This window comes from Coregonus clupeaformis, unplaced genomic scaffold (assembly GCF_020615455.1).
Source record: "Coregonus clupeaformis isolate EN_2021a unplaced genomic scaffold, ASM2061545v1 scaf1669, whole genome shotgun sequence".
Lineage (NCBI taxonomy): Eukaryota > Metazoa > Chordata > Actinopteri > Salmoniformes > Salmonidae > Coregonus > Coregonus clupeaformis.
Window position 1 is genome coordinate 51,124 of NW_025535123.1, and position 68,773 is coordinate 119,896.

At 43.1% G+C, this 68,773-nt stretch overlaps 2 pseudogenes; one reads left to right on the forward strand and one right to left on the reverse strand.

Moving 5' to 3' along the window:
• Positions 1–27,160: 27,160 nt before the first annotated feature.
• LOC123487348 lies at positions 27,161–41,651 on the reverse strand (annotated as a pseudogene).
• A 7,359-nt stretch (positions 41,652–49,010) lies between these two features.
• LOC123487347 lies at positions 49,011–60,323 on the forward strand (annotated as a pseudogene).
• Positions 60,324–68,773: the final 8,450 nt, after the last annotated feature.

The window sequence follows — 68,773 nt, forward strand, 5'->3', positions numbered from 1 at the left end:
AAATATTTCTGTAGACTTCAGAATTCATTGTTCTACTTCTGTCTGCAGTCACATCATCGATGAAGACAAGTGAGCCTGTTCCACTGGCAGCCATACAGGCCCAAGCCATAACACCCCCTCCACCATGTTTCACGGATGAGGTGGTATGCTTTGGATCATGGGCATTTCTGTTTTTTCTCCACACTTTCCTCTTTCCATCACTCTGGTACATGTTCATCTTTGTCTCATCTGTCCACAATACTTTTTTCCAGAACTCTTGGGGCTCTTTTATGTGCTTTTTAGCAAATTGTAATCTCGCCTTTCTGTTCTTCAGGCTTATCAGGGGTTTGCATCTTGTAGTGTACCCTCTGTAGTCCTGCTGGTGTAGTCTTCTACATATGGTAGACTTTGACACATCTACACCTGCATCCAGGAGAGTGTTTTTGATCTGTTGGGCTGTTGTCAGGGGGTTTCTTCACCATAGAGAGTATTCTCCGGTCATCCACTACAGTGGTCTTCCTCGGTCTACCGGGTCTTTTGACATAATTGAGTTCACCGGTTGTTTTTTTTGTTGTTAATGATGAGCCAAACTGTTGACTTGGGCATGGCCAGGGTTTTTGCAATGTTCCTGATTGATTGATTTTCATTTCTGAGCCTTATGACGGCCAGCTTAATTTGCATCGACACTGCTGTCTTCCTCATGTTTTCACACCCCAACAACAACCTCCAAAGGCAATAGCAAAGTCTAGAATCAATACTATTCATCAACAGCTCTCCTGCATTCACTAACGACACAAATGAATACACCTGCCTAACGACACACATGGGGAGACCATGTACAAAAGGTGCTGTCATTTCTAAACGGTTCATCCGATATGTATGAAAATACCCTCAAATTAAAGCTGACAGTCTGCACTTCACCCTCATTGTCATTGTATCCTTTCAAACTCAAAGTGCTAGAGTACAGAACCAAAATAACAAAAAATGTGTCACTGTCCAATGAATTATGGTGCTCACTGTATACATTTGTTGGTCACAGATACCTGTAGGGGTGTGGATCAGAAAACCAGTCAGTATCTGGTGTGACCACCATTTGGCTCATGCAGCACGTCACATCTCCTTCGCATAGAGTTGATCAGGCTGTTGATTGTGGCCTGTGGAATGTTGTCCCACTCCTCTTCAATGGCTGTGCAAAGTTGCTGGATATTGGCGGGAACTGGAAGACGCTGTCGTACATGTCGATCCAGAGCATCCCAAATATGCTCAATGGGTGACATGTCTGGTGAGTATGCAGGCCATGGAAGAACTGGGATATTTTCAGCTTCCAGGAATTGTGTACAGATCCTTGTGACATGGGGCCGAGCATTATAATGTTGAAACATGCGGTGATGGCGGCGGATTAATGGCACGACAATGGGTGTCCGGATCTCGTCACGGTATCTCTGTGGATTCAAATTGCCATCGATAAAATGTTATTGTGTTGCACCATGGGGCACTCTGTTCACAACGTTGACATCAGCAAGTGCTCACCCACACGACGCCATACACGTGGTCTGCGGTTGTGAGGCCAGTTGGACGTAATGCCACATTTTCTAAAACGATGTTGGAGGCAGCTTCATTAAATAGTACCCGCAAAACACCAGTCTCAACGTCAACAGTGAAGTGGAGACTCCGGGATGCTGACCTTCTAGGCAGAGTTGCAAAGAAAAAGCCATATCTCAGACTGGCCAATAAAAATTAAAGATTAAGATGGGCAGTCTGAGATATGGCTTTTTCTTTGCAACTCTGCCTAGAAGGTCAGCATCCCGGAGTCGCCTTTTCACTGTTGACGTTGAGACTGGTGTTTTGTGGGTAGTATTTAATGAAGCTGCCAGTTGAGGACCTGTGAGGCTCTCAGATTGACTGTATAAGCGTGTGTAGGCATATGTACAGTGGGGAGAACAAGTATTTGATACACTGCCGATTTTGCAGGTTTTCCTACTTACAAAGAATGTAGAGGTCTGTAATTTTTATCATAGGTACACTTCAACTGTGAGAGACGGAATCTAAAACAAAAATCCAGAAAATCACATTGTATGATTTTTAAGTAATTAATTTGCATTTTATTGCATGACATAAGTATTTGATCACCTACCAACCAGTAAGAATTCCGGCTCTCACAGACCTGTTAGTTTTTCTTTAAGAAGCCTTCCTGTTCTCCACTCATTACCTGTATTAACTGCACCTGTTTGAACTCGTTACCGGTATAAAAGACACCTGTCCACACACTCAATCAAACAGACTCCAACCTCTCCACAATGGCCAAGACCAGAGAGACCTGCACAAGGCTCGGATGGGCTACAGAACAATAGGCAAGCAGCTTGGTGAGAAGGCAACAACTGTTGGCACAATTATTAGAAAATGGAAGAAGTTCAAGATGACGGTCAATCACCCTCGGTCTGGGGCTCCATGCAAGATCTCACCTCGTGGGGCATCAATGATCATGAGGAAGGTGAGGAATCAGCCCAGAACTACACGGCAGGACCTGGTCAATGACCTGAAGAGAGCTGGGAGCACAGTCTCAAAGAAAACCATTAGTAACACACTACGCCGTCATGGATTAAAATCCTGCAGCGCACGCAAGGTCCCCCTGCTCAAGCCAGCGCATGTCCAGGCCCGTCTGAAGTTTGCCAATGACCATCTGGATGATCCAGAGGAGGAATGGGAGAAGGTCATGTGGTCTGATGAGACAAAAATAGAGCTTTTTGGTCTAAACTCCACTCGCTGTGTTTGGAGGAAGAAGAAGGATGAGTACAACCCCAAGAACACCATCCCAACCGTGAAGCATAGAGGTGGAAACATCATTCTTTGCGGATGCTTTTCTGCAAAGGGGACAGGACGACTGCACCGTATTGAGGGAAGGATGGATGGGGCCATGTATCGCGAGATCTTGGCCAACAACCTCCTTCCCTCAGTAAGAGCATTGAAGATGGGTCGTGGCTGGGTCTTCAAGCATGACAACGACCCGAAACAAACAGCCAGGGCAACTAAGGAGTGGGTCCGTAAGAAGCATCTCAAGGTCCTGGAGTTGCCTAGCCAGTCTCCAGACCTGAACCCAATAGAAAATCTTTGGAGGGAGCTGAAAGTCCGTATTGCCCAGCGACAGCCCCGAAACCTGAAGGATCTGGAGAAGGTCTGTATGGAGGAGTGGGCCAAGATTCCTGCTGCAGTGTGTGCAAACCTGGTCAAGACCTACAGGAAACGTATGATCTCTGTAATTGCAAACAAAGGTTTCTGTACCAATTATTAAGTTCTGCTTTTCTGATGTATCAAATACTTAAGTCATGCAATAAAATGCAAAATAATTACTTAAAAATCATACAATGTGATTTTCTGGATTTTTGGATTTTGGTTTTAGATTCCGTCTCTCACAGTTGAAGTGTACCTATGATAAAAATTACAGACCTCTACATGCTTTGTAAGTAGGAAAACCTGCAAAATCGGCAGTGTATCAAATACTTGTTCTCCCCACTGTATTTGTGTAAGTGCCTACAGATTGTGCATGCTTGCTCTCACTGTGTGTGTCTGTGCATTGTGTGTGTGTGTTTATTCATGGCCCTACACATCAGTTCAGAGAGAGAGAGAGAGAGAGAGAGAGAGAGAGAGAGAGAGAGAGAGAGAGAGAGAGAGAGAGAGAGAGAGAGAGAGAGAGAGAGAGAGAGAGAGAGAGAGAGAGAGAGCGAGCTGCGCACAAGCCTAAGATCACCATGCGCAATGCCAAGCGTCGGTTGGAGTGGTGTAAAGCTCGCCGCCATTGAACTCTGAAGCAGTGGAAACGCGTTTTCTGATTAATCACGCTTCACCATTTGGCAGTCCGACGGACGAATCTGGGTTTGGCGGATGCCAGGAGAACTATATCCAGAGTTCTTCCTGACCCTCTGACCCTCTGTTTGAGCACAGTGTGTGTGTGTATGCTTTTCTACACATGGTGTATGTTTGTCTGCACCGTGTGGGTGTTTGTCTGCACCGTGTGGGTGTTTGTCTGCACCGTGTCTGTGTTTGTCTGCACCGTGTGCGTGTTTGTCTGCACCGTGTGTGTGTTTGTCTTCACCGTGTGCGTGTTTGTCTGCACCGTGTGCGTGTTTGTCTGCACCGTGTGCGTGTTTGTCTGCACCGTGTGGGTGTTTGTCTGCACCGTGTGGGTGTTTGTCTGCACCGTGTGTGTGTTTGTCTGCACCGTGTGCGTGTTTGTCTGCACCGTGTGTGTGTTTGTCTGCACCATGTGCGTGTTTGTCTGCACCGTGTGGGTGTTTGTCTGCACCGTGTGGGTGTTTGTCTGCACCGTGTGGGTGTTTGTCTGCACCGTGTGGGTGTTTGTCTGCACCGTGTGGGTGTTTGTCTGCACCGTATGCGTGTTTGTCTGCACCGTGTGTGTGTTTGTCTGCACCGTGTGGGTGTTTGTCTGCACCGTATGCGTGTTTGTCTGCACCGTGTGCGTGTTTGTCTGCACCGTGTGGGTGTTTGTCTGCACCGTGTGCGTGTTTGTCTGCACCGTGTGTGTGTTTGTCTGCACCGTGTGGGTGTTTGTCTGCACCGTGTGGGTGTTTGTCTTGCTCTAGGCCTGCTCTGACCCTTCCACAGAACAACAATATTGTTGCTCCCTAAGATACACTCTAGGCTCCAGGGCTCCTGGTGTTAGAGTAGATCTTTAGTGTGTGTGTGTGTGTGTGTGTGTGTGTGTGTGTGTGTGCGTGCGTGCGTGCGTGTGTGTGTGTGTACCTAACACTTTATAGTCATGCTATAGGCTTGTATAGGGTCAGAGGGCCTCTACAGCCCCATAACAGTTTAACTTTCATTAATTAATTAATCAAAGCAGGTCTCTTAACAGTTCCACAGTTTAGCCTTAACTTCACACTGATGCTAATTGTGACTTGTAGACCTCATGCAAAGTGCTCAATCTAAATGCAGTCCCTTACATTTCACATTTTTAGTCGTTTAGCAGACGCTCTTATCCAGAGCGAATTACAGTCAGTGTATTCATCTTAAAATAGCTGGGTGAGACAACCACATATCAGATCAAATCAAATTTTATTTGTCACATACACATGTTCAGCAGATGTTATTGCGGGTGTAGCGAAATGCTTGTGTTTCTAGCTCCAACAGTGCAGTAGTATCTAACAATTCACAGTCATAGCAAGTACATTTTTCCTCAACAAAGTAGTTATCAGCTAAGTCAGTGCTCACAGGAAAAGTGTGAGTGCAAAGAAAGTAAGGGTGTTAGTGTTTTTTTAATTTTTTTTTTTAGCTGTAGTCTTACAATATTCTAAACTTTGGATATCACATGATAGCTAACACACACCTGTTAAGATGCTTCTTCCGTCAACATGATTATAAACATGACATATCTTTACATGGCTGTTGGCCACCCAAACATAATCAAGGGACACACGAGAATAGATTATTTTCCACATTACTACAAACTCAGATCAAAGAACACCACATCATTACCATAGCAGATTATGTATGAGTTCATAATTAGCTGCATCTTCTAATGAATGACAAACAACAAGGAAAAAATGGGCTTGTGACCTAATTGGCACCCTATTCCCTATTTAGTGCACTACTTTTGACCAGGGCCCATAGCACAAGTAGTGCACTATGTAGGGAATAGGGTGCCATTTTGGGACGCAGTCGTGACTTCTGCATCCTGATGTGAATTTGACGATGAAACGAAAGGAAGAATTAGATTTAACACATTTTTAATTTCAACAGGTTTTAGCTTTAGCCGTTAGTGTTGTCATCTTATCAGAGCAACTTTCATTGCAGATTTTAATCCCTGAAGATGACATAGCTAATTTTCTCTCCTGAAACACCTGGCTGGGATGTAGGCCTATAGATGAATGTAATGAATAGATTAGGATTATCCGTGGCTGAAGAGGCTTCATAATATCAATACCCTAGAGTGTCTTAGTGTTACCATACAAGCATGTTGACTTCCATACCGATACCGTAGTCATTTCGATATTATTTCATTAATTAATTTCCTATTTTTCTACTGATGTCTGTCCAATGTGGACCTGACAGAGACAATGGAATATGTTTTGTTTTGGCAATTAAATGTTTATTGGCTTTGGAATTACCATGAAAAGCTCTAATGTCATTACTTCATAATTCATTTCATGTTTTTTATTTTTTATTAATCGAAACCAAAACCGTGATTATTTTTGTAAATAATGGAACCGAAACCGAACTGACCTCAAAAAGCACTAATAGCTAAGCAGTACTCGGATCACAAACAAAACGAAATGAAATTGAGCAATATATCACATTACTTCTTACTAATACATTCCTTGTTTTAGAGACATTAAAAAAGCATGGTCATGTTTATTTGTATTTTTTTATGAATGACTGGGGAGCTAACGTGATGCAGCCCAGACTACCAGTGCAGGCTAAGTGGCAGGCATGTTCGCTCTGTGGGGGACATCAGCTACGCTGATAGACAGACCTGATCCATGAGACACATTTGACAGAAGTACCCGAAAGTAACACAAATTCTAGTACCAAACTGTTTTTCATGTTCTAGTATTGAAAGAGTACCGAAGTTTTTGTATACCGTGCAACACCAGTGTAGGACCATGTTGTGCACCCCCCAATAACGCTCAAACACCCCCCCTAATAATGTCAGATAGACACCCTTGTTGGGGACCATACCACCCCTCTTCAACACCCCCCATATGTTTCCCCTCCCCGCCACCCTCAGAACACATACACATTGCTATGGTGATTGAATTCCAGCCTAAATTGCCATGTTGGCTCTTGGAATAGATACAGTGCCTTCGGGAAGTATTCAGACCCCCTTGATTTTTTCCACATTTTGTACTAAAAGTGATTAACTTGTTTTTATTTCTCATCAATCTACACACAATACCCCACAATGACGAAGCAAAAACAGGTTATTAGAAATGTTTGCTAATTTATAAAAAAATAAAAAAACAGAAATATTACATTTACATAAATATTCAGACCCTTTACTCAGTACTTTGTTGAAGCACCTTTGGGAGCGATTACAGCCTCAAGTCTTCTTGGGTATGACGCTACAAGCTTGGCACACCTGTATTTGGGGAGTTTCTCCCATTCTTCTCTGCAGATCCTCTCAAGCTCTGTCAGGTTGGATGGGGGAGCGTTGCTGCGCAGCTATTTTCAGGTCTCTCCAGAGATGTTCGATCGGGTTCAAGTCCGGGCTCTGGCTGGGCCACTCAAGGACATTCAGAGACTTGTCCTGAAGCCACTCCTGTGTTGTCTTGGCTGTGTGCTTAGGGTCGTTGTCCTGTTGTAAGGGAGAACCTTCGCCCCAGTCTGAGGTCTTGAGCGCTCTGGAGCAGGTTTTCATTAAGGATCTCTCTGTACTTTGCTCCGTTCATCTTTCCCTCTATCCTGACTTTTTTGGTACCCTTCCCCAGATCTGTGCCTCGACACAATCCTGTCTCGGAGCTCTACGGACAATTCCTTCGACCTCATGGCTTGGTTTTTGCTCTGACATGCACTGTCAACTGTGGGACCTTATATAGACAGGTGTGTGCCTTTCCAAATCATGTCCATTGATTTGAATTGACCACAGGTGGACTCCAATCAAGTTGTAGAAACATCTCAAGGATGTTCAATGGAAACAGGATGCACCTGAGCTCAATTTCGAGTCTCATAGCAAAGGGTCTGAATACTTATGTAAATAAGGTATTTCTGTTTTATATTTGTAACAAATTTGCAAACATGTCTAAAAACCTGTTTTTGCTTTGTCATTATGGGGTATTGTGTGTAGATTGATGAATAAATGTTTTAATTTAATCCAGTTTAGAATAAGGCTGTAAAGTAACAAAATGTGGAAAATGGGAAGGGGTCTGAATACTTTCAATGTATCTGCAAATAGCAGAATCTGGTAGAGTAGGTTTACTGTGTATCTGGCCAAGTGTTTCCGGAGACACGTCAATGGCTAACTGTAGGGTTTGAAATAAATCATGCTAATAAGTCAGTCTATGCGTCCCAAATGGCAGCCTTTATCCCTATGTAGTGCACTACTTTTGACCATAGCCCATAGGACTATGTAGGGAATAGGGTGCCATTTGTGACGCAGCCCCTGTCTCTGCTTCTCCAGCTGTCAGTCTGTGTTTAAGGCCCTGACTGTCATTACCCTGTCAGGAGGGTCAGCTATCAGGTCACATTGTATTGTCTGCTTATTGTAGCTATTATCTACTATATTATCTACAAACTGACAAATAAAAGATAAACACTTTGTGAAGCTTCCTCTGTAATTGCAGAGAGAGAGAGAGAGAGAGAGAGAGAGAGAGAGAGAGAGAGAGAGAGAGAGAGAGAGAGAGAGAGAGAGAGAGAGAGAGAGAGAGAGAGAACAAAAAAACAGAGCAAACTAGGATGCTATCTGGCCCTAAACAGAGAGTACACAGTGGCAGAATACCTGACCACTGTGACTGAACCAAACTTAAGGAAAGCTTTGACTATGTACAGACTCAGTGAGCATAGCCCTGCTATTGAGAAAGACCGCCGTAGACAGACTTGGCTCTCAAGAGAAGACAGGCTTGTCACAAGAATTTTGTTATCTCAATGGTTGACGTCAACTACTTTTTTAAATCTTTGAATAATTCCCAAAGGTTGTAAATCTCTAGTTTAAATAAATTAAACAAAGACCCAATTCTGCAATTGGCAGCCTTTATTAATTGAGAGTGCTCTGCAACAAAATGATCGTACAATCTTTTTATACACACACGTCAGAGGACAAATCCCACCTCGCTTTAGGTGGGCTGTATTTTTCCACCGTACACATCTTGTAAACCTGGGTTTAGCTCATGTGATTTTCCTCTGCTCTCCTGACCGTCAGGACACACACACACACACACACACACACACACACACACATACACACAAACACACAGACATGCTCTTATCATAGTCTACTCCTTGCTCGGGCAGGCTGCATTTTTCTCTATCGCTGTTCTCACAATATTCTGCAAGCCTTTCACTCCCCTTTCCCTGTGTGTTTTTGGAACCGGTCTCCTGTTATTGGTTTCAATCGTTTTGATTTGATAGTTTTTGCTTGCCTAATTATTATTATTATTATTATTATTTTTATTTATTTGACCTTTATTTAACCAGGTAAGCCAGTTGAGAACAAGTTCTCATTTACAACTGGGACCTGGCCAAGATAAAGCAAAGCAGTGCGATAAAACAACAACACAGAGTTACATATGGGGTAAACAAAACACAAAGTCAAAAATACAACAGAAAATATATATACAGTGGGGAAAAAAAGTATTTAGTCAGCCACCAATTGTGCAAGTTCTCCCACTTAAAAAGATGAGAGAGGCCTGTAATTTTCATCATAAGTACACGTCAAATATGAGAGACAAATTGTGGAAAAAAATTCCAGAAAATCACATTGTAGGATTTTTAAGGAATTTATTTGCAAATTATGGTGGAAAATAAGTATTTGGTCACCTACAAACAAGCAAGATTTCTGGCTCTCACAGACCTGTAACTTCTTCTTTAAGAGGCTCCTATGTCCTCCACTCGTTAACTGTATTAATGGCACCTGTTTGAACTTGTTATCAGTATAAAAGACACCTGTCCACAACCTCAAACAGTCACACTCCAAACTCCACTATGGCCAAGACCAAAGAGCTGTCAAAGGACACCAGAAACAAAATTGTAGACCTGCACCAGGCTGGGAAGACTGAATCTGCAATAGGTAAGCAGCTTGGTTTGAAGAAATCAACTGTGGGAGCAATTATTAGGAAATGGAAGGCATACAAGACCACTGATAATCTCCCTCGATCTGGGGCTCCACGCAAGATCTCACCCCGTGGGGGTCAAAATGATCACAAGACCGGTGAGCAAAAATCCCAGAACCACACGGGGGGACCTAGTGAATGACCTGCAGAGAGCTGGGACCAAAGTAACAAAGCCTACCATCAGTAACACACTACGCCGCCAGGGACATAAATCCTGCAGTGCCCTGCTTAAGCCAGTACATGTCCAGGCCCGTGCTAGAGTGCATTTGGATGATCCAGAAGAGGATTGGGAGAATGTCATATGGTCAGATGAAACCAAAATAGAACTTTTTGGTCAAAACTCAACTCGTCGTGTTTCGAGGACAAAGAATGCTGAGTTGCATCCAAAGAACACCATACCTACTGTGAAGCATGGGGGTGGAAACATCATGCTTTGGGGCTGTTTTTCTGCAAAGGGACCAGGACGACTGATCCGTGTAAAGGAAAGAATGAATGGGGCCATGTATCATGAGATTTTGAGTGAAAACCTCCTTCCATCAGCAAGGGCATTGAAGATGAAACGTGGCTGGGTCTTTCAGCATGACAATGATCCCAAACACACCGCCCGGGCAACGAAGGAGTGGCTTCGTAAGAAGCATTTCAAGGTCCTGGAATGGCCTAGCCAGTCTCCAGATCTCAACCCCATAGAAAATCTTTGGAGGGAGTTGAAAGTCCGTGTTGCCCAGCGACAGCCCCAAAACATCACTGCTCTAGAGGAGATCTGCATGGAGGAATGGGCCAAAATACCAGCAACAGTGTGTGAAAACCTTGTGAAGACTTACAGAAAACGTTTGACCTGTGTCATTGCCAACAAAGGGTATATAACAAAGTATTGAGAAACTTTTGTTATTGACCAAATACTTATTTTCCACCATAATTTGCAAATAAATTCATAAAAATCCTACAATGTGATTTTCTGGATTTTTTTCCTCATTTTGTCTGTCATAGTTGACGTGTACCTATGATGAAAATTACAGGCCTCTCTCATCTTTTTAAGTGGGAGAACTTTCACAATTGGTGGCTGACTAAATACTTTTTTTCCCCACTGTACAGTGTTTGCGAATGTAGTAAGTTATGGAGGTAAGGCAATAAATAGGCCATAGTGCAAAATAGTTACAATTTCGTATTAACACTGGAATGATAGATGTGCAAAAGATGATGTGCAAATAGAGATACTGGGGTGCAAATGAGTAAAATAAATAACAATATGGGGATGTGGTAGTTGGGTGGGCTAATTTCAGAAAGGCTGTGTACAGGTGCAGTGATCGGTAAGCTGCTCTGACAACTGATGCTTAAAGATAGTGAGGGAGATAAGAGTCTCCAGCTTCAGAGATTTTTGCAGTTCGTTCCAGTCATTGGCAGCAGAGAACTGGAAGGAATGGCGGCCAAAGAAGGTGTTGGCTTTGGGGATGACCAGTGAGATATACCTGCTGGAGCGCAGACTATGGGTGGGTGTTGCTGTGGTGACCAGTGAGCTAAGATAAGACGGGATTTGCCTAGCAGTGATTTATAGATGACCTGGAGCCAGTGGGTTTGGCGACGAATATGTAGTGAGGGCCAGCCAACGAGAGCGTACAGGTCATAATGGTGGGTAGTATATGGGGCTTTGGTGACAAAACGGATGGCACTGTGATAGACTACATCCAATTTGCTGAGTAGAGTGTTGGAGGCTATTTTGTAAATGACATCGCCGAAGTCAAGGATCGGTAGAATAGTCAGTTTTACGAGGGCATGTTTGGCAGCATGAGTGAAGGAGGCTTTGTTGCGAAATAGGAAGCCGATTCTAGATCTAACTTTTGATTGGAGATGCTTAATGTGAGTCTGGAAGGAGAGTTTACAGTCTAACCAGACACCTAGGTATTTGTAGTTGTCCACATACTCTAGGTCAGACCCGCCGAGAGTAGTGATTCTAGTCGGGTGGGCAGGGTGCAAGCAGCGTTCGGTTGAAGAGCATGCATTTCGTTTTACTAGTGTTTAAGAGCAGTTGGAGGCTACGGAAGGAGTGTTGTATGGCGTTGAAGCTCGTTTTGGAGGTTTGTTAACACAGTGTCCAATGAAGGGCCAGACGTATACAAAATGGTGTTGTCCGCATAGAGGTGGATCCGAGCGTCACCAGCAGCAAGAGCGGCATCATTGATATACACAGAGAATAGAGTCGGTCCGAGAATTGAACCCTGTGTCACCCCCATAGAGACGGCCAGAGGTCCAGACAACAGGCCCTCCGATTTGACACATTGAACTCTATCATTGGACACTTTATGGAACATAAAGCCTTCACTATTTCATCCTGGAATATCCAAGGCCTGAGGTCATCTGCCTTTGGCCTAAAGAGTAGGAACCTGGACTTCACCAAAGAAATCAGAAATACAGACATTATCATCCTACAAGAAACATGGTATAGAGGAGATGGACCCACTGGTTGCCCTCTAGGTTACAGAGAGCTGGTAGTCCCATCCACCAAACTACCAGGAGTAAAACAGGGAGGGGACTCAGGTGGTATGCTAATTTGGTATAGAGCAGACCTAACTCACTCTATTAAATAAATCAAAACAGGAACATTTTACATTTGGCTAGAAATTCAAAAGGAAATGATCTCAACAGAGAAAAATGTCCTCCTGTGTGCTACCTATATCCCCCCCACTAGAATCCCCATACTTTATTGAAGACAGCTTCTCCATCCTGGAGGGGGAAATCAATCATTTCCAGACCCAGGGACATGTACTAGTCTGTGGCGACCTAAATGCCAGAACTGGACAAGAACCTGACACCCTCAGCACACAGAGGGAATAACACCTACCTGGAGGTGAAAGCATTCCCTCCCCCATATGCTCCCCTAGGCACAACTACGACAACATAACCAACAAAAACAGGTCACAACTCCTGCAGCTCTATCGCATGCTGGGTATGTACATAGTCAATGGTAGGCTTTGAGGGGACTCCTACGGTAGGTACACCTATAGCTCATCTCTTGGCAGTAGTACTGTAGACTACTATATCACTGACCTCAACCCAGAGTCTCTCAGAGCGTTCACAGTCAGCCCACTGACACACCTATCAGATCACAGCAAAATCACAGTCTACTTGAACAGAGCAATACTCAATCATGAGGCATCAAAGCCAAAGTAACTGAATAATATTAAGAAATGCTATAGATGGAAGGAAAGTAGTGTGGAAACCTACCAAATAACAATTAGGCAACAACAAATTCAATCCCTTTTAGACAACTTCCTGGACAAAATGTTTCACTGTAATAGTGAAGGTGTAAACTTGGCAGTAGAAAACCTAAACAGTATATTTGACCTCTCAGCTTCCCTATCAAATCTAGAAATGTCAAGCAGAAATCCTAAGAATATTAACAGCAATGACAAATGGTTTGATTAAGAATGCAAAAACCTAAGAAAGAAATTGAGAAAGCTATCCAAGAAAAAACATAGAGACCCAGAAAACCTGAGCCTACGCCTTCACTATGGTGAATCACTAAAACAATACAGAAATACACTACGGAAAAAGAAGGAACAGCATGTCAGAAATCAGCTCAATGTAATTGAAGAATCCATAGACTCAAACCACTTCTGGGAAAATTGGAAAACACTAAACAAACAACAACACAAAGAGCTATCTATCCAAAACAGAGATATATGGGTAAACCACTTCTCCAATCTCCAACAAAGAACAAACAGCTAAAAATATACATGATCAAATGCAAATCTTAGAATCAACTGTTAAAGACTACCAGAACCCACTGGATTCTCCAATTACATTGAATGAACTACAGGACAAAATACAAACCCTCTAACCCAAAAAGGCCTGTGGTGTTGATGGTATCCTCAATGAAATGATAAAATATAGAGACCACAAATTCCAATTGGCTATACTTAAACTCTTTACCGTCATCCTTAGCTTTGTCATATTCCCCAATATTTGGAACCAAGGACTGATCACCCCAATCCACAAAAGTGGAGACAAATTTGACCCCAATAACTACCGTCAGATATGCGTCAACAGCAACCTTGGGAAAATCCTCTGCATTATCATTAACAGCAGACTCATAAATTTCCTCAGTGAAAACAATGTACTGAGCAAATATCAATTTGGCTTTTTACCATATTTCCATACGACAGACCACATATTACCACGTATTCACCCTGCACACCTTAATTGACAAACAAACAAACAAAAACAAAGGCAAAGTCTTCTCATGCTTTGTTGATTTCGAAAAGCTTTTGACTCAATTTGGCATATGCATTTGCTATACAAATTGATGGAAAGTGGTGTTGGGGGAAAAACATACGACATTATAAAATCCACAACAAGTGTGCGGTTAAAATTGGCAAAAAACACACACATTTTTTCCTAAGGGCCGTGGGGTGAGACAGGGATGCAGCTTAAGCCCCACCCTCTTCAACATATATATATATATATATATCAACGAATTGGAGAGGGCACTAGAACAGTCTGCAGCACCTGGCCTCACCCTACTAGAATCTGAAGTCAAATGTCTACTGTTTGCTGATGATCTGGTGCTTCTGTCCCCAACCAAGGAGGGCCTACAGCAGCACCTAGATCTTCTGCACAAATACAAATTCCATCTAGACACCGTTGCCCTAGGGCCCACAAAAAACTATACATACCTCGGCCTAAACATCAGCGTCACAGGTAACTTCCACAAAGCTGTGAATGATCTGAGAGACAAGGCAAGAAGGGCCTTCTATGCCATTAAAAGGAACATAAAATTCGACATACCAATTAGGATCTGGCTAAAAATTATTGAATCAGTTATAGAACCCATTGCCCTTTATGGTTGTGAGGTCTGGGGTCCGCTCACCAACTAAGAATTCACAAAATGGGATAAACACCAATTTGAGACTCTGCATGCAGAATTCTGCAAAAAATATCCTCCCTGTACAACATAAAACACCAAATAATGCATGCAGAGCAGAATTAGGCCGATACCCGCTAATTATCAAAATCCAGAAAATAGCCGTTAAATTCTACAACCTTCTAAAAGGAAGTGATTCCCAAACCTTCCATAACAAATCCATCACCTACAGAGAGATGAACTTGGAGAAGAGTCCCCTAAGCAAGCTGGTCCTGGGGCTCTGTTCACAAACACAAACAGACCCCACAGAGCCCCAGGACAGCAACAACAGAATTAGACCCAACCAAATCATGAGAAAACAAAAAGATAATTACTTGACACATTGGAAAGAATTAACAAAAAAAAAAACAGAGCAAAATACAATGCTAATTGGCCCTAAAAAGTGAGTACACAGAATGGCAGAATACCTGACCATTGTGACTAGCCCAAACTTAACCTCTACGGGATCGGTGTCCCGTATACGGGACGGTTGAGCTAACATGCGCTAATGTGATTAGGATGAGTGTTGTAAGTAACAGCAAACTTTCCAGGACATATACATATCTTATATGGGCAGAAAGCTTAAATCCTTGTTAATCTAACTGCACTGTCCAATTTACAGTAGCTATTACAGTGAAAAAATACCATGCTATTGTTTGAGGAGAGTGCACAACAACAACAAAACGTATCACGGCAACTGGTTTGATACATTCACCTCTGAAGGTAATTAATGTATTTACTTTCAGTAATCTTGCTCTGATTTATCATCCTAAGGGTCCCAGAGATAAAATGTTGTATAATTTTGTTTACTAAAATCCATTTTTATATTCAAATGTAGGAACTGGGTTCTACAGTTTGAACCCCTGCTGTCTCTGGCTCCACACCCACCGCACCCGGCCATCTAGATGTGTGAAAGTTTGTGTATAAGCTAATGATCCATCATGTATGACATTCCTGGGAGTGTGTAAACTTACATTTTGTATTACCATTTCATTTTTGTATGTTCTCTATAGTTATGTACTTGAAAATGTTTCAAATGATCAATTCGGCACATTTGGACAGACTTGATACAAAACATTCCAGTATTGCAATGCTTCACTGGATCAATCTGAAACTTTGCACACACACTGCTGCCTTCTAGTCGGCAAAATCTAAATTATGCCTAAACTACAATATTATATTGTGGCCTTTCTTTCTTTCTTGCATTTCAAAGATGATGGAACAAAAAAATAAATATAAAACGCATGTTTTTTGGTTTGTATTATCTTTTATCAGATCTAATGTGTTATATTCTCCTACATTAATTTCACATTTCCACAAACTTCAAAGTGTTTCCTTTCAAATGGTATCAAGAATATGCATATCCTTGCTTCAGGTCCAGAGCTACAGGTAGTTTGATTTGGGTGTGTCATTTTAGGCGAAAATTGAAAAAAGGGTCCGATACTTAAGAGGTTAAGGAAAGTTTTGACTATGTACAGACTCAGTGAGGATAGCCTTGCTATTGAGAAAGGCCACCGTCGGCAGACCTGGCTCTCAAGAGAAGACAGGCTATGTGCACACTGCCCACAAAATGAGGTGGAAACTGAGCTGCACTTCCTAACCTCCTGCCAAATCTATGACCATGTCATAGACACATATTTCCCTCAGATTACACAGACCCACAAAGAATTTGAAAACAAATCAAATTTGGATAAACTCCCATATCTATTGGGTGAAATTCCACAGTGTGCCATCACAGCAGCAAGATTTGTGACCTGTTGCCACAAGAAAATGGCAACCAGTGAAGAACAAACATCATTGTAAATACAACCCATATTTATGTTGATTTATTTTTTATTTTGTACTATAACTATTTGCACATCATTACAACACTGTATATATACATAATATGACATTTGAAATGTCATTGCCTGTCATTGCTTGTCCATATACAGTGAGGGAAAAAAGTATTTGATCCCCTGCTGATTTTGTACGTTTGCCCACTGACAAAGACATGATCAGTCTATAATTTTAATGGTAGGTTTATTTGAACAGTGCGAGACAGAATAACAACAAAAAAATCCAGAAAAACGCATGTCAAAAATGTTAGAAATTGATTTGACTTTTAATGAGGGAAATAAGTATTTGACTTATTTGAACCCCCACCCCCCACCCCCACCCTCTCCCCTCCTCTCCCCTCCTCTCCTCTCCTCTCCTCTCCTCTCCTCTCCTCTCCTCTCTCTGAGATTAAATGAGATGTCGTAGTCTTTGGTTGAGTAGCAGGCTTATCTGAGGCTAATACTACACAGACAGACACACAGACAGACACACACACTGCAGGAACAATGACAGTAGGCTTTATCCTCTTACAGGAGGAGTTGACATTTACAGGAACTGGAATATAACTTTGATTTCTACCGACTTAGAGTTTATTATTCTTTAATATCTCTTACCCAATGGTGAGTTTTTCAGACTAGGCCTTCTACTGTATGTTTAACCCTTTCTCATGGTTGGTGTCTTGACGGATTTGTCCAAAATCGTGTGACATAAAACATTGCTTTCTGTCCTTGCATTTATAGCAGTGTAAGTTGTCGTTATTTCATATATTAAGCATTAAATTAGACATTGAACTTGAACCATGTATGAATCCTGGATCTAGCTGTCGGACAGTTTTTTGTATAGAGATCTCAGAAATGCAGTGTAATGCAGTGTAACTACATAACATTTAGTGTCTCCTTTTGTGGGCACACAAATCCCCCCCCAAAGATTATGTGATTGCAAAATGTAATGCTTCTATCCAAAAGAGTCACCTTACCTTGATACTTAAAACCTAAATCGATACTGCCATTAACGTGGTTCTTCAATAATTATCCATAGTACTTGTTGGATGCACATCGTTATCTGATCCAGGAAGGAATTTTGGGAATGACAGTCAAGTGATGAACAGCTGTTGTCATAGCGCCTGTGATGTGACAACAGCCCAAGTACTGAAAAAAAAAAAAGGTGTTCTGATGAATGTCCAGATTATTTTGGTGTCTCATTCATTATGCTAGTGAAGACAGTTGTGCGTGGATCCACATTGGATCTAATATTACATTTACGTCGACGCTCTTACCCAGAGCGACTTACAGTTAGTGAGTGCATACATTTTTCAAACTGGCCCCACGTGGGAATCGAACTCACAACCCTGGAGTTGCAAGTTCCATTTTCAAGTAGTCAATTTTAATAATAATTTGCCATTTAGCAGACGCTTTTATCCAAAGCGACTTACAGTCATGTGCGCATACATTTTTTTACGTACGGGTGGTCCCGGGAATCGAACCCACTACGCTGGCGTTACAAGCGCCATGCTCTACAAATTGAGCTACAGAGGACCACGTCTACTACTTCTATGAGTTGGTAAACAAACTGAAAGGGTGTACAGTCGTGGAAAAAAAGGTTTTGAGAATGACACAAATACTAATCCTCACAAAGTCCTCTGCCCCAGTTTTGATGATGGCAATTTGCATATACTCCAGAATGTCATGAAGAGTGATCAGATGAATTGCAATTAATTGTAATAATAATAATAATAATAATAATATCCCTAGTGAATTGAAGTTGATCCTCTGTTGCCTGGTTGATTAACAGCAGGGTCTAGTTAGATTTAACAGAGAAAGCATCAAGGTCATGAGTTCATGTATTTCTTATGTTTTCGTGCCTCGGATTGGACACCCGAATCTACTGTGGCAATTGGCCTCGGATTGGACACCCGAATCTACTGTGGCAACTGTGTAGGATAGACTATTGCGCAACACCCAACGCTAGTCCTATTAATTATTCAGGATACAATGACAACAAATTATATAGCCTAGTGGGCTTCTTCACAACATGATCTGGTAATGAAATAACATGACAAATACATTTTGGTTTCCATGTTTCACCTGCAATTTTATTGTGCAATTATTATGAGGACGACAACATCTAATTCTGGCTTCAACTTGGCTTTGCATACAAATCCTTCCATTACAAAATAAACCTGGTTTTTGGTCTCTTTCTCATTATAAAAACAGCTACGGTGAGATTCAAAGGGTGAGATTAATGGTACCACTATTTATGGCTTGATTATGTGTGCCTGCATCAGCCACAAAGGCTGTAGAAAAATCACCTGCATGCATCCAACTGATTTAGTCAGGCAAGTCCACATTATTCTCACAGATTTTAGAATGTAATAATAATTTCAATATCAATGCATTGGGAAGGACAACACATGTAATTATTCTTAGTGGTGTCTCATTGACAAATGAGTACTTTTTCCACCTTTTTGACACTTTTTGCAGGCTTTGGGGGGGGGCACTAGAACAGTCTGCAGCACCCGGCCTCACCCTACTAGAATCTGAAGTCAAATGTCTACTGTTTGCTGATGATCTGGTGCTTCTGTCCCTAACCAAGGAGGGCCTGCACAGATTCTGTCAGACAAAAATAATGGTGTTCCAAAAAAGGTCCAGTTGCCAGGACCACAAATACAAAATTGCTTCTAGACACCGTTGCCCTAGAGGACACAAAAAACTATACGTACCTCGGCCTAAACATCAGCGCCACAGGTAACTTCCACAAAGCTGTGAACGGTCTGAGAGACAAGGCAAGAAGGGCCTTCTACACCTTCAAAAGGAACAGAACATTCAACAAGAACCAGGATCTCTAGTGGCACAGCTAGCACTGCGATGCAGTGCCTTAGACCACTGCGCCACTCAGTCGAGGATGACTGACAGCCTTACATTTTGACAGGACAATGGTCCAATACACGCACTTATCAAGAGAACATCCCTGGACATCCCTGGACATCCCTGGATATCCCTACTGCCACTGATCTGGCGGACTCACTAAACACAAATGCTTCGTTTGTAAATTAATGTCTGAGTGTTGTAGTGTGCCCGACTATCCGTAATTAAAAAATAAAAATAAAAATTATGCCGTCTGATTAGCATAATATAAGGAATTTGAAATCATTCATACTTTTACTTTTACTTTTAATACTTAAGTATATTTAAAACCAAATACCTTTAGACTTTTACTCAAGTAGTATATTACTGGGTGACTTTCACTTTTACTTGAGTAATTTTCTATTGAGGTGTCTTTACTTTTACTCAAGTATGACAAATGAGTACTTTTTCCACCACTGGATATCATAAGTATCATGATGTTTTGGTACTGCGATATTACCGTGGTACCGGTATACCGTGCAACACTAGGCGATAGCATCGTATATCACCATGGTTTAGGAGTACAGTTGGCCAATGGGTGGCGATAGCATCGTATATCACCATGGTTTAGGAATACAGTTGGCCAATAGGGGGCGATACCAGGCTTGTCACGATACCAAAATGATGATGGGACAAAGGTTGACATTGCCCAACCCTAGGCACGTGTGTGTGTGTGTGTGTGCGTGTGCTTTTACGTGCATGTGTGTGTTTAAATGTAACCAATACCACTGTGTATCACTGTAAAGATATTGAAATACATAAACATCTTGACCTTTTGCTGGTGAACATCATGTTACGTTAGCCCGCACACCATGTAGTCTTCCAGCAGCACCACTAGTCAAATGTTTTAAGCTTAATTAATGTTTTGCCTAAGTTGCTCCAATTCTGTCAATCCCACTAATTCCTACAAGGATATTATCCTTTACCTGTTAATACGTTTTTTTAAAAATCTTTTACATTTACTGGGGAATATGTGGAGACTTTTCCTTAACATGTTTAAAGCAGCAATCAGCAGTTGAAACAATAACAAAGCATTTTTCCACCCCTGTTTCTCTATAAAGCAGGGGGATGTAACCACGCTCAAATTCAAAGACAGAGTTATGGATGCAAGGACTATTAATTACCATGTTTTTTTTTTGACTCTATACAGTGTTTGTTTACATTTACTTTGTTTACAAACATTGGAGTAAACAAGTTATATTTTGGGTGCTGACGGGGTACGACAGTTGAACTAAGCTCATGAAGCATTTATAAGTAATATTCTTCAAGAATCACATATTATTCATTTACAAGTCCAAAAATGGATGTAGCAACTGCTGATTGCCCCTTTAATATATCTCCTCCACTGCCTCTCCTTGGAGAAATCACCGCTCCGCCACAGCTGACTCAAATGGTTTTAGAAAGGACGTTTTCTTCAGCCGGGAATCTCAACTTGTTTCATTTGTATTATCTGGTCAACAAAAGAAACACTAAACAACACAGTCTTTGGACATCACAGTATGAAGCCTTATGTATCGTTTATGAAGCGTTATAACCTCTCTATATTCTCTGGTTAACAGAAGAGAGAGAGATAATTTTTGTCCTTGGACATCATAATGTGAAGGATGGACAGAACATATGATTTAGTTCTAAACAGCTATGGACAGACAATATTATTTATTTAGTGATGGACAGAACATACGACTTAGTTCTAAACAGCTACAGCTAATGAGCAAGACATGGAAGGTCTGAAAGTTAATTATTATGTGAGTCATAGAGAGAGACGGGAGAGGGAAGAAGAAGAAGAAGAAGAAGAAGAAGAAGAAGAAGAAGAAGAAGAAGAAGAAGAAGAAGAAGAAGAAGAAGAAGAAGAAGAAGAAGAAGAAGAAGAAGAAGAAGAAGAAGAAGAAGAAGAAGAAGAAGAAGAAGAAGAAGAAGAAGAAGGAGAAGAAGAAGAAGAACAAGGGGGGTTAGAAGGAGCCATATGGGGACTTTACATTTAAGAGGTTAGAAGGAGCCATATGGGGACTTTACGTTTAAGAGGTTAGAAGGAGCCATATGGGGACTTTACGTTTAAGAGGTTAGAAGGAGCCATATGGGGACTTTACGTTTAAGAGGTTAGAAGGAGCCATATGGGGACTTTACGTTTAAGAGGTTAGAAGGAGCCATATGGGGACTTTACGTTTAAGAGGTTAGAAGGAGCCATATGGGGACTTGACGTTTAAGAGGTTAGAAGGAGCCATATGGGGACTTTACGTTTAAGAGGTTAGAAGGAGCCATATGGGGACTTTACGTTTAAGAGGTTAGAAGGAGCCATATGGGGACTTTACGTTTAAGAGGTTAGAAGGAGCCATATGGGGACTTTACGTTTAAGAGGTTAGAAGGAGCCATATGGGGACTTTACGTTTAAGAGGTTAGAAGGAGCCATATGGGGACTTTACGTTTAAGAGGTTAGAAGGAGCCATATGGGGACTTGACGTTTAAGAGGTTAGAAGGAGCCATATGGGGACTTTACATTTAAGAGGTTAGAAGGAGCCATATGGGGACTTTACGTTTAAGAGGTTAGAAGGAGCCATATGGGGACTTGACGTTTAAGAGGTTAGATGGAGCCATATGGGGACTTTACGTTTAAGAGGTTAGAAGGAGCCATATGGGGACTTTACGTTTAAGAGGTTAGAAGGAGCCATATGGGGACTTTACGTTTAAGAGGTTAGAAGGAGCCATATGGGGACTTGACGTTTAAGAGGTTAGAAGGAGCCATATGGGGACTTTACGTTTAAGAGGTTAGAAGGAGCCATATGGGGACTTTACGTTTAAGAGGTTAGAAGGAGCCATATGGGGACTTGACGTTTAAGAGGTTAGATGGAGCCATATGGGGACTTTACGTTTAAGAGGTTAGAAGGAGCCATATGGGGACTTTACGTTTAAGAGGTTAGAAGGAGCCATATGGGGACTTTACGTTTAAGAGGTTAGAAGGAGCCATATGGGGACTTTACGTTTAAGAGGTTAGAAGGAGCCATATGGGGACTTTACGTTTAAGAGGTTAGAAGGAGCCATATGGGGACTTTACGTTTAAGAGGTTAGAAGGAGCCATATGGGGACTTTACATTTAAGAGGTTAGAAGGAGCCATATGGGGACTTTACGTTTAAGAGGTTAGATGGAGCCATATGGGGACTTTACGTTTAAGAGGTTAGAAGGAGCCATATGGGGACTTTACATTTAAGAGGTTAGAAGGAGCCATATGGGGACTTTACATTTAAGAGGTTAGAAGGAGCCATATGGGGACTTTACATTTAAGAGGTTAGAAGGAGCCATATGGGGACTTTACGTTTAAGAGGTTAGAAGGAGCCATATGGGGACTTTACATTTAAGATGTTAGAAGGAGCCATATGGGGACTTTACGTTTAAGAGGTTAGATGGAGCCATATGGGGACTTTACGTTTAAGAGGTTAGAAGGAGCCATATGGGGACTTTACATTTAAGAGGTTAGAAGGAGCCATATGGGGACTTTACATTTAAGAGGTTAGAAGGAGCCATATGGGGACTTTACATTTAAGAGGTTAGAAGGAGCCATATGGGGACTTTACATTTAAGAGGTTAGAAGGAGCCATATGGGGACTTTACATTTAAGAGGTTAGAAGGAGCCATATGGGGACTTTACATTTAAGATGTTAGAAGGAGCCATATGGGGACTTTACGTTTAAGAGGTTAGATGGAGCCATATGGGGACTTTACATTTAAGAGGTTAGAAGGAGCCATATGGGGACTTTACATTTAAGAGGTTAGAAGGAGCCATATGGGGACTTTACATTTAAGATGTTAGAAGGAGCCATATGGGGACTTTACGTTTAAGAGGTTAGATGGAGCCATATGGGGACTTTACGTTTAAGAGGTTAGAAGGAACCATATGGGGACTTTACGTTTAAGAGGTTAGAAGGAGCCATATGGGGACTTTACATTTAAGAGGTTAGAAGGAGCCATATGGGGACTTTACATTTAAGAGGTTAGAAGGAGCCATATGGGGACTTTACATTTAAGAGGTTAGAAGGAGCCACCCACTGACCTGATTGTGAGTTCTTTATTTCTTTATGTAAATAATAATAGTCATAGAGAAAGTGGCGCTACAGCGTAAGATGGTTGTGACAAATGTTCCCTCTAAGCTGCGCTCAACGTTCTAGAGTTTTCCCCTGTTAACTCTATCAACGTTTCCCTTTACTGTGGCAATTGTGATCGAATCAACGCGATATTAGCCACTTTCAATGCAACATACCGAGAGAGAAAAAAGAACTACGCAAGAGATTTTGTTGTAGGCAGAATGCACCAGATTAGGATTCTATTGAATTGACACCCACTACTCAGCCTATACTCTATACAGACCGGTGTGGCATAACCAATCAGAGCTGCAGTAGGTCTATATGCAAATAGACCATTGCCATATATGGATCTGTGCCATTTGATCTGGACCGTGTTTACAGCTGTGGTCATGAGTAGATGTGCTTGTTTTGAGATCAAAGCGAGAGCTGCATGTAGCCACGTGTGAACATTTAGTTCATATCCTTTGCTAGTTAGTGAGTTATTAGCCCAGTTATAGATCATTTGTAGTCAGCAATAGGGGAGTGATTGCTTCCTACAAGAGCACAAAACGTGTACATTTCTAGACATCTTTGAAAGGTCAGTCAGTTAAAGAGCTTTTTTTATGTTTTAAAGGGGCAGTGTTGTATTTTGAGACAGGCTTGAATAAGCTAAGTAGCCAATAGGCAGAGGGTAGCATCATTTGTCTGATTCTCTGTAATAATGGTATGGGAATAATGACGCGTTTTATTTTGTAAAGTGGTTTCTTGCATCAAACAACACAACAACCTTTTCAGTCACCTCCTTGTCTGAAGAACAAGTGGATAAACAGGTTACCGTTAAGCCCTGCATGTTTTTTTTCCGAAAGTCTCATGTAATGTGGGCCTACATTGAACACCACACATTGACAGCTATTTCCATGTTAAAATGTTATGGGATGCATTTTCTCCATAGTTTTTGATGGTAGGCCGCTCTGGTAGGCCTACATTATGATCAAATAGCCACAGGAGCCTACTGGGCCACTGTTAAAACTGTAAGTGGGTACAGCCTCAGTGTTCACAGTAAACGCACGTACTGGAAGTTGCACAGAATATTCACAACTTACAAGTTTGCGCTCAGCAGACCTGAAATTTGCTCAGTGCCAAGAACAATTTGAGGGAACATTGGTTGTGACTTTTTGGCAACGCTAGAAACAAGAAAGGACGGAAGTAGTGTTTTCTCACGACAACTGTTATTCAAACCACAAACCCTAACTCTTGCATCTTATTTAGGGGTGTTAGATACGGCTGCCCCCCCCCAGTTGCCTTATTTAGTTATTTATTCTAGCCGTTGACATTGCCACTCTTTTCCTCTTTAACGTGTGTATCTAGTGACTGCTGTGTGAGATGGGCACTGCCGTCTTCTCTAGCGTCCCTTTCTAGCCACTACTGCCTGTGTGATCAGATATGTTCCGTTCCACAACAGAGACCAGCTTGATGTTAAAGGGATACTTCGGGATTCAGGCAATTGTATCTGCTTCCCCAGAGTCAGATCAACTCGTGGATCCCATTTTTATGTATCTGTGTCCAGTATGAAGGAAAGTTAGAGGTAGTTTCGCGAGCCAATGCTAACTAGCGTTAGCGCAATGACTGGAAGTCTACAGGAACAGCTAGCAAGCTCCCATAGACTTCCAGTCATTGCACTAATGCTAGTTAGCAATTGCGATAGAGCTATTTAGCAACTTCATTCAAACTGCACACAGAGTTGTATAAAACTGTGACCGACTGGCTCGATTCCTATGTAGCAAAATTTGAAATTGTGTTTTTTACATTGGATAAAAGTAGAGACTAGAAAATGGTATATCATACACTACAGTTGAGGAACAATGGGAAAGTAATTCTGCTTTGAAAGTTGATAAACTTGTAACCCCACTTTTGAGAAAATGGCCCTTGAATGTTTTGGTACACCTACTGGAGAGCTCTTCTTAGTCTACACCCATTCAGCATCGTTCACACCCTCTTAAAGCCCCACCCATCTGTAGTAGCCTACAATAAGGAAAAACTCCTGGTAAAAATACACTTTATCTAGTCCTTGGCCTATATCCTAATCTGACTTTGGTGCAGGTCATGTTGTTCTTCACATGAATTAATTAATTAATTAATATTAATATTAACATTACCGTCTCTGGTAAACACACACTATATCAAATCAAATCAAAGTTTATTTTTCACATGCACAGAATACAGAAGGTGTAAACATGGCTACTTGCAAATTTGTATAGTAGCAATATCAAAAATAGGAAGTGTCCAGATAAATATTGTATACATATTTTATAATTATTAGATGATTCTTACCCAGACACCCTTGTCTAAATTGATGGGTCACTATTGTCTAGACATGTACACATGTTCATGAAATAGAATAGATGACCGAAATCACCCCCAGACACACCTGGCAAACTTGATGGCTCATGTATTCATCTGGCGAGTCTTTTGTTTAGACATGTAGTTTGCTAGCTAGCTAAACGATGAGCCTAATGGTGCTTTCAAGACAACTGGGAACATGGAAAAATACGAGGTCAAGTCATGATGTCAGTGATCTTCAGGTCGGAAAGTCGGGGCTCTAGAATGAGGCCCGTGTTCTCGAATTGGAATTCCAAGTTGGAACTATTTTTCCCAGTCTGAGCTCTTTTTTTCCCCAAGTTCCCAGTTCTCTTGAAAGCACTGAAGTCGGAAGTCGGAGATTTCCGAGTTCCCAGTTCCGAGTTCCCAGTTGTTTTGAAAGCGGCAATAATCCCAACCCATACTGATTGTCATAGCTAACCACCATGCATGAATCTGCAGGTAGCTAAAGCTAACCAACTAGGTTCGATGTTAGCTAGCAAGCTAACATTACGCTTTAACTTGCAATGAAAACGACTTTCTGACAAAATTAGAAACGTATTATATCTGAAAATGTAGCTAGCTAGACTATCTTATCCCTATACATGGATGGACGCTTCTCCCTCTAATCCGGAGACAGGTGTTTTATACAACAGCCTTCTATGTGTTCTCTTTTCGACTCCCTCCGCATATTTGCAATCAAACGCCAGAATTCCACTGATTTCAAAACACGGTCAACTTCTTCCTTGACAACAACACTGTTGATCGCAGTTTCTTCCCCATCACTGTCATCAGAAGACTCTACAACATCTGGTTCAATGAAAATGTTTTTGACCTAAATCAGCGATTTCCTCATCGTCTGATTAATGTTCAGAGTCAGAGGGATTGTCCTCCAGAAAGTGGAGAGCAGTAGCAACACTTTTGCAGTTCTTTATGATATCTTTCAAAAAAAGCTGCGGTAGAAAGGATTACCTACACTTTTGTTCCAGCATCGCTCTAACTAACACACCTGCTTCCGCTAATCAAGGTCCTGATGAGAGGCCGATTAGTAGAATAAGTTCTGTATAACTTGGAGCAGGGCTGGAGCAAAACCTTGACAACTCCCGACAGAGACAGACATTGTTTATACCTATAAAGAACACTGTTACCGTGGGTTACACAATACAATAATATCAATGGTCAATGATATTAACAGTAAATCAATATTTACTTTCCCCCCCCTCTCTCAATACACACTTCTAAAAATAGCTTTATAACATTTAGACTACTTTTACTTCAACACCTGTATAAGTTTTTTTTTCTTAAAGAACAAGTGTAAAAACATCTACAAAATACAACTTGAACATGTAAAAAAAGCATTTCTGCTGAAAAAAATCTAAGCTTGAATATACAACAGAACAACAAATTCCATTCCTTTATTAGAAAAATTAGCATAGCGATATATATAAATATTATTACAAAATATATACAGTGTCTTCCTTAGAAATGTACATATTTTCTCACTCATCCACCAACTCGTTGCTATGGCTCACGTCACTTCAACGCGCTCTCCAATGTCTCCAGGTCCACCGTCGGAATCGTCGCGACTTCAAAGAAAACCCTGTTGGCAAAAAAATAGATATTAATTGAAAGTAATCACTTACAAATGTAATCCCCCCCCCCACCACACGTTTCCATTTGTGCTATATCCAATAGAAACCTAGGTGAATGCTTTTTTTGTGTGTGTGTGGGGGGGCAGCTCACTGCTGTTTCATTGACACCAGCGTCAACATAGAAGTGACTGCAACAAGTATGGCAAAACGAGGAGGGGTGATGGCCTACCCATTTGAACGTTGGCTCCTTGCACAACGCACATTTCCCTCTGTCCACTTTTCAACCTCCTTAATTGTCTCCAGCACCAAACCAGTCTACATGTGTGAAAACAGTGAGTTTATATGATCTCTGCGACATCCCAGGGAAGGATTAAAAAGGAAAAAACTGACGTTCAAAAACTTAAAACAAGTTTCTAGGGATTGTATTTTCTTGCTCACCGCAACTCTCATAGGTTTTGAAAAATCACCGTCTTTAAAATGTTTTAACTTTTGATGTCATCGGGTACAACATTTTTAACTTGATATTTTTCTCTCCTATACGTAGAAATGCGCCATGTTACCATATGTAGACACTGGTATCGTGCTGGAGATAATGAACATCAGGTTGAAGTGGTGGAATTTAGAATGGTCCACACACGCGCACAGTCGTGAAGGCGCCTCTTCCCCCTCAGGAGGTTGGGCCCTCAAATCCTCAAAGAGTTCTACAGCTGTACCGTTGAGAGCATCTTGATTGGCTGCATCAGTGCTTGGTATGGCAATAGCTCCGCCCTCGATCGCATGGCGCTACAGAAGGAGGTGCGGACAGCCCAGCACATCACTGGGGCCGAGCTCCCTGCCATCCAGGACCTCTATACCAGGCGGTGTGAAAAGGAAGGCACGGAAAATTAAACCATCCAAACCATAGACTGTTCTCTCTACTTCCGCACAGCAGGCGGTACATCAAGTCTGACACCAACAGGCTCCTGAACAGCTTCTATCCCCAAGTCATAAGACTGATAAATAGCCATCTATGTAAATAGCACAACAAAATGGCTACATGGGCTGAGTTGACCCTTGTATTCTATTCAGATTTTTGCACCGTCTATGCACACTCACAGGGCCCTACACACACTGATACTCCCAACACACAGACAAACACACGCTTCCTCATCTATAAGCCATCTGTGTTGGACTTTGTTGATTAGTCCAAGATGGCAGTTGGTTTGATCACAAGTTCAAAGCAGACAGTCTTAAAAATGCTCTCTAGTCTAGGTCCATTAATGCGGAAGAGTTCTCATTATAATAAATCAAATAACTTAGCTGGTAGCTACTAATCAAAAACAAATTGCCTACTACAAGGACTCCTCCCTCATCATCTGTGGGTTAAAAGCGTTTGCGCTTGAACTTGTTGGGCTATTTCTGTCTATGTCCTTGTTACAAACCCCTCTGGCTAAGACCTGTCACAACTGTCGGTTGTAAACTAACCTCTGCTTCAGGGCCATCAATGCTCAAAAGGTCTTTCAACATCATAAGTCAAATAACTTGAAAATTAAAAAACAAATTCACAACACTTCACTCCTCATATGACCTGTAGGAGTTATTCCAAACGGTGTATATAAACCCTAGATTGCTGACGCTACATATTGGCCAATGAGAGGCTTTGAAGCCACCCGTCGGCCATATTGGCACTCCCCAGTAGGAGCAGTCCTCCATAGGAATTAATGGAATTCTACAGTATTTCAATGAAATGTTTCAAGGGGAAAAAAATTGCAGGTGTTTAAGTATTTGTATTTTTTGTAGTGGGGACAGTAAAATTCGTAGTCTCCCCCCAAAAATTATACTTTTCATTTTTATGTTTAACTCGCGTGATATAATTTTTAAAAGTATGCATTAAAAGGTGTCTAACATAATAAATGTGGCAAAAACAAATGTAGACATTAATAAATGCATTTCTATAGCTTCCAAAAATATATATATTATGCCAAGATGGAGGTGTGGTGGTTTCAACACAGCACCCCCTATCACCCCGTGTAGCTCAGTTGGTAGAGCATGGCGCTTGCAATGCCAGGATTGTGGGTTCGTTTCCCATGGGGGGCCAGTATGAAAAATGTATGCACTCACTAACTGTAAGTCACTCTGGATAAGAGCATCTGCTAAATGACTAAAATGTCAATAGCAGCATATACATACATATACACATATATATATATATATATATATATATATCTCATTGGTTATTCCTCACGAAAACAAAACAAAACATGATTTTGGGGATTTTCACAACATTTTATCCATAGAATAGTCCTTTGGAGGAAGGATTGTTGACATGTATTTGACATTTGTATCAGAAAAACATAAAAGTTCGAATACATGTGGCTTTTTGGCCAGACATTTGTAGGTGCTAAAGCAAAATATGGTGTCATATGAAGTTTTACAGCTTTCGCTGTAACACAAGTCGTATTTTTATTTCAATTTCTGAATATTGAAAATACAATTTTGGATTTGGCAATTTTTCTCAATATATTGTTGAGCATAATATACTCTACGGCAGTTTCAACCGCTGGCCCATTTTTTTCTTGAGTGGATGGTCAGGGGGTCGGAACATAATTAAAAGTAATTTGACCGCAAGAAGCCCAAACAGATATAATATTGAACTAAAACAATAATTTCAAACCATGCTTACATTTGTATAAGATAACATACATTCGGAAAGCACTCAGACCACTTGACTTTTTCCACATTGTTACGTTACAGCCTTATTCAAAAATGGATTAAATAAAAAATCCTCAATCTACACACAATACCCCAGAATGACAAAGCAAAAAAAAAGGTTTAGAAATTTTGGCAAATGTATGAATAATAAAAAACTGAAATTCCTTATTTACATAATTCAGACCCTTTGCTATGAGACTCGAAATTAAGCTCAGGTGCATCCTGTTTCTCTCATTCTTCTCTGCAGATCTTCTCAAGCTCTGTCAGGTTGGATGGGGAGCATTGATGCACAGCTATTTTCAGGTCTCTCCAGAGAGGTTTGATCGGGTTCAAGTCCGGGCTCTGGCCGGGCCACTCAAGGACATTCAGAGAATTGTCCCGAAGCCACTTCTGCGTTGTCTTGGCTGTGTGCTTATGGTCGTTGTTCTGTTGGAAGGTGAACCTTAGCCCCAGTCTGAGGTCCCGACCGCTCTGGAGCAGGTTTTCAACAAGGATCTCCCTGTACGTTGCTCCATTCATCTTTCCCTCGATCCTGACTAGTCTCCCAGTCCATGCAGCTGAAAAACATCCCCACAGCATGATGCTGCCACCACCATGCTTCACCGTAGGGATGGTGCCAGGTTTCCTCCAGACGTGACGCTTGGCATTCAGGCCAAAGAGTTCAATCTTTGTTTCATCAGACCAGAGAATCTTGTTTCTCATGGTCAGTGTCCTTTAGGTGCCTTTTGACAAACGCTAAGCGAGTTGTCATGTCCCTTTTACGGAAGAGTGGCTTCCATCTGGCCACTCCACCATAAAGGCCTGATTGGTAAAGTGCTGCAGAGATGGGAGAACCTTCCAGAAAGAAAACCATCTCCACAGAGGAACTCTAGAGCTCTGTCAGAGTGACCATCGGGTTCTTGGTCACCTCCCTGACCAAGGCCCTTCTCCCCCGATTGCTCAGTTTGGACGGGCGGCCAGCTCTAGGAAGAGTCTTGGTGGTTCCAAACTTTTTCCATTTAAGAATGATGGAGGTCACCGTGTTCTTGGGGACCTTCAATTCTGCAGACATGTTTTGGTACCCTTCCCCAGATCTGTACCTCGACACAATCCTGTCTCGGAGCTCTACGGACAATTCCTTTGACCGCATGGCTTGGTTTTTGCTCTGACATGCACTGTCAACTGTGGGACCTTATATAGACAGGTGTGTGCCTTTCCAAATCATGTCCAATCAATTGAATTTACCACATGTGGACTCCAATCAAGTTATGGAAACAGGATGAACCTAAGCTCAATTTCGAGTCTCATAGCAAGCAAAGGGTCTGAATATGTGTGTAAATAAGATATCTGTTTTTTCTACATTAGCAAACATTTCTAAAACCCTGTTTTCGCTTTGTCATTATGGGATATTGTGTGTAGATTGATGAGGAAAAACATTTAAATCAATTTTAGAATAAGGCTGTAATGTAACAAAACGTGGAAAAAGTCAAGGGGTCTAAACATTTTCCCAATGCACTGTATATCTCTATTATGTGCGGGAATACTTTGTAACAGAATTCAAAAAAAAAAATTTATCACTTGGAGCTGATTTGCTGGTGTTTTTACAAGTCAGAAAACTTGAGGGTGAGGGGCATATTCAAGTTCCAGGGTGGGATCTCTGCTACTTTTAGAATTATGATCCAATTTGTAAGCATTACCAAAAGAGTGAATGTGAAAATGGATTCAAAATGGTCATCCTCTGCTGGTGATTTGCAGGATGTGCAATGATACAAGTAAAAGGAGGGCTGTGATTGGTTACATTGCCTACTATGCCAATTTCGCAGTATAAAATGGGCCATAACTTTAAAGCTAGCAGAGATCCCACAGTGGGACTTTGATATGCCTGTGGAGTATATTATGGTCAACAACATATAGAAACATTTGACAAATCAAAACTACTTGTGGTCCTCTGTAGCTCAGCTGGTAGAGCACGGCGCTTGTAACGCCAAGGTAGTGGGTTTGATCCCCGGGACCACCCATACACACCAATGTATGCACGCATGACTGTAAGTCGCTTTGGATAAAAGCGTCTGCTAAATGGCATATTATTTATTTATTTTACTTTCAATATTCTTGATTACATTTTTCAATATTCCTAAATGAAATGTACGGAAATTGTTATAAAAAAATAAAAACTAATATTACAGAGCAAGCGGCTCCATACTGTTTAATCGGCTTCATGACACCAATGTTTGCTTTGTAGCTCTTACAGATTAAACAGTATGGAGTCTTAAAGGAAGCCTGGCTAAGGCCAAAATGTCACAAATACTCCAACTTCAATTAATTTCTCAATTATGCTTTTAGATACAAAACATCAAATATGTCAACAATCCTTCCTCCAAAGGACCATTCTATGGATCACAATGTGAAAAATCACTTTTTTTGTTTTTTTGTTGTGATGAATCACCCGTAGCCAACCTGGGTTAAAGGGAAAGGAAAGGAAAGGAAAGGGGGATATCTAGTCAAGTTGTACAACTGAATGCATTCAACTGAAAATGTGTATTTCGCATTTAACCAAAGTGTTTGACTTGCGCTCTATGAACTTTTGGAGCCATTTCATTTTAGCTCCATTGTACAAACTACTTCAAGCACAGCTCATGTTCTTTTTTTTAGTATTTGACAGATTAAAAAATAAATACAAAATCTAACATTTATGCAGTCAATCTCTACTCATACCTCATTTTATTTTGAACGCGATCGAAGCCTGAGAGCTGAGGCTAACCTGAAGGACAGTACACTTACTTGTGCGATAACTGCAATACCTAGTTTATACAGTACACCTACTTGTGAGAGTACTTGCTGCGGACGGCCAGGAGTTTGTCGTCTGGAGGGGAGGTGAGCATGGAGTGAAGCTTCCGGACGACAGGGGCCAGCTCTGACACACCGTACCCAGAGTGGAAAACCAGGATGGGGGACTGGAGGACAGGGGACAGAGGTGTGGGTGATTAAATACAGACTATAATGTAAAGTATTCCCAGCCCCTCTCTACCCAGAGTATGGGGGACTGGAGTGGGACTGTAAGATGTCAGACAAGGCAGTGAAGGACCAGGGAACGTTTTCAGACTATAAAACAGGTATTGGCTCATTGATTTCAGTATGGGGTGTGTAATAAATTCATAAGGCAGAGCAGAAAGTGGAGAACGGGAGACCGACATAGAAATACACTGAGTGGACATATGAGTGGTATACTCTGTGTGTGTGTAGAAACTCACCCATCCTCCCAGCTCCTTGGTGACTAGAGCCAGCAGCAGACAGGCTGAGGCCAGCAATGATCCTCTCTCTGGGACCAGATCCATTTCCTGGAGACTCAGCTCACACACGTACCGTGCCAGGGTTAGAGTGTCCATACTGGCACTCACACACTGGAGAGATGGAGAGAGACATGGAATACACACACTGGACAGAGAGAGAGACAGAGAGAGAGAGAGACAGACAGACAGAGAGACAGACAGAGAGACAGACAGAGAGACAGACAGAGACATGGAATACACACATGCTGCAGACAAGAGGATAAACATACATCCAACTCACAGGAGGTTGGTGGCACCTTAATTAGGGAGGACAGGCTCATAGTAATTGCTGGAATGGAATAAATGGAATGGTAATGAACTCAAACACATGGTTTCCAGGTGTTTGATACCATTCCATTCCCTCCATTCCAGACTAGAGGCAGAGAGACTCGCTCTCTCTCTCTCTCACACACACACTCAGATAATGGATGTTTAAATAAGATCTTTGAAAACTAACAATCAACAAAATAAAAGCTAGACAGACAGTCAGAGAATCTAAAAATGTAAAGAAATTATTCATTCAGGAGTATTTTTTTATGGCATGGGGCCCCCATTGATTTTATCATGTTTGAGTCACTCAGATAGCACAAATGTGTAGAATTGCAGGAAATCTGCTTTGAAACGGCTATATTTTATCGCTGCGGCCAACAGGAGGGCCTCTAAAATGTTCAGTCGGCCATCACACCATTGGCCACGCCCCCACCCACCACCATTTTGATCCAGGAAAAAACCCTGCCCGTGTACCTTGGCGTATCGCCTGAGGAAGCGGTAGGGGACGGGGATGTTGATGTCGAACCCCAGCGCCTGCAGGATGTTTGTCTCCATAGCGATAAGCTCCTCCCTCTTGTACGCATCGTCACAGACGTACAGGAAGTCGTCCACACAGGGCGGACAGCGCTCCTGACGGAGGGAGAGAGACAGAGGATTGTGGGTAAGAGAAAGAGTATTGCACAAACAGAGAGAAAGAGGAGAGCCCAAGTGAGAGGACAACTCTAACCCCTCCCTACATCCGTCCCTCACCTCTCCTACCGCTAACCGGACAGGTAGTGTGCGCTCAATATTCCTCATCTCAAACTTGGACGCTATGAGCATGGCTGTAGACCCTATGAGCTGTAGACTCTCTCTGTTGACCGGAGCAGTGGACAGGTAGTGGTCCGTCACCTTCACAGCCAGATACAGGGTCTCATGGTTCAGCTCAAAGTTCTTCTGGAAAACACACAGAAACATGGTGTCAACAAACACACGTTCTCCAGCGCACACACACACACACACACACACACACACAGAACCACAGAGTGGCAACACATACACTTCTCAACTTCACTCCTATTTTAATTGTCTGTACTATGGGCATACTGCATTGTAGAGTATTATTGTAGCAGCAAATAGCATTGTAGAGTATTATTGTAGCAGCAAGTAGCATTGTAGCAGCAAGTAGGGCTGTGGTGGTCACAACATTTCGTCAGCCGGTGATTGTCAAGCAAATAACTGCCGGCCTCTCGGTAATTGATTGTCAATTAACATAAACACATTTAGCATCTCCTGGCTTCCACACATAGCCTACAAGCCACTGATGCAGACGCTTGGAACATTTACATTTACATTATTTATTTTATTATAAATCCATTATTTATTTTTAGACAGGTCTAAAGAAGCATGATATGAAGAAAATGTAGTCTATTTCAGAAGAACAGAATAGCATACTCTGAGTTGTCCTTATGTTAGGTCCTGATGTGGCTATGCCATATGGCTGTGGGCTACACTAGTTCATTTAGCAGACAAGATTTGCTTAGAATTCCGTGACATTATTTTATAGTATGAAGAATACAACTGAACAAAGCTGAATAAAATAAAGGATATTTTCTCCAAATGATTTGAGGGTGTGCGCACCTGCGTGCTATTCTGTGTTGAGCGGTTAACAAAGAATAGGTACTCCTATATGCTTAATTTAGAGTTATTTATGTAACTTTAGTTGTTCTACAAACATTGGGCTATATGTTTAGATTTTTAATACATTGTAAGGCTGCATGATGCGACTAATGATGATTTGAAAAAAGTCGCTTGAAAGGCCTGAGCTCTGCTTTGTTTTTTGCGCAGGCTGTACACACTTCATCAGTCTTTCATTCACAATTTGACAAGCACTTGATAATGCCTAGAATTTCACGGCGGCATCCCCTTTGTGTGGCCTTAATGCACCCTTAATAAATCCATGACTTTTGCGGCCTGTGGCCGGTGCCCTTCTCCCTGAGTGCTGCGCTCTCCGAATCACCTCTCACTCACGTGATCGGGTCTTTCTCACAGGCAACTGCGCGCGTCCTTATCCAATTCCGAGGCGCATATTGAAGATATTGGAAGAACTGTCCACATTTACTTTTCGTCAGCCAACAAGATGAGTAGGCCTAACGAACAGCAAAAGCACTAGCCTGTCAATCTACTATCCCCCATAGTACAAAAGTCGACCTGTTCTATTCTGTGCAACAAATAAATATTCCAAAGATAGTCTGGGACAGTTGTGGGATGCGATAGATCCCAAAGTAATACAATCACTAGCATCAAAAAACCTGTTTTACACAATGTGGCTGACGCAACAGATCAGAACGTTTAGCTTAAAAATGTTGATAAACTATTAGGCTATTTCTTCACATTATAAGTGCAGCAATGCACACATGGCAGTAGGCTATAAGCAGGAATGTTCCATTGGCAGGAAAACAACATTCTCCAAAGTGACCACAAATGCGATTATTTATGTAATGTTTTTATTATAAAAAGGGGCATTTTTATGGTGAAAATTATTTTCCCCAAACTTGAAACGTATGCGCTGCTTATGTATGCCAGTTAGGCTCTAAACCCCTTGTAAAGCGGATTAATGTGCTTAATTCTAAGATGTTTTTTGGCCACTTTAGTTGTGATATAAACCTTTTCAATACATATAGGCCTATGGGCTAGGCCATGATGTGCTCGACTATGATTAGAAAAAGTCGCAAAAAAAGGCTATTTCTTAAGCTGGGCATCATTCACAAGTGATAGTCTGATGGGTGACAATATTAGCCTATCCTTGACTTAATCTTGTCTTTACATATACTAAATAAAAAAATATATATATATATATATATATATATATATATATATATATGAAATTTGTTTTGATTTAGAATGGACCATTATCATGCACCTGTCTCGAAACAGGGGCAGCGGGGAAAAAAATACATGTCATCTATGCACTTAAATAACAAATGGAGGACGCTTTTCCTGTGGTTCATTTTCATGCCAGCCAGGTAGGCTGTACTCCTGTTGTAAAGAGAAGCAATGTGCTTAATATTCGGAAAGTTGAGAAATAAATATAGTAGGCCTAGCCTATAGAAAGCTGATGGGATCCTCCTCTTCTTAAGAGGCCATCAAAACTCTGTTTTCTCACGCAATTTCATAGTCTATAGAAATGTTGCACAACATGAGCTCATGGGCTCTCATGAAGTGTTTGATTACATTTGCATTGATGTCAGAGTGATTAGAGGGACAATAGAGTGCTGAGTACCAGGCAGTTAGCGAGTTTGGTAGGCTACTAATGACCGTCAGCAGCATCAGAGCTTGGAGAAACCTAATTACCGTGACTAAACGGTCACGTGGTGTGGCGGTAACACGGTCACCGCAACAGTCCTAGTAGCAAGTATACTGGTTTCCTGACCTGCACCTCGACCAGCCAGTCCACCAGGATGGACCTCATCAGCGTTCAGACTGGGCTGGATGGACATATAGTCAGACAGGATGAACTTCTCCTCTCTGGCTTTGAGGTAGTCAAAAATCTCTTTGGCGTACTCAGCCGTCAGAGTGGGGTCATCCAGGTGCTGGGTGTCTATATCAAACTTCTCAGGGATCTGAAAGAGGGAAGGAAGGAGGGAGGAAGAGAGAAAGAGAAGTGTGATATTTGGGTAAAGCCCTAAAAATGGTCAAAGACTCCAGCCACCCTAGTCAAACTGTTCTCTCTGCTATCGCACGGCAAGCGATACCGGTGCGCCAAGTCTAGGTCCAAAAGGCTTCTTAACAGCTTCTACCCCCAAGCCGTAAGAGCCCTGAACATCTAATCAAATGGCTACCCAGACTATTTGCATTGCCCCTCCCCCCACCCCCCATTTTACACTGCTGCTACTCTCTGTTTATTGTCTATGCATAGTCGCTTTACCTCTACCCACATGTACATATTACCTCGACTAACCCGCACATTGACTCTGTACCGGTACCCCCTGTATAAAGCCTCGCTACTGTTGTTTTACAGCTGCTCTTTAATTTTTTTTTTTTTTTACTTAACACTTATTTTTCTTAAATCTGCATTGTTTGTTAAGGGCTTGTAAGTAAGCATTTCACTGTAAGGTGAACTATCTGTTGTATTCAGCGCATGTGACTAATAAAGTTTGATTTCATTTACAAAGAGCTATACAGAACAGTGCTAGATTATGCTAAATTGAGTTCCATTTATTCCTGTCTGTCTCCATTTAGAGCCCACCGATGTGACAATAGACTGTGGTGCCCCATTAGCCTACCTGTGGTCTCTGAAGGTGGGGGGTAACTCTCTAGGTGGAACAGCCCCCACCACCACCAGCTCTTCCACTGGGGTTTCCTCCTCCTGACTCTCTGAGCTCACTGATTCAGACCTGGAAAGGGGAGACGGGTAGGTATAGGGTTTAACAGCGTTTTGATTTCACATTTTAGTCATTTAGCAGACGTTCTTATCCCGAGCAGTCAGTCAGTGCCTATAAGGCAGTCATTGCAAGCAAAACATCCCTCAATAAAGGCAGGGAAAGTTAAAGTGTTTTGATGTATTGCTGTGATGTGGAATGTTATGCATCTATTGTATTGATGACCTTAAAAAAAAAAAGTCAATTAAATGGACGAAAAAGTTCTATCATATCGCAATAAGAGATGTGTGAGTGATCAAGGAATTTAGTATCAGGACAGGCATTTTTCATTGCCCCCATCACAAGCATCATAAACATATACAATGACTCCTTCCCTTTTTAAAATGTGGCCCCCCCTTGCTCTCTATTCTCTCTCACACTCACAGAAAAACAACTACAGCATTCTTCACAGCCCATCATATCAAAGGGCAAGGTACAAGACTGTTCTACTACTGAATAAAATAGACCACCACAACATCAACACAGTCTGGGTACATTCACCCCCACAACATAAATGACAGTACAGAATGGATGGACAGATTTTTTTGATTTTATTTTAACAACAACATAACAGATGGCGCGGGGGGTATGGGTCTATAAAAATGAGTTACTTACTTTTTTAGGTTGGCTTCGTTCTTGTCTGACACAGTAGTGGTGGTCTTCTTCTGTGTCTTCTTAAGGGAGTTCTTCTTCTTGGTTCCTGGCAGGCTGATGTGGACCTTGTGTGCCTGGAATTTCAGTAGAGCCAAGGGGAGAGCAGAGAGAGTCAACCCCACAGTCTCTTCATACTGTGCAGATAGGGCAGAATATTAACTTGTGATAGATAGGCCTGTGCGTCGCGCAATTCATAAGTTTGACACCAATCCCCTATTGGCATAATAAAAATAGCAGAGACAGAACTTTTAAGTTCTTGTTTCTCAAGTTGAGATCTACCCCACCCTACACCCAACTGTCAGACAAGACTGTCCGTAGTAAACCCCCAAAACCTGGTGGAAGACTCTGGTAGAGAGTCTCTGCCACTCCCCAGGAGACTCATTCAGACCCTGTTCTGTTGCCCACACCCTGTAACAGTGGTGTATTCATTCAGACCAAGACCGTAGCAAACAGTTTCAAAAATGTTAATGCAACTGAAAACATTTACTCCAACTGGAAACCTTTTTGCGACGAAAACAAGTTTCTATTGGACAAATTCAGGTTAGTCCCTCCCAGTTTAATTAGGTTCCGTTTGGTTCCTAGTGAATACACTCCAGATAGATCGACTGAAAGAAGACAGGATAGACTTACATTGGTGATGTCTACGAAGGCAGTCCTCTTCTTAGGGGCTCCTTGGGGAGAGGAGGAAACCCTCTTGACCTGGGGGCCTTCCTCCTAAAACACACAAGAGATGTGTTATTTGATATGGAGTTATGCAATGAAGAGTGATAGCAAGACACCATTGAGGTTAGTTTAGTTAGCGCAGGACTAGTGGTTTCATTGAGAGATGAGAGGGGTTAAGTTGACCAGCAGATATCAGACACCCCACAACTTCTTGAAAGTGAGTCCATGCGATATTCCCCGGCAACACAGACAAACATTTTAGCTAGCTTACCCCAAACTGATGTACCTAGCTATGCCATCCATGATGGGAATACATATTTTGTCTGGTAACAAAGCTAGATACAGAGCCGAACAATACAAAAAAAGAAAACCGTCAAAAAGCAGAGGTGGCCAACGCTCCTCCTGGAGAGATAGTTAGCTACTGGGTTGTGCACATTTTTGCTCCAGCCCTACTACAAACACCTCCTTTGGCCGCCATTCCTTCCAGTTCTCGGCTGCTAATGACTGGAACGAACTGCAAAAATCTCTGAAGCTGGAGACTTATCTCCCCCACTAACTTTAAGCATCAGTTGTCAGAGCAGCTTACCGATCACTGCACCTGTACACAGCCCATCTGAAATTAGCCTACCCAACTACCTCATCCCCATATTGTTATTTATTTTGCTCATTTGCACCCCAGTATCTCTATTTGCCCATCTTCTTCTGCAGATCCATCACTCCAGTGTTAATAGTAAATTGTAATTGTTTTGCACTATTGCCTTACCTCCATAACTTACTACATTTGCACACACTGTATATAGATTTTATATTGTGTTATTGACTGTATGTTTTGTTTTATCCCATGTGTAACTCTGTTGCTGTTGTTTTTAAAATCGCACTGCTTTGCTTTATCTTGGCCAGGTCGCAGTTGTAAATGAGAACTTGTTCTCAACTGGCTTACCTGGTTAACTAAAATAAAAAATAAAAACCATCCCTAATCAAAAGTGTGAGGCTAGTATTAGTCAACTTACCTGATTCTCCATCCCTTTGTCATGTAGGTTGGGTATTTTATTGCCAGCAGTGACACTAGGTTTCTTCCCCCTGGGAAAAGGCATGACTGCAGCTTGGAGGTTTCACCAAATGGGTTTCCAGACAGTCAGTGGTTGTATCCTGCAAGAGAAAACAGAAAATTTGCCTGCGGTAAAAAAAAAATTATGTGAGGGCCTGTTTCTGTGATCTTCAAAGCATAATAACTTGTTAACTGGCAAATGAATGAACAGCTACCTGGGCTTGAGGAGCCGAGATCTCCTCTGACTCCCAGGATCCTTCAATTCAAAGTCCCATTAACCAGCTGTGCAAACGTTGTCGTCAAAACACGTTCGGTACTCACCAAAATATGGAGTTTCGCAGAGCAACTATCGTCATTAATTAATTAAGTTCAGCACGGTATGTACTTCCCAACAAAATACAAATAAAATCAATGATCTTTCGGGATACTGTACTGCTGCTGGATCAGCCGACCTGTGCGTGGCCGTAATTACGTTTACATTTTAGTCACTTAGCAGACGCTCTTCTCCAGCGCGACTTCCAGTTAGTGCATACATTTTTCATACTGGCCCCCGTGGGAATCGAACCCACAACCCTGGCGTTGCAAGCACCATGCTCTACCAACTGAGTTACAGGAGGACTGTAATGAGTGATTATATTGGAGGTGCAGGAGGTGGATTTGGGCATGTGCACTTCGTCAAAAACAATAGATAACTGATTTAGACACTTAAAAAAAAAAATACATACCGTTCATAACCGCAGTACCTACGATAGTTGCTCTGCGAAACTCCATATTTTGATGCGTACTGTACCGATTCTATTTTAACGTTATAACTTTTGCAGAGTTGGTTAACGGGACTTTGAATAGAAGGATCCCGGGCATCAGAGGAACTCTCGTCTCCTCATACCCAGGTAGGTACTGGTTCAACAGGCAATATGTTTGTATTGCAAACAGAAAACATAAATTGTGTTGAAGGATCTAACGTTAACGTTGGTTAGCTTACTTGCTCAAACGCTAACTAGCCTACTGCGCAAAGGGTACTTCTGCACATGACTGCACGTGAAACCGACTGGCATGACTTCGAAAGAGTAGCACGCTATCTAGTGAGAAAACTAACTTATCCGTCCAAGAAAACAAGATCTTACCTTATCGTATTTTCCGTACGGTCAAAGTTTGTTGCAAAAGTTTCTAAGCCAAAAATACAATATGCAACACAGGTCGAATGGTCCAGACGGTGAGCTAAACAAAAGTGCGAGCAGACTGCGTCCAAACACCATGCGAGCGGTGCTGATTGGCTGACATTTGTCGCTAGTTAGCCTATCAGCGCTCAGCTACGATGCCGTTGTTAGGGGGGCGGGGTCTTTAGAATTTTCAAACTTCTTAGCAACCAATGGGAGTTCGCGGTGTTTGTTTACGTCATTGCGTTTTCATACGGAATTTTGAAGTAGTAAACGGCACGGAGGTGTTTCCTGGAGCGTTTGTGAGAATTCTACAAACTGTTTTTTGCTTTCTTTCACAAGATCTGAAAATAACAGTTTCATGATGCGATTTCATTTGCACATTCTACATGACTTTAGCAAGCTATAGCTTTACAACTGTCAAAAAAGTTAAACCCTCTGTCTTGAAACAAGTCCTCGACCTTTCTGTAATGGATCCAATCTTTGCCATGGCCAAGCTGGTTTTAAAGAACTGTTTAAACAGTCTATCTGCTAATTGGAAGTGAAATTCATATGGTTGGGTTACAAAAAGTCCCTAGGATTCTGTAACTAATTGGCAGGCCCCTTTTTTCATTTGCTAGAGTACAATAAAATGGAATGATAATGTTGTATTTGAAGAAAAAAACTCACCACTCTATAACAGGGGGTGTCAAACTCATTTTTCCCCCAGGAGCGCCACATGTGGTCTTTAAGGATACTCCCTGACTGTGTGTGTAGTGATTATTACCGAGCTGGACAGTCAAGAAACTGTATGAATATACATTTTAGTCATTTAGCAGACGCTCTTATCCAGAGCAACTTACAGTTAGTGAGTGCTTACATTTTCATACTGGCCCCCCGTGGGAATCGAACCCACAACCCTGGCGTTGCAAGCGCCATTCTCTACCAACTGAGCTACACGGGGCCCTAGGTCCATTATCATTTCTACACAGTTTCGATTTAGTCATTTTAAAGTATATTTTACTCAAACCACCCCCGGGCCCGATTGTACCCATTTGTGGGCCATATGTTTGACAACCCTGCTCTTCTTCTTCTTCTGTGGATTTTATATGGCGGTTGGCAACCAACTTTAAGGTGCATTACCGCCACCAACTGGACTGGAGTGTGGAACAGTAATAATAATATACACTTCCTCATTCCCCTCTACTCCCACATGAGCTGGTACCCAGAGGAACATCACAAATACCCCATCTGTTTCACCCTATACAAACACTGCAAAACCTCATACCATACATCCTGTCTGCTCCGAGACACACATTAATTTAAACTCATCAGTGCTGCACAGGAGTCAGAGCAGATGACTACCCTGTCTGGCCACACCTCCTCCACCCACTCTTCATCCAATAGTATGGCCAACAACTCCCGTTGTGTAAACAGATAAATGATCCGTTACTCTTTTCGTCACTGCCACCTTAAACTCAGAAACACTGAAAGCTGCTCCTGTCCTCCCTGTTTTAGGGTCCTTAGATCCATCTGTGAATATATTCAAGAAAGCATAGCATTGTGTTCTTAAATGTTCACTTACAACTGAATCTACTCCTTCCTCAACATCTCTTACCCTCTCAAGCAACCTTAGATATGGTTGCTTGAGAGGTTTGCCGAGAGGTTTGCCGAGAGGTTTGCCTGAGAGGTTTGCCGAGAGGTTTGCTTGAGAGGTTTGCCGACGAAATAGTCTGATGTGATTTCAACAGGCTTCTGGTTGCGACGACCACGAAGATCCATCTGCCAGCCCGGCCCGCTAGCACACGCAAACTACAACTGTGCTCCCTGCTAGCTGTGCTGAAGCACCAATTTGAACTGCTCTCGGACTCACATATTGCTGTTCACTGGACCTTATGATCACTCAGCTGCACAGCTGATGCCTGCTGGACTGTTCCTTTACACGGTACCCTGTCCTGTTTATTCTGTTTAGTCTTTAGCCCAAACGTTATCGCTATTTCCAGTTGTGTCTTAGCTCTCTCTAATAACACGTGACTGCTTTATGCCTCTCTCCCGTGTCAATTATGCCTTGCCTATTGCTGTTTGGGTTAGTTCTTATTATACAATTTCAATGTAGAACCCCTAGTCCCTCTCAAACTGTCTCATATAGTTCCTTTGTTCCCCCCCCCATACAAGCCGAGACCGGCTCAATCGATGCCTCCAATGACGCTATCTCTTTCATTGTTACCCAACGCTTAGGGTTACCTGAACTGTACTCATATCCTTCCATATCCTTTTCTGTACATAATGCCCTGAATCTTTTCTACAACGCCCGGAGAACTGCCCCCCTTTATTCTATGTACCCAACGCACTAGAAGACCAGTTCTTAAAGCCTTTAGTCGTATCCTTATTCTACTCCTCCTCTGTTCCTCTGGTGATGTAGAGGCTAACCCAGGCCCTGCAGCCCCCAGTATCACTCCTACTCCCCAGGAGCTATCATTTGTTGACTTCTGTAACCGTAAAAGTCTTGGTTTTCTGCACATAAATATCAGAAGCCTCCTTCCTAAGTTTGAGTTATTCACTGCGTTAGCACACTCCGCCAACCCTGATGTTCTAGCAGTGTCTGAATCCTGGCTTAGGAAGGCCACCAAAAATTCTGAAATTTCCATCCCCAACTATAACATTTTCCGTCTAGATAGAACTGCCAAAGGGGGTGGAGTTGCAATCTACTGTAGAGATAGCCTGCAGAGCTCCATCATACTATCCAGGTCTGTGCCCAAACAGTTTGAGCTTTTAGTTCTAAAAATCCACCTTTCCAGAAATAAATCTCTCACTGTTGCCGCTTGCTACAGACCCCCCTCAGCCCCCAGCTGTGCCCTGGACACCATATGTGAACTGATTGCCCCCATCTATCCTCAGAGTTCGTACTGCTTGGTGACCTAAATTGGGATATGCTTAATACCCCAGCCATCCTACAATCCAAGCTAGATGCCCTCAACCTCACGCAAATTATCAACGAACCTACCAGGTACAACCCTAAATCCGTAAACATGGGTACCCTCATAGATATCATCCTGACTAACTTACCCTCTAAATACACCTCCGCTGTCTTCAACCAGGATCTCAGCGATCACTGCCTTATTGCCTGCGTCCGTAACGGGTCCGCGGTCAAACGACCACCCCTCATCACTGTCAAACGCTCCCAAAAACACTTCAGCGAGCAGGCCTTCCTAATTGACCTGACCCAGGTATCCTGGATGGATATAGATCTCATTCCGTCAGTAGAGGATGCCCCCGTGATATGCAACTTTTCAGGGAAGTTAGGAACCAATATACACAAGCAGTTAGGAAAGCAAAGGCTAACTTTTTCAAACAGAAATTTGCATCCTGTAGCACTAACTCCAAAAAGTTTTGGGACACTGTAAAGTCCATGGAAAATAAGAGCACTTCCTCCCAGCTGCCCACTGCACTGAGGCTAGGAAACACTATCACCACCGATAAATCTACAATAATCGAGAATTTCAACAAGCATTTTGCTACGGCTGGCCATGCTTTCCACCTGGCTACCACTACCCCGGCCACCAGCTCTGCACCCTCCGCTGCAACTTGCCCATGCCCCCCCGCTTCTCCTTCACACAAATCCAGACAGCTGATGTTCTAAAAGAGCTGCAAAATCTGGACCCCTACAAATCATCTGGACTAGACAATCTGGACCCTTTCTTTCTAAAACTAGCCGCCGAAATTGTCGCAACCCCTATTACTAGCCTGTTCAACCTCTCTTTCGTAACGTCTGAGATCCCCAGAGATTGGAAAGCTGCCGCGGTCATCCCCCTCTTCAAAGGGGGTGACACTCTAGATCCAAACTGTTACAGACCCATATCCATCCTGCCCTGCCTTTCAAAAGTTTTTGAAAGCCAAGTCAACAAACAGATCACCAACCATTTCGAATCCCACCGTACCTTCTCCGCTATGCAATCCGGTTTCCGAGCTGGTCATGGGTGCACTTCAGCCACGCTCAAGGTCCTAAATGATATTATAACCGCGATCGATAATAGACAGTACTGTGCAGCCGTTTTCATTGACCTGGCCAAGGCTTTCGACTCTGTCAACCACCGCATTCTTATTGGCAGACTAAATAGCCTTGGTTTCTCTAATGACTGCCTCGCCTGGTTCACCAACTACTTCTCAGATAGAGTTCAATGTGTCAAATCGGAGGGCCTGTTGTCTGGACCTATGGCAGTCTCTATGGGGGTGCCACAGGGTTCAATTCTTGGGCCAACTCTTTTCTCTGTGTATATCAATGACGTCGCTCTTGCTGCTGGTGACTCTCAGATCCACCTCTACGCAGACGACACCATTTTGTATACATCTGGCCCTTCATTGGACACTGTGTTAACAAACCTCCAAACGAGCTTCAATTCCATGCAACACTCCTTCAGTAGCCTCCAACTGCTCTTAAACACTAGTAAAACAAAATGCATGCTCTTCAACCGAACGCTGCTTGCACCCGCCCACCCGACTAGAATCACTACTCTAGACGGGTCTGACCTAGAGTACGTGGACAACTACAAATATCTAGGTGTCTGGTTAGACTGTAAACTCTCCTTCCAGACTCACATTAAGAATCTCCAATCCAAAGTTAAATCTAGAATCGGTTTCCTATTTCGCAACAAAGCCTCCTTCACTCATGCTGCCAAACATGCCCTTGTAAAACTGACTATCCTACCGATCCTTGACTTCGGCGATGTCATTTACAAAATAGCCTCCAACACTCTACTCAGCAAATTGGATGTTGTCTATCACAGTGCCATCCGTTTTGTCTCCAAAGCCCCATATAATACCCACCACTGTGACCTGTACGCTCTTGTTGGCTGGTCCTCACTACATATTCGTCGCCAAACCCACTGGCTCCAGGCCATCTATAAATCACTGCTAGGCAAATCCCCGCCTTATCTTAGCTCACTGGTCACCATAGCAACACCCACCCGTAGTCTGCGCTCCAGCGGGTATATCTCACTGGTCATCCCCAAAGCCAACACCTCCTTTGGCCGCAATTCCTTCCAGTTCTCTGCTGCCAATGACTGGAACAAATTGCAAAAATCTCTGAAGCTGGAGACGCTTATCTCCCTCACTAACTTTAAGCATCAGTTGTCAGAGCACCTTACCGATCACTGCACCTGTACACAGCCCATCTGAAATTAGCCCGCCCAACTACCTCATCCCTATATTGTTATTTATTTTGCTCATCTGTACCCCAGTATCTCTATTTGCACATCATCTCTTGCACATCATTCCAGTGTTAATACTAAATTGTAATTATTTTGCACTATAGCCTATTTCATTGCCTTACCTCCATAACTTGCTAAATTTGCACACTGTATATTAATTGTATTTCTGTTGTATTTTTTTTTTGATTTTTGTTTTATTTTACCCCATATGTAACTCTGTGTTGTTGTTTTTATCGCACTGCTATGCTTTATCTTGGCCAGGTCGCAGTTGTAAATGAGAACTTGTTCTCAACTGGTTTACCTGGTTAAATAAAGGTGAAATAAAATAAAAAAATTAATACAGAAACCATCTACCCTCTAAATGTACACATAGTGCTGTATTGGTGTGTTCTCTGAAAAATAGTTATTCTACAGAAAATGTTATATACTGAACAAAAATATAAACGCAACGTGTAAAGAGTTGGTCCCATGTTTCATGAGCTGAAATAAAAGATCCCAGAAATGTTCAATAGGCACAAAAAGCTAATTTCTCTCAAATGTTGTGCACAAATTTGTTTGCATCCCTGTTAGTCATAATTTCTCCTTTGCCAAGATAATACATCCACCTGACAGGTGTGGCATATCAAGAAGCTGATTAAACAGCATGATCATTACACAGATGCACCTTGTGTTGGGAACAATAAAAGTCCACTCTAAAATGTGCAGTTCTGTCACACAACACAATGCCTTCAGATGTTTCAAGTTGAGGGAGCGTACAATTGGCATGTTGACTGCAGGAATGTCCCCCAGAGCTGTTGCCAAGGAATTGAATGTTTCTCTACCAACATCGTTTTAGAGAATTTGGCAGTACGTCCAACCGGCCTCAACCGTAAACCATGTGTAGCCACGCCAGTCCAGGACCTCCACATCTGGCTTCTTCACCTGCGGGATCGTCTGAGACCAGTCACCCGGACAGCTGATGAAGATGAGGAGTATTTCTGTCTGTAATAAAGTCATTTTGTGGGGAAAAACTCATTTTGATTGGCTGGGCCTGGCTCCCCAGGCCCACCCATGGCTGCGCCCCAGCCATGTGAAATCCATAGATTAGGGCCTAATCAATTTATTTCAATTTACTGATTTAATTATATTGACTGTAACTCAGTAAACTCGTTAAAATTATTGCATGTTGCGTTTAGATTTTAGTTCAGTATATAAATACCAGAATTTCGATAATATCCTCCAATATTCTCTATGTGCAACTTGTTATGGTATTTGGGATGCTATAACATTTGGTTTGAAGTGACTGAGGATTTTGGCATAATGTTTTAAGCATCCTGCCATAGGCCCTACCACTCCTATTGGTTCACTAGTAGTGATGCTAAAGCTGGCTGTGGAGTAAGTAAATAAATAAAACTAAGCCACATTTTTGGTAATGTCTCTTAGGATCAATGGATGAATCACTTTTTTCTCTCAATAAAATTCAGTATATTTCATATTTTGGTATACTGCCCCCTTTAAATGGCAGTCGTTTTTACCACATAAATGTGACGAAATTAGTATTTACTTCAAAATTCAAAAAAAAAAAAGCTAGTAAAATCAAATTATGCTAAATCAGCTTTTTAGTACTAATGTGGATTGTACTTTGGAAAAAAACTGCACATTATTTAAGGGAGACATATTTTCGTTTTACAGAATATGCAAATTGCAGTAATTTTGCTAAAATAACAGTCTGTTTTGGTTATTTTTTTTACTTCAGATAACGTTATTTACATGTCTCATGATGTTTGAATGAAGTTGATATTCTTCCATGATTGCTACTTTTTCCAATTTCTTCTTGGGGTCAACATTTCAGTGTTCCTCACCCCAGTCAGACCACTCCTAGACAGTCCTTACAAAATGATTGTTTGAGAAATTGCTATTGCAAAAAATCTATTTTTGTTATTTTTGAACAATTGAAAACAGTGGCACTAAGGTACTTAATTGTTACCCATAAATGATTTGATGTCGAGATAAAAACGCCTGCATTGGACCTTTAATTTTCCTTTTTGAAGTAGCCCAATGATTGACAGTGGTATAGTGGGTTGGGCTTTGTTGGACAAGCTGAGAGCCACCAGAAATGAGTGCAAGTCATTCGCTTTGGTTTTTAATGTAATTGATGAGCAAATTGGAAAGCAGAGGACGAGGGACAACGGCGCGGACACCTCACCTTAAAATGTTTCTTCATTTCAATTTAACGCAAACGAGCTTGATGTGAGCAAGGGGGAAACAAGAGCACTTGTTTTGTTTTTTTTACCTTTCTCTCACCTTCACAGTGCACCTATCCACTATTTCACCTCTAGTTTAACTTATTTTGTGGTACCTCGTCGGATACCTTTGGCTTTAGAGCACGGCTTCACCTGGGCACCCTTTTACTGCAGTCTCACGAAACCGCACCAAGATTTCTTCTCCAACTTTCTAAAGCACTTCAGGGAAAAATCCACCAACAGGGAAAAAATACTTTTCTCTTCTACAAAGAAGCGCAAAAGTGACACAATGAGTCTCAAATCTGATTCTGAGCCGAACAACAATGTTGTATCCTTGGAAGAGGAGGTAAGGGGAAGATTAGTCCTTGGTGTTTTGTTACACACTTATTAATCGTGTCAGTGGCGTTGATTGCTTTTTCCAGGTCTAAGGATTCCAAGAAGTCTTACTTCTTAAGACTTTGATGTTTTGCATAGTGTGTAAACTTGTAGCGAATGTATCTTCATTTGTAACCTAGCTACTTTGTGTCCTATAAAGAGTTTGGTCATTGTAAAAGTTGCCTGCGAGGTTCCTGTCTTATTCGTTATAGCCCGGAGGTTCCGGATATCAAAGCCATTAGTATAGTTACATTTTTAGGTTAATGCGTCATGGCCATTGTCCGTCCATATTTTTGCGGACTGTTTTCCATAGCCTTCCGGAGTAGTGTAAATTGTTATATGAAACTTTGAAAATTAAACTTCTGTAGGACTTGCATATTGCGCCATATAAATCCAAATGTTGGTTTTGATAGGAGTGAGGCTACTATTATTGATTTCAAATGAAATTGTATTTTTCACATGCGCCGAATACCGTGAAATGCTTACTTGCTCAGAATTCACTGTTTTCACACTTCAACATAACACTTTTTTATAAAGTTTTTACTAAGTCAATATATTGGATAAGGATATTATGGAGCAAGTAGACCGAAAGCATGTTGACTTTCAGAATCACATTTAGGGCTGTCAGTGGATTGACACTATGCGACACACCTGCTGTAACGTAGCCTACCTTGTGGGAAAGCCGGCGTGCGCTCAAACTCCAAATATTGCTTCAATGTGAGGTACAATTTATTCGTCTTGTAAAGGCGAAGATACTTTACGCGAGTTCACTACTTGTAAACTAAATGGAGGATTTCTTAATTAACCTCTTAAGGATCGGACTCTTTATTTTTTCAATTTTCGCCTAAAATGACATACACAAATCTAATTGCCTGTAGCTCAGGACCTGAAGCAAGGATATGCATATTCTTGATATCAATTGAAAGGAAACACTTTTGAAGTTTGTGAAATTAATGTAGGAGAATAACACATTAGATCTGGTAAACTGCAAACTGTGGGGCCCTGTGGGAATCTCATTTTATTAGTCACCCTTGAGATCATTCCAGAAAAAAAAGTTGGATTTCGATTTCCTGTGTGGGATGTATGTTCAGCTTAGTCTTCCCTTCATAATTGAGACCTTTAATAGCTGAACATTTGATTTCCCTACATTTTTAAGGCATGAATTGGCTGCAACTGCATTTTTATTAAATACAGCATGCTTGATGGATTTTGGAGGCTACTTCACTATATGGAGAGGGGAATGCATAATCAAAATGCACACTGCACATAATCTACAAGTAGGCCTACTGAACAATCTGCAATAATTACTGCTATTCAATGGTCATTTAAGCAATAATGCACGAGGGGGTGTGGTATATGGCCAATATTCCACGGCCAAGGGCTGTTCTTCTGTACGACGCAACGCTGAGTGCCTGGATACAGCCCTTAGCCGTGGTATATTGGCCATATACCACAAACACCCGAGGTGACTTATTGCTATTATAAACTGGTTACCAACGTAATTAGAGCAGTAACAAGAAATGTTTTGTCAAACCTGTGGTGTATGGTCTGATATACCATGGCTGTCAGCCAATCAGCATTCAGGGCTCGAACCACCCAGTTTATAATTAAATATACCCATCGACTCTTGAAGAATATTATACGTAGGCTATGCCTCCATTAAAAACTGTTTTACTCCATTGTTCGTAAACAATGTCTTTAACTTGAACTCATGGATTTTCATTCCTTGCATCCACAGCGCCAACTATGAATTTGAGTAGTTTCTCCAGCACCATCTCTTAGCTTTATAGCAAAAAAGTGGTGGGACTGCTGTTTGGCAAAAAATGAATTAGAGATTGTGGCGTTATGTTACAGCCTTATTCTAAAATGGATTTTTTTTAAAGAATCCTCATCAATCTACACACAACACCCCATAATGACAAAACGAAAACATGTTTTTAGTATGTGTTGCAAATTTATATAAAAAAGATATGTAAATATATATATAAGTATTCAGACCCTTTGCTATGAGACTTGAAATTGAGCTTGGTGCATCCTGTTTCCATTGATAATCCTTTGTGTTTCTACAACTTGATTGGAGTCCACCTGTGGTAAATTCAATTGATAGGACATGATTTGGAAAGGCAATTCTGTCTACATAAGGTCCCACAGTTGACAGTGCATGTCAGAGCAAAAACCAAGCCATGAGGTTGAAGGAATTGTCTTTCATTCTTAAATGGAAGAAGTTTGGAACCACCAAGACTCTTCCTAGAGCTGGCCGCCCAGCCAAACTGAGCAATCCGGGGAAAAGGGCCTTGGCAGGGAGGTGACCAAGAACCCGATGGTCACTGACAGAGCTCCAGAGGTCCTCTGTGGAGATGGGAGAACCTACCAGAAGGACAACCATCTCAGCAACACTTCACCAATCAGGCCTTTATGGTAGTAGCCTGACGGAAGCCACTCCTCAGTAAAAGGCACATGACAGCCCTCTTGAAGTTTGCCAAAAGGCACCTAAAGACTGACCATGAGAAACAAGATTCTCTGGTCTGACGAAACCAAGATTGAGCTCTTTGGCCTGAATGCTAAGCATCACGTCTGGAGGAAACATCCTTACGGTGAAGCATGGTGGTGGGAGCATCATGCTGTGGGGATGTTATTCAGCGGCAGGGACTGGGAGACTAGTCAGGATCGAGACAAAGATGAATGGGGCGAGGTACAGAGATCCTTGATGAAAACCTGCTCAGGACCTCAGACTGGATCAAAGGTTCACCTTCCAACAGGACAACGCAGGAGTGGCTTCAGGATGAGTCTCTGAATGTCCTTGAGTGGCCCGGACTTGAACCCGATCGAACATCTCTGGAGAGACCTGAAAATAGCTGTGCAGCAACGCTCCCCATCCAACCTGACAGAGCTTGAGAGAATCTGCAGAGAAGAATGGGAGAAACTCTCCAAATACAGGTGTGCCAAGCTTGTAGCGTTATACCCAAGAAGACTCGAGGCTGTAATCGCTGCCAAAGGTGCTGAGGGCTGTGTTCGAATACCCATGCTAACATACTGTATACTACATACTTAATGAGTGTATATACTATTAGTTCATTTTAGTATACTGTAAACGAACGGTATCCTTTCAGTTGAGCATAGACAGGCGTAGCGCTACTATCGGAAGTTGATGCTGTTGCTATGCAACCTCTCGACTTCGGGTGTGTTCGTCAATTCAATCTGGAGTGCCAGAGTGCCCACTTGACGTTCGTAAATTCTGAGCATTTTCCCTCTCGGCGCCTTCAGCGCGCACACTGCCAGGCAGTGTCACTGGACGGTCTGGCCGAGGAGTAGGGTTGGTCCTAGCGTTCTGACCATCACAACGGCGGTCAAGCACACAAGCTAGCTGGCTAGCTACTTCCAGACACAAATGAGGGAACACCTCACTCTGACCATTTTACGCGCCCTAGCAGAGCTGGTTATCCAGAGCGTTGGTGACTAACTGTGCTGCTGGCAACAATTTAATTACGCATTTTTGCGACGTTTACTGACACCGGGTGTTGAGCATTCATAAATTAATCAGTTATTCTGCGCTCTGGCACACTCAGACGAGAGTGCTCTGAAATCAGATTAGATAGCAAAGGGCGAATTTTGTCCATTGAACGCACAACGACTATAGCACTTGGCAAAAAATTACGTGAATAATCAAGTCAATAAACGTTGGAGTTAGTTAGATAGCATATAGTTAATATACTGGCAAGTTCGACGTATTAGTAGCCAACTAACATTACGTAGCTAACATACCGGTACCTACTGCTGTAATGATATGCTATGCAGTTCGTAAGGATAGCGTAGCCAACAAATTGTCAGCCAACGTAGCGTAACTTATTTGAAGTCATTAATTTATTACATTGCTCAACGTATTCTTAACATTTGTCATAATTAGGTAACGCAATTTAATTTGTATCCGCTCTCGTCGTACTGCATATTCTCCACCATTTTCTACAAATCTGAAAATGTTGTGGAGCCACAGCCATTTTCTGAACTTCATTATGGGCCCTAAAAGCACAGTGTCCACTGCTTGTATACTTAGGTATTTTGGCGAATTTAGTACAACATCCGGGAACTTTTGGCGTACTAACTATTTCCATACTATGACCAATAAGCATACCTCATGCTAAATTTACGTCACAAATAGTGCAGTTAGTATGAGTATTAGAACACAGCTAAGGGGTCTGAATACTTTCCGAATGCACTGTATGACATGTCCTGTGTGGCTCAGCTGGTAGAGCATGGCCAGGGTTGTGGCTTCGACTCGCACGGGGGACCAGTACAGAAATGTATGCACTTACAGTAAGTCTTATAAGTGACTAAAATGTAAACAATAAGTGCTGTCTATTGGAGGGGAATCCTTTTAGATATACAGTACCAGTCAAAAGTTTGGACACCTACTCATTCAAGGGTTTTTCTTTTTTACTATTTTCTACATTGTAGAATAATAGTGAAGACCTCAACTATGAAATAACACATGGAATTCTGTAGTAACCAAAAAAAGTGTTAAACAAATCAAAATATATTTTATTCTTCAAATTAGCCACCCTTTGCCTTGACAGCTTTGCACAGTCTTGGCATTCTCTCAACCAGATTCATGAGGTAGTCACCTGGAATGCATTTCAATTAACAGGTGTGCCGCCTTAAATTATTTGTGGAATTTCTTTCCTCGTTAATGCGTTTGAGCCAATCAGTTGTGTTGTGACAAGGTAGGGGTGGTATACAGAAGATAGCCCTACGTGGTAAAAGACCAAGTCCATATTATGGCAAGAACCGCTCAAATAAGCAAAGAGAAACGACAGTCCATCATTATTTTAAGACATGGAGGTCAGTCAATACGGAAGATTTCAAGAACTTTGAAAGTTTCTTCAAGTGCAGTCGCAAAAACCATCAAGTGCTATGATGAAACTGGCTCTCATGAGGACCGCCACAGGAATGGAAGACCCAGAGTTACCTCTGCTGCAGAGGATAAGTTCATTAGGGTTACCAGCCTCAGAAATTGCAGCCCAAATAAATGCTTCACAGAGTTCAAGTAACAGACATCTCAACATCAACTGTTCAGAGGGGACTGCATAAAACCTCTACTAAAGGACACCAATAAGAAGAGACTTGCTTGGGCCAAGAAACATGAGCAATGGACATTAGACCGGTGGAAATCTGTCCTTTTGGTCTGATGAATCCAAATTGGAGATTTTTGGTTCCAACCGCCGCGTCTTTGTGAGATGCAGAGTAGGTGAATGGATGATCTCCTCATGTGTGGGTCCCACCGTGAAGCATGGGAGGAGGTGTGGGGGTGCTTTGCTGGTGACACTGACCAATATAAAATCCTCCAGTAGGAGGCAGTGTAACAATTTTGTTTTCAGCATGAGTTCAAGCTACCCATTGTGCTGAGGCTGTTGCGATCTTACTCAGAAATGTTATAGGCCCTATATGTACACTGCTCAAAAAAATAAAGGGAACACTAAAATAACACATCCTAGATCTGAATGAAATAATCTTATTAAATACTTTTTTTTTTTTTTACATATTTGAATGTGCTGACAACAAAATCACACACAAATGATCAATGGAAATCAAATGTATCAACCCATGGAGGTCTGGATTTGGAGTCACCCTCAAAATTAAAGTGGAAAACCACACTACAGGCTGACCCAACTTTGATGTAATGTCCTTAAAACAAGTCAAAATGAGGCTCAGTAGTGTGTGTGGCCTCCACGTGCCTGTATGACCTCCCTACAACGCCTGGGCATGCTCCTGATGAGGTGGCGGATGGTCTCCTGAGGGATCTCCTCCCAGACCTGGACTAAAGCATCCGCCAACTCTGTCTGTGGTGCAACGTGGCGTTGGTGGATGGAGCGAGACATGATGTCCCAGATGTGCTCAATTGGATTCAGGTCTGGGGAACGGGCAGGCCAGTCCATAGCATCAATGCCTTCCTCTTGCAGGAACTGCTGACACACTCCAGCCACATGAGGTCTAGCATTGTCTTGCATTAGGAGGAACCCAGGGCCAACCGCACCAGCATATGGTCTCACAAGGGGTCTGAGGATCTCATCTCGGTACCTAATGGCAGTCAGGCTACCTCTGGCGAGCACATGGAGGTCTGGATTTGGAGTCACCCTCAAAATGCCACCCCACACCATGACTGACCCACCGCCAAACCGGTCATGCTGGAGGATGTTGCAGGCAGCAGAACGTTCTCCACAGCGTCTCCAGACTCTGTCACGTGCTCAATGTGAACCTGCTTTCATCTGTGAAGAGCACAGGGCGCCAGTGGCGAATTTGCCAATCTTGGTGTTCTCTGGCAAATGCCAAACGTCCTGCACGGTGTTGGGGTGTAAGCACAACCCCCACCTGTGGACATCGGGCCCTCATACCACCCTCATGGAGTCTGTTTCTGACCGTTTGAGCAGACACATGCACATTTGTGGCCTGCTGGAGGTAATTTTGCAGGGCTCTGGCAGTGCTCCTCCTTGCACAAAGGCGGAGGTAGCAGTCCTGCTGCTGGGTTGTTGCCCTCCTACGGCCTTCTTCTCCACGTCTCCTGATGTACTGGCCTGTCTCCTGGTAGCACCTCCATGCTCTGGACACTACGCTGACAGACACAGCAAACCTTCTTGCCACAGCTCGCATTGATGTGCCATCCTGGATGAGCTGCACTACCTGAGCCACTTGTGTGGGTTGTAGACTCCGTCTCATGCTACCACTAGAGTGAAAGCACCGCCAGCATTCAAAAGTGACCAAAACATCAGCCAGGAAGCATAGGAACTGAGAAGTGGTCAGTGGTCACCACCTGCAAAACCAGTCCTTTATTGGGGGTGTCTTGCTAATTGCCTATAATTTCCACCTGTTGTCTATTCCATTTGCACAACAGCATCACTATATTGCTCATACCAATCAAATCCTTTCTCCATAAGTGTGTAGTAGAAAATATGCGCAAAATGTCACTTGTGAATTTCTTCACAAACTGCAATGAGATCTGTATTTTAATTCTCTACCTGCATGCATTGCACACTTTAAAGCTGGAATCCGCATTACGGGAAACAGTGCCACTGTTCACCCCAGCACCTTGTTTTTTTTGTTTATGAAACTGAGGCGAGGAACATTCAGCATCGTGGTAATATCGCAAATGGAAGTGGCAGTTTCACCATTACTGATTCCAGCTTTAAGATATTTACTTTTTTTTCTGTGAATTGCTAGATGGTTGTTACTGTGCTGCTATCCTAATTACCCTTGTTAGAAAAGCCAAACGGATTGTGGTCTCCCAGGAATAATAAACTCGTAGTGTCTGAAATGAAGGAAGCGTTTAGTAATTTGCAGTGGATAGTGTATTGGTGGAAATGACCCTCTGTCTTGATTAGGGAAAACCCATCTCTTGATATTGCCTCTTGTTAGTCTTTCCATGATCGTGTGTGCGTGCATACCCTATCCTCCCTTTTAATGTCCTGGAACCTCGAGTTTGGCTAGCTTCTTCTGACATAGGCTTTCTCAATTAGTCTTTTCTTGATTCCTCTGTCTGAACGCTCTTCTACCCCAGTTAAGGTCTCCGTCTGTGATGCCCATTTGGTCTAAAATTAGACGTCATTCACCCATGTGCTTAGTCGGCAGGTTCAACAAGTATCAGTTCTCTTTGGCTGAAGTGGCCTTAATTTTCCCAAAAGGCCTGTTAATGAGCCCTAGGTGGTGTTTACGTTTTATTCCTTCGCAAGCGTGTTCTCGGCCTATTTAGTGCAAAAACATTCCCGCAGATGAACTGTACATGGGCAGAAGTCTCAGAATACCTAATATATTAAGTGTTCTGATATTTGCAAATTTTGCCCAAAGCCCATCAAACGCTAAAGTTAAGAATAACACACTCACTCTGCACCCTAAAAGGCCACAGAAGTGTAGGCCTTGTCTCAATTGCTTTGTGTTGGTGTGAAGTCTCCTCAGCTGTATAATTTCAGGATTGCTATTCTTACCTTGTGTAGCATTTTCATTGAGGCTTACTTTGGAAAAACGACCTTTTCATGAGAATTTCACTGGTATGCAGGTGTCAAAGGCTCAAAGCAAACCCAAATGAACCCTGAAGTTTGACTTCTCCATTGTTGTGAATTGAAATTAGTGTCAATGCTGATAGTTGTAATTGCTAGATGTTTCCAATGTTGAATGTACACCTCTTCTGACGCGTCTCTGCTTCACCTAGTTATGGATTCTCTCTGCGTTCTCATGTGCATTGGTTGGCTTCTTCACTCATTCTGACATGCCTAATAGTTGTTTTTCTGGAATTTGAAGCTACATAAGAAGTAGGCTACTTGAGCTAATAAAAGGACATTGACAAATTATAACTTGGCTATATAAACTAGGGTTGTTTTTGTAAGGGTGTTATGTCTTGCACTTTTCATTCTATTATCCCATGCCTATCTCACTCACGCACCCAAACATTGGTTCCTGAACCCCAAACATATTATTCCTGTTGCCAGGACAAAATGTGTTCAAAATCAAAGCATAAAAAAAAAAATGGCGTAGCCAGGTTTGAATTGGGGGCATGCATATTGCCTCAACCCTCACTCTTGGATGCACCCTTGTGATTTTTATACCCTACTATGGAAACCTAATCTGACCTTTTTTAGTAGCATGTGTCTCAGTTTGCATTTTGTGTTTCCAGGTACGAACTCTCTTTGTCAGCGGCCTTCCAGTTGACATCAAGCCACGGGAACTCTACCTGCTCTTCAGACCATTTAAGGTAGGCCAGAATCTTTTGTCAAATGTTTCAACTATTTTAGTGTCCCCCCCCCCCCGATTCACCTTATTGACATGTTTAATAAGTGTGTCCATCTTGTCAAGTTTGCTGTTCTTATTGTGCAACCTTCCTGCCATTTCTATGGTGACTTACAAGGTGTTTGGGGTTTTACTTGCATTTGTAGGGTTATGAAGGATCCCTTATTAAGTTGACATCAAAGCAGGTGAGATTAAGTCCATATCCAAGGTATGATGGGTACTGGAGTCTGTATAGTCAGGATGTTTGTACTGTAGACATTTTAGACTTTCTCATGACGCTCTAGTAGTCTATATATTAAATGTTTCCTTCATTACTACCGCTAACACACCATTGTTTGCATGTGGAAATGTAACAGTGTACCTTTTTAAGCCAATTTAAGGGCCATCGGTCTTTCCCTGTACTGTCTCTGATGCTCTGTTCTCTCGCTCTCTTTTCCAGCCTGTCGGGTTTGTTACCTTTGATAACCGGACTGGCGCTGAAGCGGCGAAGAACGCATTAAACGTAAGCAGCCATTCAGCCGTTAATAAGCGGACATGAGGCTAGCCCTGAATTATTGAGTAGCCCTCTTCAACCTTTGGGGATATGTCTTTATGCTGAACTGCAGGTTGACACCTTGACATAAGAACGGAATGTTAACCTTGACCTCAATTCCAATATGCAATATTGTTGGGTCATGACTGCCCACCTAAGGATGACTCAATTGTCTACTTGTCATAATGCAGTTGAAATGTGACAGGATGGCTGTTTTTACTGCGATATCTTTCACATCTGTTTCAACTAATGGAGTCCTGTATGGCCTATAACCAAAGTAAACTGAAAGCCCTCCCTTTCCATATTGTCCAGAAGCTCTACACCCCCCTCTCCTTATATAAGCGTTTTCCTCAAAGGGCTTTTCTGAAGTTACCATGGTATAGTAATCATACCTGCATGCATGTGAGCACAGACTAAAGAGCACTTTACACCTCTTCGCAGAGTATCTCCACCGCTGCCCCCTTCTCCACCCCCTTACAGTGTTCCCCATCTCTCCCTAGGGGATCCGTTTTGACCCAGAGAGTCCCCAGACTCTGCGCTTAGAGTTCGCTAAAGCCAACACGAAGATGGCAAAGAGTAAGCTGATGGCCACTCCGAACCCCACAAATATCCACCCAGCTCTAGGAGCACACTTCATTGCACGGGACCCATGTAAGTCTGCGGCTGCACCCTAGAAACACTCACCACGCGGACATAGGCTACTACCAATCCCCCTCTTTCCTCCCTCTCCTTTTAGAATATGCCCTACAGACAATGCTGGGTCAACTAATTCACCTCTACACCTCAAGTAGATTTTTCTGATCTGTTGCTTTCTCATAGATCATGTAGTTTTGTCTCGGCTGGTCAGGCACAACTAGGTAGTGCACGATGTTCCACTTCAATTAAATTCACCACAATTGTTGGAACCAGGACTTAGAGGGGTTAATCAAACCCACATACACCTGCACTTTGCTCCCCCAACATTCTGTAAAATCCCCACTTTAAATAGTCTCGGCTCCTGTCCTTCACGACGAGTCTCCAGTAGTAAGGCACGAGGAAAGGAGGCGCTTCAGACTAGCTGGACATGGACCCAGTTTGAGTGCTTGACCAGTACATCGTCCTGCCCTTATTCATGGATCACTGATCTAACATATTTGCACAGGTGTAAACAATTGGGTTGGGAACTTGATTTCACCTGTCTTATTATGTTAAATCAAAGATCATCTGGAGGGCCAATTACTTTTTAAACATGACCATAGTCCTGGGTTATTATGTTTAGTAGGCACCTAAAGGGAGAACATGCTTTGAAACGGGGAGATGCTACATTAAATTTCCCTGAAGTTATCTTTCTGTTCCCCCCCCAAAAAAAATTCCTAAGTGTAGATCAGAACTACTACTATGCATTTGAGGATATCTTTTTCATATAGATGACCTGACGGGGGCAGCACTGATCCCGGCCTCTCCCGAGGCGTGGGCCCCTTACCCCCTGTATGCCACGGAGCTTCCCCTGGGCTCCCCCACGCTGCCTTTACCTACCCGGCCGCTGCCGCCGCTGCCGCAGCCCTCCACGCCCAGGTGAGGGACCAACCGGTGGGTCTACTGCCTCTTCAGCGTCTCACTCATTTACCATGCCTTGCTCTGTGTCGCATGTGATCGCAAACCAAGCAGGAACATGCATGGATACACATCAGGATTGGGATCAATCCCAAATCAAATGTTTCTCCTAAATTGGAAATTCATTCTTGATTGTACATGTTTGAAATGGAACTACTATCATCTGACATCACAAGGAACCAGTAGTGAGCTTATCCACCCTTAAACATTCACAACCTGACACTGTATTGTTCAGCATGACAGGGGATCCATTCTGTGTGCATTTAGGGGGCTTGGTGCCAAGCCCACTGACCTGCCGGTCTTGCATACTGTAAGAAACCACAGCAGTGTCCAACCTCTGTCCGCTTCACTCCTTTCATAAAATTCCTCACCAGAAACAATGCGAGACACTTTACCCCGTATTTAATGAGACCTCAATTCCATGTATCATACTTGAGGGTCAGAGTTCATTGTGAATAAAACAAACAATGCTCTACCTGAGCAGTTCTGTCAAGACTGTCCTCACTTACTCGTTTTAAGAGGTCATAAACATTCCTGTGCGCAGGAATCGTTGCTAAGAGATCACAACAGAGGAAATCTGTTTTTAATTGGCTCTCAGGTTGGATTATGCATTGGTCGTTGAGTGAATCTGTTGCCCATAAAGTCCTGTTAAACTTTAGTCAAGCCTCTCCACTGTTGGCTGTTTTTATGACCTCTTAAAACGAGTAAGTGAGGACAGTCTTGACAGAACTGCTCAGGTAGAGCATTGTTTGTTTTATTCACAATGAACTCTGACCCTCAAGTATGATACATGGAATTGAGGTCTCATTAAATACGGGGTAAAGTGTCTCGCATTGTTTCTGGTGTATGACATCTGTTGCATGACATTTAAGTTGCTTGCTTCGCCCCTGATATGCATCTTGATGGCTTTGTCTCAAGTAAAATATCATACATTTTATTTTACAGTATAAGAATGTAGCCCATCACTCTGGTGACTAGCGTGGTATGACTCTAAATGTTTTTAATGGGGTTCATTGTAAACCTTTAATCGGTTGTGACTGGTTGTCCTGAGAACCAGCTCAATCGCATTCATCTCCTGTCTGCCACTCTCTCTCTGTCTCCCCACTGGGCACAGACATCAATTCAATGTGTATTCCACGTTGGTTTAACGTAATTTCATTTGAAATGACGTAGAAACAATGTTTATTCAACCAGTGTGCGCCCAGTGGGTTGAGCTTTCGCAAGCAAACTTGCAACATTGTCTCCACTGGGTCCTGCCCGCTAGCAAACTTGCAACATTGTGTCGACTGGGTCCAGCCCGCTAGCGAACTTGCAACATTGTTTCGGGACAGACAAAGCTGTACTTGAATCCAGTATTTCAACCCCTTTCCAGGTGTCACAACTTTTCTTTTAACAAAAAAGGTACAGCAAAACGCAAAAAACAGCAAAACGCATCAATTAATTCAGGCTACAAGAGTGTAGGCCTAATGACAGTCGATGAATGTCATTACACTTTTTGGTGTTTTGTAACAGATGTCTCTTTTCATTGATCAAATGGCGGGTGCACAGTGCACTGTTTGGATGCTGGAATTATTTTGGAGTGGACAAATGTGCGCAGGTAGCCTAATTTTTTTAATGATTTGTTTGACAATCAGATGAGAACATCATGACTGGTTGTGTTAATGCCACATCAAAAGGTAATACATGTTTACCGTTTAAATACATGTCTTTACTATTAGGCCCATAACAAACAAAAAAATGCACGCGCAAATAGGAGTCCCTTGAAAAAACTTTACACCCCCTGAATGTCACAGTATAATTCACACTTTGCCTGCATGTCCTATCTCTTATGTGAAATTATTTAACCGGGGGATCTTACTAACGACTCCATTGATCAACTCATGACTGTTGCCATAGAAACACAGTGTGTGTTTTGTCTTTCACATAAACTATTGAGTGTTGTGCTGTGGTGTTGGACTGTCTCTCAGGGCCTGTTTGGACATCGCCCCCAGCCAAGTGTGAATAACGGGCTCCAGGAGAGCTCTGCTTGTGTGTGTGTGTGTGTGTGCGTGTGTCTGTGTCTGTATGCGTGTGCACGTGTGTCTGTTTGCGTGCCATCGTGTTGATGCCTATTTTTGCACTATTCAGGCTTAATTCAGATTAGTATTTAACAGTTAGTGAATATATCCATGTAGACTTTGAAGGAGGGGGAATTAGATTGTGAGTTGCTTGGTCTCGTGTTGTCCCTCTGCATTCTACCCACGTTTCTCCCATATTTAGCTCACCATAGGATTACATTTAGTAACCAAGTTAAAACCACTGTCTTCCATGCTTTCCTTACGGACAGTCGTGTTTGTGATTTATTGCTTTATTGCCCCCCTACCTTACACTAGGGTGGAGGGGGGGGGGGGGAGGGGGGCACACTGGTAATGATCAGAGATGATGACCAACCCAAACTAATCACTTAACTATATGCTGAGTATACAGTACCTCTAGACTGGAGGTTATATAGGCACTTATAGTAACAATGAGGTAGATTGGAAAGCTTCATCCCTCACATCTAAGCCTGTGATAAATACTGAGATGGTCACTGCACTTCTAATTGAATAATTCACATAATTCATATCTATAGTCTAGCTTTTTTTCTATATTCTGAATAAACCATTTACCCAAATTGTCATTGATATACTGTTTCATATCTTCAAATACTCCATAGCATGGGATTAAATGTGACCATTGTGCTGTCACTGGGACTGGCTTTGTGGCTTTACTGAACAGGTAGTCTCTCGGGACAGCCTTAAAAGGGGCAATCCGCAGTTGAAACAATAACAAAGCGGCCACAATACAGAGTAGAGCCATGGTGAGTGAATGAGTCAAGCCACTGCAATAACATGCTTCGCAACTCAGGGTACAGTGTCACAAATAGGTTGGGATTGCTGCTTGAAAGATTTCAGAGTTAGTTTAATATTGTAAGACTCATGGCTCTATTCGATCAAGCCTACATTGCAATATTTATGTAGCATGTCAACTATAGTCTTTCGTGGCCATCCTTCCAAATCTCGTCTTATGGGTCGTTGTGACACTCTGGCTCTAGGACTTTTTATGTGAGCTAGAGTGTATGTTGTTTTGTTGGGGTTTTGGGTGTTTTTCTATGTTGGTAGTTCTGTTGGGTGTATTTCTAGGTTTGCATGTCTGTGGGGTGTTTTTCTAGGTTGTATGTTGTTGTCAATGACTCCCAATCGGAGGTAACGAGTGTCAGCTGTCGGCTCGTTATCTCTGATTTGGAGCCATATTTAAACTGTCAGTTTTCACCTTGTGGTGGTGGGTTTTTGTTTCCATGTTCCAGTGTTCCATGTTCTTAGTTCTGTCAGTGTTGCAGAGGACTTCACGTATCGTCATTTGTTTGTTGTTTTCGTGGTTGCTTTTATTTAATAAAGTCATCATGTTCACTCCACGCGCTGCGTATTGGTCCGTTTCCTCAGACGATCGTGACAGAAAAACCCACCATCAAAGGACCAAGCAGCGCGTCCAGGAGCAAAGGGTCTGGACATGGGAGGAACTGTTGGACGGTAAAGGGTCCTGGACTTGGGAGGAGATCCTGGATGGTATGGATCGCCGACCATGGAACGAGACGGTGGAGAGGCGACGGCGAGAGGAGCAACGGCATCAGCAGGGCCATCATCGTTGGAAGGACGAGAGGCAACCCCAAGAAATTTTTTGGGGGGGGCACATGGCTTGGGCGACGGAGCAGCAGGAGGCTGCCACAAGGCAGAGTCAGAGGGCTGCCAGGTTAAGGGGGCTGACGGAGGCAGAGAAGGGACGGATTCAGTGGGCTACCAGGTCAAGGGGGCTACTGGGTAAAGCAGGGAAGGAAGGTGTTGAGGCACGGCGTGAGGTACTGGGGTGTGTAACCAGTCCGGTCCGGCCCGTTCCTAATCCCGAGGTGCAGCCAGTAGTGTGTGTTCCCCGTACGGTACGGCCTGTTCCGGTCCCTCGCACTAAGTGTACGGTGCGCGTCGCCAGCTCGGTTCGACCTGATCCTGCCACCCGCACCAAGTGTGCGTGTGCGTCGCCAGCCCAGCCCGGCCTGTTCCGGCCCCTCGCACTAAGTGTACGGTGCGCGTCGCCAGCCCGGTTCGGCCTGTTCCTGCCATACGCACCAAGTGTACGGTGCGCGTCGCCAGCCCAGCCCGGCCTGTTCCGGCCCCTCGCACTAAGTGTACGGTGCGCGTCGCCAGCCCGGTTCGGCCTGTTCCTGCCATACGCACCAAGTGTACGGTGCGCGTCGCCAGCCCAGCCCGGCCTGTTCCGGCCCCTCGCACTAAGTGTACGGTGCGCGTCGCCAGCCCGGTTCGGCCTGTTCCTGCCATACGCACCAAGTGTGCGGTGCGCGTCGCCAGCCCAGCCCGGCCTGTTCCGGCCCCTCGCACTAAGTGTACGGTGCGCGTCGCCAGCCCGGTTCGGCCTGTTCCTGCCATACGCACCAAGTGTACGGTGCGCGTCGCCAGCCCAGCCCGGCCTGTTCCTGCGCCACGTAGGAAGCCTACGGTGTGCGTCGCCAGCCCAGCCCGGCCTGTTCCTGTGCCACGTAGGAAGCCTACGGTGTGCGTCGTCAGCCCAGCCCGGCCTGTCCCTGCGCCACGTACTAAGCCTCCTGTGTGTCCCCAGAGTCCTGTGCGTCCTGTTGCTTCTCCCCGCACTAGCCCTGAGATGCGTGTCCTCAGCCCGGTACCTCCAGTTCCGGTACCACGCATCAGGCCTATGGTGCGCCTCAGATGGCCAGAGTCTGCCATCTGCCCAACGGCGCCTGAACTGCCCGTCTGCCCAACGGCACCTGAAATGCCCGTCTACCCAACGGGCGCCTGAACTGCCTGTCTGCCCAACGCCGTCTGAACTGTCCGTCTGCCAAGCGCTGCATGAGCCTTCCGCCAGACAGGATCAGCCAGAGCCTTCCGCCAGACAGGATCAGCCAGAGCCTTCCGCCAGACAGGATCAGCCAGATCCGTCAGTCAGCCATGAGCAGCCAGATCCGTCAGCCAGCCATGAGCAGCCAGATCCGTCAGCCAGCCATGGGCAGCCAGATCCGTCAGCCAGCCATGAGCAGCCAGATCCGTCAGCCAGCCATGAGCAGCCAGATCCGTCAGCCAGCCATGAGCAGCCAGATCCGTCAGCCAGCCATGAGCCGTCCAGCCAGGATCCGCCAGAGCCGTCCAGCCGGGATCCGCCAGAGCCGTCCAGCCGGGATCCGCCAGAGCCGTCCAGCCAGGATCCGCCAGCCAGCCAGGATCCGCCAGAGCCAGCCAGCCAGGATCCGCCATTTAGTCCGGTGCTGCCCCTTAGCTCGGTGTTGCTCCGTATCCTGGTGCTGTCCCTTATCCTGGTGCTGTCCCTTATCCTGGTGCTGCCCCTTAGTCCGGTGCTGCCCCTTAGCCTGGTACTGCCCCTTAGTCCGGTACTGCCCCTTAGTCCGGTACTGCCCCTTAGTCCGGTACTGCCCCTTAGTCCGGTGCTGCCCCTTAGTCCGGTGCCGCCCCTTAACCCAGTGGGGTTTAGTTGGGGGGGGGTAATGTGGAGGAGGCTAGGGAAGCTGGTGACTAAGGTGGGGTGGGGTGGGGACCACGACCAGGGGCAGAACCGCCACCGTGGACAGACGCCCACCCAGACCCTCCCCGAGACTGTATGCTGGTGCGCCCGGAGTGCGCACCTTTAGGGGGGGGTACTGTGACACTCTGGCTCTAGGACTTTTTATGTGAGCTAGAGTGTATGTTGTTTTGTTGGGGTTTTGGGTGTTTTTCTATGTTGGTAGTTCTGTTGGGTGTATTTCTAGGTTTGCATGTCTGTGGGGTGTTTTTCTAGGTTGTATGTTGTCGTCAATGACTCCCAATCGGAGGTAACGAGTGTCAGCTGTCGGCTCGTTATCTCTGATTGGGAGCCATATTTAAACTGTCAGTTTTCACCTTGTGGTGGTGGGTTTTTGTTTCCATGTTCCAGTGTTCCATGTTCTTAGTTCTGTCAGTGTTGCAGAGGACTTCACGTATCGTCATTTGTTTGTTGTTTTCGTGGTTGCTTTTATTTAATAAAGTCATCATGTTCACTCCACGCGCTGCGTATTGGTCCGTTTCCTCAGACGATCGTGACAGTCGTACTAAGAATAGAGTACATTTTATGTTCCTTAGATTTTTTAAAGTAAGAATTGTGCACCAATATTGAATTTTAAAAGCCTGTTATATTAAATGAAGTACCCTTTAAAATAGACCACATGGAAAGTTCAATACATTTTGATATGAATAAAGACTTGCTAAAGTGCAAAAACTCTGGATTTTGACATGTCCCTCATCCTGTTTTTCCGACATCTATTTCAAAACGGAAAACAAAGATGAGTGCTTCTTATTGAACAAATTCAGATGGTTTCGTGCCTACTGAACAGGACCCGGAAGTATCTCGTTACCCATCAGCTGCCGTGGTTACATGCTCGAGGTAGAAGTTGCTCTCAACCACAGACATAGATGTCTGTTAATGTGATCAACTGGGTGTGAAAACGGGGTCATCGGCACTCCGCAAACTGTGTTAGCCTGCTGAGCTAAAGCCTTAGGAATAAGCTCAGGGAGCTAAAGTGAGTCTTCAGGTCTCAGACAAGGTTGCTCCTCACACGTGTCCTTTACACCAGAAAGTGGCTAGTCTGGATAACTTTAGCAATTGAAGACTCTTCCTTCTTCTTCCCACAGACATGATGACTTGAAGGAGATGCTGGACAGCAACAAAGACTCCCTGAAGCTGGAAGCTATGAAGAGGATTGTGGCTGTGAGTACTGCTGTCATCATCTCCACTGTCAACCACCACCATCTTCTAAAAAAAACTCACTGGGCGAATCTCAGAAGTCTTTCCTTGATTACTCAGGAGGAGGCGAGGAATCAAGCACATGAGGAATCTTTGGAAAATACTTTCAAGATTCTTTCTCTCTCTCTCTCTCTCTCTCTCTCTCTCTCTCTCTCTCTCGCTCTCTCCCCCCCTTACTTTCAAATCTGCTTTCAGAGCTTATGCTGTATTTTTGAAATTTCCACCCCATGTCCGAGATAAAGTTTCAGATCTTACTCTTTGAGTAATTCTGATTTCTGTAAATACACATTGCGGCCCTCAAGGCTCAAAGTAGCATCATAGCCCACAATATTTTGGAAATCATAGATGGCATTTATCTTCTATCCATCTACAGTGGGGAGAACAAGTATTTGATACACTGCCGATTTTGCAGGTTTTCCTACTTACAAAGCAAGTAGAGGTCTGTAATTTTTATCATAGGTACACTTCAACTGTGAGAGACGTAATCTAAAACAAAAATCCAGAAAATCACATTGTATGATTTTAAGTAATTAATTAGCATTTTATTGCATGACATAAGTATTTGATACATCAGAAAAGCAGAACTTAATATTTGGTACAGAAACCTTTGTTTGCAATTACAGAGATCATACGTTTCCTGTAGGTCTTGACCAGGTTTGCACACACTGTAGCAGGGATTTTGGCCCACTCCTCCATACAGACCTTCTCCAGATCCTTCAGGTTTCGGGGGCTGTCGCTGGGCAATACGGACTTTCAGCTCCCTCCAAATATTTTCTATTGGGTTCAGGTCTGGAGACTGGCTAGGCCACTCCAGGACCTTGAGATGCTTCTTACGGAGCCACTCCTTAGTTGCCCTGGCTGTGTGTTTCGGGTCGTTGTCATGCTGGAAGACCCAGACACGACCCATCTTCAATGCTCTTACTGAGGGAAGGAGGTTGTTGGCCAAGATCTCGCGATACATGGCCCCATCCATCCTCCCCTCAATACGGTGCAGTCGTCCTGTCCCCTTTGCAGAAAAGCATCCCCAAAGAATGATGTTTCCACCTCCATGCTTCATGGTTGGGATGGTGTTCTTGGGATTGTACTCATCCTTCTTCTTCCTCCAAACACGGCGAGTGGAGTTTAGACCAAAAAGCTCTATTATTGTCTCATCAGACCACATGACCTTCTCCCATTCCTCCTCTGGATCATCCAGATGGTCATTGGCAAACTTCAGACGGGCCTGGACATGCGCTGGCTTGAGCAGTGGGACCTTGCGTGCGCTGCAAGATTTTAATCCATGACGGCGTAGTGTGTTACTAAAGGTTTTCTTTGAGACTGTGGTCCCAGCTCTCTTCAGGTCATTGACCAGGTCCTGCCGTGTAGTTGTGGGCTGATCCCTCACCTTCCTCATGATCATTGATGCCCCACGAGGAGAGATCTTGCATGGAGCCCCAGACCGAGGGTGATTGACAGTCATCTTGAACTTCTTCCATTTTCTAATAATTGCGCCAACAGTTGTTGCCTTCTCACCAAGCTGCTTGCCTATTGTCCTGTAGCCCATTCCAGCCTTGTGCAGGTCTACAATTTTATCCCTGATGTCCTTACACAGCTCTCTGGTCTTGGCCATTGTGGAGAGGTTGGAGTCTGTTTCATTGAGTGTGTGGACAGGTGTCTTTTATACAGGTATTGAGTTCAAACAGGTGCAGTTAATACAGATAATGAATGGAGAAC